A 72089-nucleotide genomic window follows, 5' to 3' on the forward strand; every position below is an offset into this window, starting at 1 on the left:
TCTTCGGTTTGAACTGGAAACAGATCACAAGCCACTCATTTCATTGTTTTCGTAAAACAAAGGATTCAATACCAATGCATCGTCTCGCCTCCAGAGGTGGGCGCTGACATTAGCTGCTTATGATTATATCATTCGCCATAGACCTGGCACTGAGAATTGTGCCGTCTGCCGTTGCCCACACCAGAGGTGGAAACACCACAATTGGCAGACCTACTGTTGGTCATGGATGCTTTTGAATGTGAAGGAACCCCTGTCACGGCCCAACAAGTTAAGACCTGGATCAGCCAGGACCCGATAATATTGGTTGTGAAACATTGTGCCCTTAGTGGTGATTGGTCTGCCATACCAAGCAAATGTGTGAGGAGACCAAACCCTACATCCATCGCAAAGATGAACTATCCATTCATTCAGATTGTATACTGTGGGGTAATCGTGTTGTTATGCCCAAGAAAGGCAGAGAGAAATTTGTGCATGATCTACACAGCATGCATCCAGTACTATCATGATGAAAGCCATTGCCAGGTCTCATGTATGGTGGCCTAGAATTGACTCTGATCTGGAATCATGTGTGCATCAGTGCAACATTTGCATGCAGCTTAGTAAAGCACCAGCAGAATCACCGCTGGGTCTGTGGTTGTGACCATGTAAGCTTTTATGTATGCAAACCTCACCAATATGTAAGACTTGCCACCAGGGGGCACACCTGTGGGAGACCTAAGGGTCATCTGTGCACCCTGAGCAAGTAGGTATAAAAGGAAACCCACCATGCTGCTTCCTCACTTTGGAGTTACATTAAAGAGACCAAGGTCACAATGGTTTGAGCTTACAAAACAGTTTTGTGGAGTTATTGTGAACATAATAATTGGCGACGAGTTACAGATCACGAACTTTCACGCGGTAATGGCTGTCGTTGGTATACTTGAGAGATTTGTTGAGGGTGATGATTGGGAAGCCTTTGTTGAATGTCTCGACCAGTACTTCGTGGCCAACGAGCTGGACTCGGCGGAGACAGCGATCAAGCGCAGGGCGATTCTCCTCACCGTATGTGGGTCTTCGATATATGGCTTTGTCAAAATTCTGCTGGCACCGGTCAAACCAACGGACAAGACTTACACAGAGCTGTGCACGCTGGTTCAGGAACACTTCAATTCGAAGGAGAGCATCCTAATGGCCAGGTATTGCTTTTACATGCACCATCGCTCCGAGGGCCAGAACGTGGCGAGCTTTGTCGCTGACCTAAGACGCCTTGTGGGCCAGTACGCATTTGCTGGATCTTTGGGGGAAATGTTGCGCGACTTTTTCGTGCTTGGAATCGCCCACATGATCATTCTTCGAAAACTGCTGTCTGCCGAATCCCTCGATATGAGCAAGGCCAACACGATAGCCCAGGCTTTCATATCCACGAGCGACAACACGAAACAGATATCTTCACAGCATCAAAGCTCAGCGGCATGTACTGTGCATAAAATAATGCCTTTAGCAGGCAGAGCTGTACATGGCAGGATCTACACGACTGCAGAGGCCAGGCCTAGGTTGACTCAGAGGCCACTGTGGGATGTGAACGCGTATCCATTAACACCATGTTGGCGCTGCGGGGGCAGTCATAGAACCCATCAATGTTGATTCAAGCACTGTGTGTGTAAGGGCTGTGGAACAATGGGGCACCTCCAGTGAATGTGCAAATGACCTCTGACTCACCCCGTGGCAGAGTCAGCAGAGGATGACCGATCCAGCGCGGATCATGCTGAACAAGTAGGAGAGGCAACTCAACCTGAGGATGAGGAGGAAGTATATGGGGTACACACTTTCACCACAAAAAGCCCTCCGATAATGTTAAAAGTTAAACCTAACGGCATTCCAGTCTCCATGGACTTGGACACGGGGGCGAGTCAATCAATCATAAGCCAGAAGGCTTTTGAGAAACTGTGGGGCAACAAGGCACAGAGGCCAAAACTGAGCTCGATTCACACAACGCTGCACACTTACACCAAAGAACTCATATCTGTTATTGGCAGTGCGGCAGTGAAAGTATCGTACGACGGAATGGTGCATGATTTACCACTATGGATTGTACCAGGCGATGGCCCAATGCTGCTCGGCAGAAGCTGGCTAGGAAAGATCTGATGGAACTTGTCATGTATCCTACATGGTTACTGCTTGCACTATTACAAGGTGTGCCATCAGAGGGCACCGCAGTGGGAGACTTGTAGGTTACCTGTACAGGTGTGCCAGGCCTAGTATAAAAGGCAGGCCACCATGTGTGATCCTCACTCTGGAGTTACATTAAATGGACTATGGTCACTACAGTTCAAGCACAACACACAGTTTTGTGGAGTCATTATTAGAGCATCTGAAGATATAACAATTGGCGACGAGATTACGGACCTTCACGCGAAAATGGCTAACCTTGGTACGTGGCAGCAGTTCGCCAATGGTGATGATTGGGAAGCCTTTGTGGAGAGGTTCGACCATTTCTTCACAGCAAATGACCTGGCAGGCGACAATCCGGCCACACTGGCTGATAAGCGCAGAGCTATCCTGCTGACCAGTTGTAGGCCCACCGTCCATGGCCTCATCAGGGACTTGCTGGCACCAGCGAAGACAATGACCAAAACGTACGAGGAGCTTGTAACGCTGATCCAAGAACAACTCAAGCCCAAAGAGAGCATCCTCACAGCCAGACACAGGTTTTATACCCACCGACGGCCCGAAGGCCAGGAGATCGCGAAATATGCTGCAGACCTCAGGAGGCTGGTGGCACCATGTGATTTCGGCGACCACCTCACCGAAATGCTGCAGGACATCTTTGTCATCGGAATCGGCCATGAGGACCTTCTTAATAAACTACTATCTGCGGACACCATAGTCACACTGCAGAAGGCAATCTCCATGAGTCAAGCATTCATGACCTCGAACTACGGCTCTAGGCGGATGACTCATCCTCAGGACCCGAATCCGGCAAGTACTGTACATAGAATGGCGCCTTTTAGAGGCTGGACTGTAGAACGTGAATCTTCTCCGGGGAGAGAGAACAGGCCCCCGAGTCCCTTAACTCAGATTCCGCCAAGGAGGCTAATTGAGTAGCACCATGCTGGCGGTGCGGAGGGAATGACAGGGCTCACCAGTGCTGTTTTAAAGACTGTGTGTAAAGGCTGCAGCACAAAGGGCCACCTTCAGCGAATGTGTAAGAGAAATATGACTCACTGTGGTGATGAAGAGTCTGCAGATGGTCATGAATCCAGCGCGGATTATGAAGCCATAGTCAGAGAGGCAGCTCAGCCCCACAATGAGATATATATCATGTTTACTTGCACCACCACATGTTCTCCGTTGAGGATAGAAGTCGAGATAAATGGCATTTCAGTCTTCATGGAAGTGGACACGGGGGCGAGCCAGTCAGTAATGAATCAAGAAGAATTTGAGAGGCTATGGAACAATCAGGCTGAACGACCCAAGTTGGTCCCTGTTCAGGCAAAGCTGCGCACCTACACCAATGAACTTATCCCAGTCGTTGGTAGTGCGGATGTAAAGGTACTCCATGACGGCGCAGTGCACAAGCTACCACTGTGGATTGTTGCAGGTGATGGACCAACACTACTCGGAAGAAGGTGGATGAAGAAGATCCACTGGAGCTAGGAAGATTTCATCCCTCCAGCAATCGATGTCCCCCATGCTCGGAGGCAAAGCAAACCCCCACCTGAGATTGGATCTGGCACCAGAGAGCAGACCAGTACAGCACCCGAGGCACAGACCGCCCAGCACGACTGCATGGAGATGATCCAGCTGAGACGACCCGAACACAGGCTCCAGTGGCAGGACTCCGGAGGAAGAAAATCGGATCCAGAGGTGACTTCCCAGCTTTGGTGACAGAACCCGGGGAGAAGAGGTTCACAGCAGTCGACATTGTGGATAAATAAAAGATGGCGCCCAAACCACGAGGTGAGGCGCTGGAGAAAAAGATGGCGGCGGCTGGACCATGAGGTGTAGCGCTGATGGAGCAACACGTGGCATCAACCGAAGAAGAGGATTGGGGTAAAAATAGCAAGGCTCTCCGAAAAGAGACCTGCAACTGACCACACTTAAAGGGACAGTTCCACACTCTCAATCAATGTAACAGCAACTGTGAGTTAGATGTAAAATGTGTAATTGATGATCAGAGTTGTGCACATGCAATAAGCAAGGAAAAGTCGTACGATTGTGATCGGAACTACAGGTTATTTACAATAAATAATGAAATGTTGTGCGATGTAGAATTTCAATTGCATACAGTCAATGCAGCGGGCAAGCACCCATCAGGAGCACACAGGCCCAGCGAGCTATCCAATGCTGTAGTCTGCGTCCTTGGGACCAGAGTGATGCACCACGGAGTGTGGCCAAAGCAGCTAATATATACAAGCTGCAGAGTAAGCGATCTCAGGAGGGCAATGGCACTGCCCCCGATCAGCTCCACCTCTCAGGCACCTAATGGCACCAACCGCCACGAGCCTGAAAGAGCAAACTGCGCTAAGGAGCAGCCCCCAGACTCCATCGCCACCAAGGCTACACCCAGGAACAAAAGGTCACCCGCAACGGGTCTCCCAAATGGGACCGAGACCAGCCAGGATCCCAAACCAAATAACGCCTAAGCAAGCGAGTCAGCAGTTCCCTGCGCACTGCTAGACGACTGCTCCTCAGGGAGCAGCAGCGACCTGGGGTGCAAGGAGAGGACAGGCATCAGTGAATCTGCCTGATGCTAGAAGCAACGGCAAAAGCCCCGAGAGCAGGCAACTTGAGCCAACCGGGTTCCCACTGCCAGCACTGGGCACTGCGCCGCCATCAGACTACCTGGACACAATCCAGCAGTTCTGGCACAAGTTTATCTTCACGCACCAGTGCTGACCCCAGCACTGACCCTCCAAGTATATTCCAAGTATGTAGCTCCCCATTCAAATGTACTTACCTCACCACGGTACCATGAATGCAATACTGTAAATGCAAATTTTTTTTTGGACTTGAATGTATATGAATGTAATGAGTCAACGGCACAATCTGTATGTGGTGGGGGAGAGAATGGAGTGGTCATGGACACCCAAACAGAAACCACCAGCAACTCTACTGCCAACGAAACATCATCTACTCACCCAAGATGGAAACGACCCTCAAAGGGTCAACCAGTTAGAGCTAAGCCCAGAGCACAGTCAATGCAAAGGCGATTTGCATTAAAGACTTGGGGGAGAGTGATGTCATGTATCCTACATGGTTACTGCGTGCACTATTACAAGGTGTGCCACCAGAGGGCAGCGCAGTGGGAGACTTGAAGGTTACCGGTACAGGTCTGCCAGACCTAGTATAAAAGGCAGGCCACCATGTGCGATCCTCACTCTGGAGTTACATTCAATGGACTAAGGTCACTACAGTTCAAGCACAACACACTGTCTTGTGGAGTCATTATTAGAGCATCTGAAGATGTAACAGAACTGGGACGACATCAAAGCACTGTCTTTGGTGGATGACCCCTCGTGCGCCCAGGTGCTAAACAAATTCCCGGTGTTATTTGAGCCAGGCATCGGCAACTTCACACGTGCCAAGGTGCAGATCCATCTTGTTCCTGGGGCACAGCCCGTTCATCACAAGGCCCAAGCAGTCCAATATATGATGCGAGAGAAAGTCGAGATCAAGCTGGACAGATGTCAACGAGAGGGAATCATATCACCAGTCAAGTTCAACGAGTGGGCCAATCCAATCGTGCCGTTGCTAAAGAGCGATGGGATGGTCAGAATCTGCGGGGACTACAAGGTAATGATCAGCCAAGTGTCGTTACAGGACCAGTACGCACTACCTAAAGCGGAGAACCTATTCGCAATGCTAGCAGGGGGAAAGTCATTCACCAAGCTAGATATAACTTCTGCTTACATGACACTGGAGCTGGCTGAACCGACAAAGAAATTGACGTGCATCAACACGCACAATGGACTGTTCGTGTACCACAGATGCCCCTTTGGGATTCGCTCGGCTGAGGCCATCTTCCACAGGAACATGGAGAGTCTGTTGAAATCAGTTCCATGCACCGTGGTGTTCCAAGACCACATCTTGATCACTGGTCACAACATCACCGAACACTTGCCCAACCTGGAAGAAGTTCTAAAGCGACTGGACAGAGTGGGACTCAGGCTGAAACGCTCCAAGTGAGTTTTCCTGGCGCCAGAAGTCGAATTTCTGGGGAGAAAGATTGCGGCAGACGGCATCAGACCCACGGACTCCAAGACGGAGGCCATCAAGAATGCATCCAGACCACAGAAAATGATGGAGTTGTGTTCGTTCCTGGGACTCCTCAACTATTTTGTGAACTTTCTACCAGGGTTGAGCACTTTGCTGGAACCCTTGTATTTATTGCTACATTGCTACGCAAGGGTGATGACTGGATTTGGGGTAAATCTCAAGAGACAGCCTTTAATAAGGCCAGAAAACTGGTATGCTCTAACAAGTTACTTGTATTGTATGACCCATGTAAACGTTTAATACTAGCATGTGATGCGTCGTCGTACGAGGTCGGTTGTGTGTTACAGCAAGCAAATGTGTCAGGCAAACTGCAACCATTTGCATATGCTTTCAGAAGTTTATCCAAGGCTGAAAGAGCCTACAGTATGGTTGAGAAAGAAGCATTAGCATGTGTATACGGGGTTAAGAAAATGCACCAATACCTATTTGGTCTCCGGTTCAAGCTCGAAACCAACCACAAACCACTTACTTCACTGCTCTCAGAAAGAAAAGGTATCAACACCAATGCTTCATCCCACATCCAAAGATGGGCACTAACATTATCTGTGTATGACTATATAATCCGCCAGAGACCAGACACTGAGAACTGCGCTGACGCCCTCAGTCGGCTATCATTGCCCACCACCAGGGTGGAAATGGCGCAACCCGCAGACTTGATTCTGGTAATGGATGCTTTTGAGAGCGAGGGGTCACCCATCATGGCTCTCCAGATCAGGACCTGGACTAGCCAAGACCCTGTGCTATCACTAGTAAAAAGCTGTATCCTTAATGGGAGCTGGTCGGCGGTTCCTGGGAAAATGCAAGATGAAATTAAGCCGTTCCATCGATGTGAGGATGAATTGTCCATCCAATCGGATTATTTCCTATGGCGGAATTGTGTAGTTTTGCCAAAAAAAGGCAGGGAAACGTTTCTACGTGTCCTACACAGTACCCACCCAGGCATAGTCATGATGAAGGCTATTGCCAGGGCGCACATTTGGTGGCCCAGCATTGACTCCGAATTGGAGTCATGCGTACACCAATGTAACATTTGCTCACAGTTGAGCAACGCACTCAGGGAGGCCCCACTGAGCCTGTGCTCATGGCCCTCCAAACCGTGGTCCAGGATCCACGTAGATTTTGCTGGCCCTTTTCTAGGGAAGATGTTTCTAGTAGCAGTGGACGCTTACTCTAAATGGATTGAATGTATAATAATGTCATCCTGCACCTCCACTGCCACCGTTGAAAGCCTCAGGGCCATGTTCACCACCCATGGTTTGCCCGACATCCTTGTTAGTGACAATGGACCGTGTTTCAACGAGTTCATGACCCGCAATGGCATTAAGCATGTCAGCTCTGCCCCATTTAAGCCCGCATCCAATGGTCAAGCGGAACGGGTGGTCCAAACCATCAAGCAGAGCTTGAAATGTGTAACGGACGGCTCCTTGCAGACACGGTTATCTCGATCCTGCTCAGCTACCGGACGCGCCCCCACTCGCTCAGCGGGGTTCCCCCTGCAGAATTGTTAATAAAAAGAGCACTCAAAACCAGTCTCACCTTAGTCCATCCGGATCTCAATGATCATGTAGAAACCCGGCAGCACTGGCATAACGTGAACCACGATCGCGCGGTGGTATCGCGTGACATTGAGGTTAATGATCCTGTGTTTGTTCTCAATTACGTTCGTGGTCCCAAATGGATTGCTGGCACTGTTTTAGCCAAGGAGGGGAATAGAGTGTTTGTTGTTAAACTGTTGAATGGGCAAACGTGCAGAAAGCACTTGGATCAGACCAAACTGCGATTCATTGACAACCAAGAACAGTTTGAAGAAGACTTTACCATCTATGATCCACCAACACACACCCAACCAGCAATCGACCTCGCTGTCAACGACGAGGATGAACCCATCATGCCCAACAGTCTGATCAGACCAGCTGCGCTGCCGTGCAGCAATGATCCAACCAACTCACCCATGCCAGGGCTTCAACTCAGGCGATCAACCCGGGAACACAGAGCGCCAGATCGCCTCATCCTGTAAATATCTTGTACATAAGACTTTGGGGGGAAGTGATGTTATGTATGCAAACCTCACCAATACATAAGACTTGCCACCAGGGGGCACACCTGTGGGAGACCTAAGGGTCACCTGTACACTTTAACTTCCCCAATGCTCCAAACCCACCCATTTTTTTTAAGGGAAAATTCTGGAGAAAGAAAGAAAGAAAAAAAGAAGGAAAAAAAGAAAGAAAGGAAGGAAGGAAGGAAGGAAGGAAGGAAGGGAGGAAGGACGGAAGGAAAGAAAGAAAGAAAGAAAGAAAGAAAGAAAGAAAGAAAGAAAGAAAGAAAGAAAGAAAGATGGATGCAGTTATAGTGCGCCATTCACGACCTCAGGACTTGCCAAAGCGCTTTAAAGCAAATTAAGTTTTTTAAAAGTGTAGTCGCTGTTGTAATGTAAGAAATGCAACAGCCAATTTGCACACAGCAAGCTCTCAAAAACAGCAATGTGATAATGATCACATAATGGCCCTGAAATTCCGGTAACACCATTCCCGCGGGCAATCTGGTAAAATTAAGAAAAAAATGCGCACTTACCTTTCTCTCCTGCACCGTCTTGAACTTCCCAGTCTCTCTCTCTCTCTCTCTCTCCCCCAGTCACTCTCCCCCCCACCCCCCAGTCTCTCTCTCTCTCTCTCTCCCCCAGTCACTCTCCCACCTCCCCCAGTCTCTCTCTTTCTCTCTCCCCCCAGTCTCTCTCTCCCAAAGCTCTCTCTCTGCCCCCACTCTCTCTCTCTCTCCCCCCAGTCTCTCTCTCTCTCTCTCTCTCTCTCCCCAGTCTCTCTCTCCCAAAGCTCTCTCTCTCCCCCCAGTCTCTCTCTTTCTCTCTCCCCCCAGTCTCTCTCTCTCTCTCTCTCTCTCTCTCCCCCCAGTCTCTCTCTCTCTCTCTCTCTCTCTCTCCCCAGTCTCTCTCTCTCCCCCCAGTCTCTCTCTCTCTCTCTCTCTCTCTCCCCAGTCTCTCTCTCCCAAAGCTCTATCTCTCCCCCCAGGCTCTCTCTCTCCCCAAGCTCTCTTTCTCTCTCTCCCCCCCCCACAGTCTCTCTCTCTCCCCCAGTCACTCTCACTCCCCCCCAGTCTCTCTCTTTCTCTCTCCCCCCCCAGTCTCTCTCTCTCTCTCTCTCCCCCAGTCTCTCTCTCCCGAAGCTCTCTCTCTCCCCCCAGGCTCTCTCTCTCCCCCCAGTCTCTCTCTCTCCCCAAGCTCTCTCTCTCTCTCTCTCTCCCCTGTCTCTCTCCCCCCCACAGTCTCTATCTCTCTCTCTCTCTCTCTCCCCCCGGCGCCCAGGCTCTCTCTCTCCCCAAGCCCTCTCTCTCCCCCCAGGCTCTCTCTCTCTCTCCCCAAGTCCTCTCTCTCCCCAGGCTCTCTCTCTCCCCAGGCTCTCTCTCTCTCTCTCTCCCCCAGTCTCTCTCTCTCTCCAAGCTGCCTCTCTGCCCCCCAGGCTCTCTCTCTCCCCAAGCTCTCTCTCTCTCTCCTCCGACGGCCCCCCGCCCCCCCACCCCCAGGCTCTCTCTCTACCCCCAGGTTCTCTCTCTCTCTCCATCCCGTGTCTCTCCCCTCACGGAGCACTTTACGGTGCCACTTGACTCCAGTCAAACGAACTGCTCCTGGCCGGCCCGCTTCTCTCTCGCCCTGCCGCCCACACTCTTCACTTAAACTGCCGCTGAGGCTCAGGGCTGCAATGTGGTGTTTGGGACCAGTTCCGGTTCCGGTTTTGGATCAGGAGACGCATGCGCAGAAGCAAGAGTTAGGACAAATAGTCACTCTGAATTTTTAACTATTTCTTGATCCCCTCTCTTGTAACTTATCTGTTACGCTCATAATAAAGGATGAAACTGAGTTCTATATACAATGAGCAAGTGTGACCTTAGCTCCTTTAATAAGACTCTAGAGTGCAGGTACCTCATGGGTGGTCCGCTTACATACCATGCTCCCAAGGGATGCTGGGATCCCTTGGGACTCCAATAGATAGACCCTCTGGTGGTAGTGTAATACAGGTTCCAAGGGGTTAAATACATAACATCACTCTCCCGTGAAGTTAACTTATTTACAAGGTGAGACGATCTGAGGCTTTTCGCTCCCTTGTCAATCGACTCGGCACAAATGCGGGTGTAGGTGAGTTGGTTAGTTCTTTACAGGGCTGTTGGGCAGCCAGTCTTGCCGGGCTGCTGGTGATGGTGGATTCGGCTTCATGGTCAACCATGATGTCAGTTGCCACTTGTGTGTGTGTTGGAGGGTCAAAGTTGGTGGTGTCTTCTTCGGGTTGTTCGTAGCTGTTGGTGAAACGCAATTTGGTTTGGTCCAAATGTTTTCCGTGCGCTTGTCCATTGGCCAATTTGAACTGAAACACCCTACTCCCCTCTTTGGCTGTGACCATGTCAGCGAGCCATTTGGGACATGTCCATAATTGAGCACAAACACAGGATCATTGATCTCAATATCACGTGACAAATTTGTACGGTCATGGTATTCACTTTGTTGATCATCATGGAGATCAGGGTGGACCAGAAAGAGCCTTGTTTTTAGCGCGTTTGGAGAGCCACGACCACAAACTTAGCATTGCCTCTCTGGGTCCATTGCTCAGCTGAGAGCAAGTGTTGCACTGGCGCATGCATGACTCTAAATCTGAGTTGATGCCAGGCCACCACACATGGGATCTGGCTATGGCTTTCATCATTACAATGCCTGGGTGGGTGTTGTGCAGTTCATATATGAATGTATCTCTGCCTTTCTTGGGCAAGACCACACGATTGCCCCACAACAGACAGTCCGCCTGCAGGGACATTTTGTCTTTGCGCCTGTGGAACGGCTTAATTGCCTCCTGCATCTCCGCTGGGACACTGGACCAGCTCTCATGGAGGACACAGTTTTTTTTACCACGGACAGTAAAGGATCCTGGTTGCTCCAGGTCCTAATCTGGCGGGCTGCAATGGGGGACTTTTCGTGCTCGAATGCCTCCATGACCATGAGCAAGTCTGCTGGCTGTGCCATTTCCACCCCGGTGGTGGGCAATGGCAGTCGACTGAGAGTATCTGCGCAGTTCTCTGTGACGGTCTGTGACGGATTACATAGTTGTATGCAGACAGCGTGAGCGCCCATCTTTGGATGCGGGCAGAAGCATTGATGTTAATCCCTTTGCTCTCAGAGAACAGTGATATGAGCAGCTTGTTGTTAGTTTCAAGCTCAAAAAGGCCAAATAAGTACTGGTGCATTTTGTTTTGCCCGGTAAATGCACGCCACAGCCTTTTTTTCAATCATGCTGTAGTCCTTTCGACCTTGGACAAACTCCTGGTCGCATAAGTGACCAGTTGCAAGATCCCTAATTCGTTAGTCTGTTGTAACACACACCCGACCCCGTATGACGATGCATCGCAAGCTAGCTCTAATCTTTTACAAGGGTTATACAGGATAAGCAGTTTGTTTGAACAAAACAGATTTCTGGCTTTCTTAAAGGCAGCCTCTTGTGAATTTCTCCATACCCAGTCGTCTCCCTTGCGCAGTAGCGCATGTAGGGATTCTAGCAGGGAGCTTAACTCAGGTAGGAAATTACCGAAATAGTTAAGGAATCCCAGGAACGACCACAGCTCCATCACATTCTGTGGTCTCGGCACGTTCTTGATAGCCTCCGTCTTGGGGTCGGTGGGTCTGATGCCATCTGCCGCGATTCTTCTTCCCAAGAACTCGACCTCCTGCACCAGGAAAACACACTTCGAGTGTTTCAACCTGAGCCCCACGCGATCCAACCGACTAAGAACCTCTTCCAGATTCTTCAAGTGCTCAATGGGGTCCTGAACTGTAACCAGTATGTCATCCTGCAAAACCACGGTGCGAGAAACCGACTTTAGCAGGCTCTCCATGTTCTGTTGGAAGATTGCCGTGGCCGACCGAATCCCGAACGGGCACCGGTTATAGATAAACAGATCTTTGTGCGTGTTGATGCAGGTGAGGCCTTTCGAAGATTCCTCAAGCTCCTGCGTCATGTAGGCCGAGGTCAGGTCCAGCTTGGTAAATGCCTTCCCTCCAGCCAGGGTCGCGAATAGGTCGTCTGCCTTGGGTAGCAAGTACTGGTCCTGTAGCGAAAAATGGTTAATCGTTACTTTATAGTTCCCACAAATTGTAACCGTGTCGTCCTCTTTAAGTACCATGACAATCTGAATTCCACCGGCGCGATGATGCCTTCTCGCTGTAGCCTGTCCAGTTCAATTTCCACTTTTTCACGCATCATGCACGGTACTGCCCATGCCTTGTGGTGGATGGGTCGCGTACTGGGAACCAAATGGATCTGCACTTTCGCCCCCGAGAAGCTTCCAATGCCTACCTCAAACAACGATGGGAACTTGCTCAGAACCTGGGCACATAAGGTGTCGCCGACGGACAAAAACGTTCGGATGTCATAGAAACATAGAAACATGGAAAATAGGTGCAGGAGTTGGCCCTTCAAGCCTGCACCACCATTTAATAAGATCATGGCTAATCATCACCTCAGTACCACTTTACTGCTTTCTATCCATACCCCTTGATCCCTTTAGCCGTAAGGGCCATATCTAACTCCCTCTTGAATATATCCAACGAACTGGCCTCAACAACTCTCTGTGGTAGAGAATTCCACAGGTTCACAATTCTCTGAGTGAAGAAGTTTCTCCTCATCTTGGTCCTAAATGGCATACTCCTTATCCTTCGACTGTGTCCCCTGGTTCTGGACTTCCCCAACATCAGGAACCATCTTCCTGCACCTAAGCTGTCCAGTCCCGTCAGTATTTTATACGTTTCTATGAGATCCCCTCTCATTTTTCTAAACTCCAGTGAATAAAGGCCCAGTTGATCCAGTCTCTCCTCATATGTCAGTCCTGCCATCCCGGGAATCAGTCTGGTGAACCTTCGCTGCACTCCCTCAATAGCAAGAACGTCCTTCCTCAGATTAGGAGACCAAAACTGAACACAATATTCCAGGTGAGGCCTCATCAAGGCCCTGTACAACTGCAGTAAGACCTCCCTGCTCCTATACTCAAATCCTCTAGCTATGAAGGCCAACATGCCATTTGCCTTCTTCACCGCCTGCTATACCTGCATGCCAACTTTTAATGACTGATGTACCATGATACCCAGGTCTCGTTGCACCTCCCCTTTTCCTAATCTGCCGCCATTCAGATAATATTCTGCCCTCGTGTTTTTGCCACCAAAGTGGATAACCTCACATTTCGGCCCAGTTCCAGCGGATTTTTCCCAGCCAGCTTCTGCCAAACAACGTGGGGCCATCCCCTGGCACAATCCACAGTGGGAGTTCGTGTACTGCTCCATCATAGGAGACTTTGACTTCTGCACTGCCAATTACAGGGATTAGTTCCTTGGTGTAAGTCCTTAATTTGGTGTGAATGGGGCTGAACTTTTTGCCCCACAGCCTGTTGAAGGCCTTTTTACTCATTATGGACTGACTTGCACCCATGTCCAGTTCCATAGATACTGGAATACCATTCAGTTCAACTTTCAACATTTTTGGTAGACATTTCGTAGTGAATGTGGGTAACCCGTGCACATCTGCCTCCTCAGTACGGGTCTCCAATTCAGCCTGATCCATGGTGGATCGATCTTCTTCTGCAACGTGGTAGTTTCCAAGGTTTGCAGGATTTGCAGCTTGCCTGCACATTCGCTGGAGGTGTCCCATTGTTCTGCAACCGTTGCATGCATAGTGCTTGAAGCGGCACTGATGGCGTCGATGATCATCTCCACAACGCGAACAAGGTGTTAACTGCCTCACTTGATGGCAGACTCTGGGTCATCGTTATGGTTTTACTTAGGTTCGGAGTTTCTACAGTCAACAGTTTGCAAAGAATTGTCTCATGTCCAATGCCCAGTGCAAAAACGTCGCTAAGCATTTTTTCTAGGAATCCCTCAAACTCATAATGTCCTGTGAGGCGCCCTAGTTCGGCGACATAGCTTGCCACTTCCTGGCCCTCTGATCGTTGACACGTGTAGAACCGATATCTTGCCATCAAAACGCTTTCCTTAGGATTTAGGTGCTCCCGGACCAGCGTACACAATTCTTCATAGGATTTCTCTGTTGGTTTTGCCAGAGCTAGGAGGTTCTTCTTGAGGCCATGGGTTGTTGCCCCACAGACAGTTAGGTGGATCGCCCTTCGTTTGGTAGCATTCTCATCCCCTTCCAGCTCGTTGGCCACGAAGTATTGGTCGAGTCTCTCCACGAAGGCCTCCCAATCATCCCCTTCTGAGAACTTCTCTAGGATACCAACTGTTCTTTGCATTTTCGCGTGGTTGTTCGTTACCTCGTCGCCAATTGCTATGCTCATAATAAAGGATGAAACTGAGTACTGTGTACAATGAGCAAATGTGACCTTAGCTTCTTTAATAAGACTCCAGAGTGCAGTTACCTCATGGGTGGTCTGCTTATATACCGTGCTCCCAAGGGATGCTGGGATCCCTTGGGCCTCCAACAGGTAGGCCCTCTGGTGGTAGTGTAATACAGGTTACAAGGATTAAATACATAACATTATCCTTTTGTTCTTCTCTTCTGTCTGGAGCTCTTTAATCTATACAAATTACAGCCTCAATTAATTGCTGACAACTTCAGAGGTTCACTCATTAGTTTTTTTTGGAGATTAATTTTTTTAATGCATGTTAATCATGGAGGCCTGAGCGAGGAGTTACATGGCGAGAAGGGAGCAGGGTGAGGGCCGGAATGGGATATGGGGACAAGAAGCCTGAGAGAGGAGGGAGCATGGAGGGCAGGAATGCGTTACAGGATGGGAATTTCTAGGAGAGAAAGGAGTAGGGGAAGGCAAAAATGGGATACAGCGAGGAAATGCCATGGAGTGAGGGAGCAGAGAAGGACAGGAACTGTATACAGGAAGGGAAAGCCTGAGAGGAGGGAGCAGGGGAGGGCAGGAATGGAATAGTGGGAGGGAATGCCTAGGGGAGGAGGGAGCAGGGCAGAGTGAGAACGGGAATGCCTGAACCATTTTGAAGCAGAGTTCAGGGCAGTGCAGGGTGCCATGCATTCAGTTGCACAGGACATTCTGTTCAGGAACATAATGGCCCAGAATTGTTGAAAAATGTAACGGTGTGTGACTGGTACAAATCAGTCAGCAACTTGTGGTGAGGAAGAGATACCCGGTGAATTGTGAATCACCACAAATTGCTGGATCATTTGTGCCACTCCACAGTTACCTCCTTGTGATTTTCATGAATTTGCTCTATTTGCATATTAATTGGTCATTAAACTCGCTAAAGAAAGTTAAGTCTAGTAATTAATAGCGCAAGTAACCTTTTAATGACGTGATAATTGTTAATGATTGTCAATCAACTTCTCTTGAAAGTGAACAATTAAAAATGTGGTGTGTCATTCCTTCAGGTCGTGATTGTTGTTGGAGATTTCTAAAATGTCAAATGTTAAAATGAAAAAAAAATACTTTTCCTTTCTATCTCTTTTTCACTCTCTTAATCCAATCTTTCTTCCCTTTCTGTGCTTGATTTGTTATTAAATTCACTCACTATAATTCACCCTCCTTATCATCCCTTCTCTATTTATCTCTCAATACTTACATCTCATTGGTTACTGAGATATACTATTTCTCCCATTGTTCAACAAGGTGCCCCGCTGTTATCAGCTTGCATTTCCAACAATTTTGTGGCAAAACATTTTTTGAGCTGAAGTGTGCAGAAACAAGTCTAATGAACAGGGCATGCTGTGAGATGCCCCACTCCAGCAAATGCTGGGCCATTAGCTTTACCAAAGGCTGGGGGCGGGGGGAGGGATAACTTTTAACGTAATCTTCTATTACCTTTCCTTTAATTTTCAAGTAAGAGATTTTGGCGTGACTCTGTGTCTCTTGTTAATTCTAACATCTATGACCACTAATGCTCCTTGTACTAATTTATCTAGTTTATATTCAATCTTTGTCCTGCCAGGCAAATCATCCCTGCTAACAATAAAGCTAAGGCTGATATATTGTCTCACAGGCCTAAGCACACAGCAATATAGTCAGCATGGCAGCAAGAAATGATAAAGATAAATCTTCAGCAATGCTGACAACAAAGCTATCAATATGATTATTTTTTTAATTGTTTGATAGCCCTAGTGCAGATAGTGTATTTCTTTTTTTAGGTTTCTGTTTCTGTGGTTAAGCATATTTATTAACTATAAATATAATTTTGGTGATTTCAAAAAGTACAAATTTTAAGTTATTTCTCCAGCTCTGGATCTGACATGACTTCACAAACACAAACTAAGACAGTCAAGTTTGTCGAATTTTTCCAAGCCATTAATCCCCATTTCAATCTATATTGTTGTGCCACAAAAACCACAAACCCCCAAGGGTCTCATGTAATAACACATAATAATACTCTCAGAACAAAATCTTGGTTCCAACACAGGCTTTCTCCATTTTCATTCAGCTCAGGAAAATTCCTGCTGCTTCACAGACTAGGATAAATCTAGACAATTATATATATATATATATTTGAAAATGTGATGCCTATTGGGGTAATGGATGTTGGCACTTCAGAACTGAATGTTTTCCTTTTCACTTTTTACACCTCATGTCAGCATTTAGTGCTTCCACATCAGCTAGCCTCGTCAGCTGACAAGTGTGGCTCTCTCTGTCAGTGAATAGCAAGGCGGATTGTAAAAAAACTTCAAGTAGACATGCACAGATTAGCAGAATGATCTGGTAGGTCGTCGACTCAACTCAGATGGAAAGAACTTGCTTTTATATAGCACCTTTTATGACCTCAGGACGTCCCAAAGCGCTATACAGCCAATTAAATACTTTTTGAAGTGTAGTCACTTTCTAAGTGGGAAATGCGACAGCCAATTTGACAAGATAATTTGTTTCTTTAAGTGGGTAAATATTGTCCACTAGGAGAACTTGCCCAGCTTTTCTTCGAAAAGTGCCATGGGACATTTTATGTCCACCTCATAGGGCAGACAGGGCCTCGGTTTAATGTCCCATCTGAAAAAAGGCCCTCTAACAGTGCAGCACTCCCTCAGTACTGCAAAAGAGTGTCAGCCTAAATGATGTGTTCTAATCTCTGGAGTAGGGCTTGAACCCACAACCTCCTGACACAGAGGTGAGAGTGCTACCACAGAGCCACGGCTGGTGGGGTAAGTATGAGGTATTAGATTTTGGGAGAAAAAAAGCAAAGAAATGGGAGTTTCTAGGCAATGGAAAGAAGCTGAAGGAAATGTCTGAAGAGACATGGGAGTTCAAATCATTCCTTGAGTCATTGTTTTAAATTTCAGGTTTGTGATGGACATTGACTCAAGTTCAGTGTCAGCAGTCTCTGACGTAAGCATCCCTTAAGTATCCCTTAAGATCAGGAGTTTACCCTTACAACTCAATGGTGAAATTGGTGAAACACATGGCCTGCCCGTTTTTCAGCGGTCCCCAGGCGTTGCATCATTTTTTATTGCCCGGTACCGCTGGGACTGAGTGGGCGGGAATTTCATCCCACTTTTCTCAGCGGTAAGCAGAGCGGAGTGCAGCTGGCGATATGCGACGGAGGAGGCCTTTTAACTCAGGAATCTTTGGCTCCTGAGTTGTGCACACGCATGCGCAGCTCTTAAGCTCTGACCCCCCGAGAGGCACCGACAAGTGGCCAGAGAGTGTCGGCCTGAGAGCGCTGTGGAGGTGGGGAGAGATCACTGTGGGACAGCCTGAGATCACTGTGGGGGGAAGAGATCTCTGTGGGGGGGGGGGATGAGAGATCGCTGTGGGGCAGCCTGAGATTGCGGTGGGGGGAAGAGATCATAGTGGGAGGGCGGGGGGGCGGAGGTGAGAGATCACTGTGGGGTGACCTGAGATCGTTGTGGGGGCAGAAGAGACTGGATGGGGTGAGAGAGACTGGGGGGGTGAGAGAGACTGGGGGGGTGAGAGAGAGAGAGAGCGAGAGAGACTGGGGAGTGGGAGAGAGAGAGAGAGATTGGGGGGTGAGAGAGAAAATGAGAGAGACTGGGAGAGAGAGAGAGTGACTGGGGGTGAGAGAGAGAGAGAGAGAGAGAGAGAGACTGGAGGGGTGAGAGAGACTGGGGGGAATGAGAGAGACTAGGGGGTGAGAGAGAGACTAATAACATTTTTATTATAGTTCATTAATAAAGGAGTAAATAAGGCTTTAATAGACCATTTGCCGAACACTAGAAAATACTACAATCCATTTAAAAATACATCAAACTGTGGAGAACTATAAGGATCTGTGTAATATCAAACAAACCTGTCAGCTCTGTATACATACCACCCAATTAAGATTCACTTAAAAGCATCTTCTCCAGGACGGTATGCATTTCCAGTGGTATGTTGGTGGTATGTCATGAATTTTGCACTTTTGGGTGGTATGTCGATGGTCTGCATGGGTGGGTGGTATGCATACCACTCGGCGGTATGTCACTGATTAATTTTCTGCCAGGCGGTATGTCGGTGGTATGTAGGTGTTTTTTCACCAAAATTGCATTTTTGGGCGCTAAGCGGGCAGTAGTGGGTGGTATATCGATGAATTTCAGGCTCAATATCGAGACATACGTTAGCATGATAGAGGGTTGTAACAATGAAGACCCTTGTTTTTCTGAACTGGATATTATAATACTTGCAAGTATGAGCATATGAGCTTCTCCAGTCTTCTGAAAGGAGGTATAATGAACACTTCAGTGAGAGAAGGCCAGATATCAAATCAACAGGCTGGTTTATTTCACAAACGATGGGGGTAATTTTAATCGTATAAAATGGGCGATACCGAATTGGTAGCCCCTTTTTCATCTCTCCTGATTATTATTTCTATTTGAAATTGATTGTCAAATGATCCCTCACTCAACATTCACACATGTGGGCTTACCATCATATATCACTGGATAGTGATCAGGAACAGGAACTGGCTAATTTTTCAGCCTTTTTTTAACATTAGGAGAAAAGGGCCATTGCTCCCACTGCCATCATATAGGGAAATCAGCTTACTCAGCGTGTATCAGAGATTGAACACAAGGCCTTCATGGTCCGAATCGCTCAGTGCCAACCATGTGATGCATTTACCCACAAAAGCATTCGGGCATCATTAAGCCTTATTCTCCTCTCACTATCTCCAAGAAACAAAAAAGGGGTAATTTTCAAATTTTCCACCTAGGTGGTAACCTGGTACAGTGGATCGTCCACCCCTTGTAGAAGCCGCCTGATTTTCCTCATAATGGAATGAAAATTGGGCAGGTTCTGTAACAGACAGGCAAAGCCAATAACTTGCAGAATGGGCGTGTAAATGGGAAATTAAATTCAATATAGATAAGTGTGAGGTAATGCATTTGGTAGGAGGAACAAGGAGGCCACCTACTACTGGGAACACAAGAGTCTAAATAGGGTAGAAGTGAAAAGGGATCTAGGTTTACAGATTCACAAATCATTAAAAGTAGCAATGCAGATTAACAAAGCCATAACAATACAAACAAAGCACTGGGGTTTATTTCAAGAGGAATAGAATGCAAAAACAGAGAAGTTAAGTTAAACTTATATAGAACCTTGGTTAGACCACAGTTAAAGAACTGTGCACAGTTCTGGTCTCCATATTATAAAAAGAATATAGAAGCACTGGAGAAAGTGCAAAAAAGATTTACAAGGATAATACCAGAACTGAAAGGGTACAACTATCAGGAAAGACTCTTTGCTGGGCACTTTGCTCTCAAAAATGAAAGAATGAGAGGTGAACTGAAAGAGGTCTTTACAATTATGAAGCGGTTTGATAGGTTAGACATAGAAAAGATGTTTCCTCTTGTGGTGGAGTCCAAACCTAGGGGCCATAAATATAAGACAGACATTGATCGCTGAGGCGTGAGTCCGGGGATCGGCAGAGGCCTATAAAGGCCGCGAGAGGCAGTGGGAGTTCGTGGTCGCTGAGGCGTGAGTCCGGGGATTGGAAGAGGCCTATAAAGACGTGCTGGTGCAGCTACAGGGAGAAGGCGAAAAAGAAGTCGAAAGAAAACGAAAGGTGACGTCACAGCCAAGAGGGTTAGTGATTGGCTGGTGATTGGTAAGCAGTTTTTCTTTTTCTTTTTATGTCAGTAAGTAACCTTTTAGCATTGTTGTTGCCAATTTAAGTGTATCTAAGGGTTAAGTCATGGCAAGACAGCTCGGACCACGTGTTATGCTCCTCCTGTACTATTTGAGAAGTCAGGGACGCTTCCAGTGTCCATGACGACTACGTGTGTGGGAAGTGCATCAGCCTGCAGATCCTGACGGACCGCATTGCGGCACTGGAGCTGCGGGTGGATGAACTCTGGAGCATCCACGATGCTAAGAATGACGTGAATAGCACGTTTAGTGAGTTGGTCACACCGCAGGTGAAGGGTCCACAGCCAGCTAGGAAATGGGTGACTAACAGGAAGAGTAGAGCGGTCATCCCTGCAAAACAGATACACCGCTTTGGGTACTGTTGAGGGGGATGACTTATCAGGGGAGGGCAGCAGCAGCCAAGTTCATGGCACTGTAGTTGGCTCTGCTGCACAGGAGGGCAGGAAAAAGAGTGGGAGAGCGATAGTGACAGGGGATTCAATTGTAAGGGGAATAGATAGACGTTTCTGTGGCCGCAACCGAGACTCCAGGATGGTATGTTGCCTCCCTGGTGCAAGGGTCAAGGATGTCTCAGAGCGGGTGCAGGACATTCTGAAAAGGGAGGGTGAACAGCCAGTTGTCGTGGTGCATATAGGTACCAATGATATAGGTAAAAAACGGGATGAAGTCCTACGAGACGAATTTAGGGAGATAGGAGTTAAATTAAAAAGTAGAACCTCAAAAGTAGTAATCTCAGGGTTGCTACCAGTGCCACGTGCTAGTCAGAGTAGGAATCGCAGAATGACTCGGATGAATACGTGGCTTGAGGAGTGGTGCAGAAGGGAGGGATTCAAATTCCTGGGACATTGGAACCTGTTCTGGGGGAGATGGGACCAGTAAAAACCGGACGGTCTGCACCTGGGTAGGACCAGAACCAATGTCCGAGGGGGAGTGTTTGCTAGTGCTGTTGGGGAGGAGTTAAACTAATATGGCAGGGGGATGGGAACCTATGCAGGGAGACAGAAGGAAATAAAATGGAGTCAGAAGCAAAATATAGAAAGGAGAATAGTAAAAGTGGAGGGCAGAGAAACCCAAGGCAAAAAACACAAAGAGCCACATTTCAGCAAAATTCTAAAGGGGCAAAGTGTGCTAAAAAAAAACAAGCCTGAAGGCTCTGTGCCTCAATGCGAGGAGTATTCGGAATAGGTGGATGAATTAACTGCGCAGATAGCAGTTAATGGATACGATGTGGTTGGCATCACGGAGACATGGCTCCAGGGTGACCAAGGCTGGGAACTCAACATCCAAGGGTATTCAGCATTTAGGAAGGATAGACAGAAAGGAAAAGGAGGCGGGGTGGCGTTGCTGGTTAAAGAAGAAATCAATGCAATTGTAAGGAAGGACATTAGCCTGGATGATGTGGAATCGGTATGGGTGGAGCTGCGGAATTCCAAAGGGCAGAAAATGCTAGTGGCAGTTGTGCATAGACCACCAAATAGTAATAGTGAGGTTGGGGACAGCATCAAACAAGAAATAAGGTATGTGTGCAATAAAGGTACAGCAGTAATCATGGGCGACTTTAATCTACATATTGATTGGGCTAACCTAACTAGTAGCAATGCGGTGGAGGAGGATTTCCTGGCGTGTATTAGGGATGGTTTTCTAGACCAATATGTCGAGGAACCAACCAGGGAGCTGGCCATCCTAGACTGGGTGATGTGTAATGAGAAGGGACTAATTAGCAATCTTGTTCTGTGAGGCCCCTTGGGGAAAAGTGACCATAATATGGCAGAATTCGTTATTAAGATGGAGAGTGACAAAGTTAATTCGGAAACTAGGGTCCTGAACTTAAGGAAAGGTAACTTCGACGGTATGAGGCGTGAATTGGCTGGAATAGACTGGCAAATGATACTCAAAGGGTTGACGGTGGCTAAGCAGTGGCAAACATTTAAAGATCACATGGATGAACTTCAGCAATTGTTCATCCCTGTCTGGAGTAAAAATAAAACTGGGAAGATGGCTCAACCATGGCTAACAAAGGAAATTAACGATAGTGTTAAAGCCAAGGAAGAGGCATATAAATTGGCTAGAAAAAGCAACAAACCTGAGGACTGGGAGAAATTTCAAATTCAACATAGGAGGATTAAGGGTTTAATTAGGAGGAGGAAAATAGAGTATGAGAGGAAGCTTGCAGGGAATATAAAAACTGATTTCAAAAGCTTCCATAAATATGTGAAGAGAAAAAGATTAGTAAAGACAAACATAGGTCCCTTGCAGTTGGATTCAGGTGAATTTATAATGGGGAACAAAGAAATGGCAGACCAATTAAACCAATACTTTGGTTCTGTCTTCACGAAGGAAGATACAAATAACCTTCCGAAGGTACTCGGGGACAGTGGGTCTGGTGAGAAGGAGGAACTGAAGGATATCCTTATTAGGCGGGAAATTGTGTTAGGGAAATTGATGGGATTGAAGACCGCTAAATCCCCGGGGCCTGATGTACTGCATCCCAGAGTACTCAAGGAAGCGGCCTAGAAATAGTGGATGCATTGGTGATCATTTTCCAACAGTCTATCGACTCTGGATCAGTTCCTATGGACCGGAGGGTAGATAATGTAACACCACTTTTTAAAAAAAGAGGGAGAGAGAAAACGGATAATTATAGACCGGTTAGCCTGACATCAGTAGTGCAGAAAATGTTGGAATCAATCATTAAGGATGAAATAGCAGTGCATTTGGAAAGCAGTGACAGGATCGGACTGAGTCTGCATGGATTTATGGAAGGGAAATCATGCCTGACGAATCTTCTGTAATTTTTTGAGGATGTAACTAGCAGAGTGGACAAGGAAGAACCAGTGGATGTGGTGTATTTGGACTTACAAAAGACTTTTGACAAGGTCCCGCACAAGAGATTGGTGTGCAAAATTAAAGCACATGGTGTTGGGGGTAATATACTGACGTGGATGGGGATCTGGTTGGCAGATAGGAAGCAGAGAGTCGGGATAAATGGGTCCTTTCAGAATGGCAGGCAGTGACTAGTGGAGTGCCGCAGGGCTCAGTGCTGGGATCCCAGATCTTTACAATGTACATTAACGATTTAGATGAAGGAATAGAGTGTAATATCTCCACGTTTGCGGATGACACTAAACTAGGTGGTGGTGTGAGCTGTGAGGAGGACGCTAAGGCGGCTGCAGGGTGACTTGGACAGGTTAGGTGAGTGGGCAAATGCATGGCAGATGCAGTATAATGTCGATAAATGTGAGGTTATCCATTTTGGGGGCAAAAACACGAAGGCAGAATATTATCTGAATGGCGGCAGACTAGGAAAAGGGAGGTGCAACGAGACCTGGGTGTCATGGTTCATCAGTCACTGAAAGTTGGCATGCAGGTACAGCAGGCGGTGAAGAAGGCAAATGGTATGTTGGCCTTCATAGCTAGGGGACTTGAATATAGAAGCAGGGAGGTCTTAATGCAGCTGTACAAGGCCTTAGTGAGGCCTCACCTGGAATATTGTGTTCAGTTTTGGTCTCCTAGTCTGAGGAAGGACGTTCTTGCTATTGAGGAAGTGCAGCGAAGGTTCACCAAACTGATTCCAGGGATGGCTGGACTGTCATATGAGGAGAGACTGGATCAACTGAGCCTTTAATCACTGGAGTTTAGAAGGATGAGAGGGGATTTCCTCGAAACATATAAGATTCTGACGGGACTGTTCAGGATAGATGCGGGAAGAATGTTCACGATGTTGGGGAAGTCCAGAACCAGGGGACATAGTCTTAGCATAAGGGGTAGGCCATTTAGGACTGAGATGAGGAGAAATGTCTTCACCCTGAGAGTTGTTGACCTGTGGAATTCCCTGCTGCAGAGAGTTGTTGATGCCAGTTCACTGGATATATTCAAAAGGGAATTAGATATGGCCCTTACGGTTAAGGGGATCAAGGGGTATGGAGAGAAAGCAGGAAAGGGGTACTGAAGGAATGATCAGCCATGATCTTATTGAATGGCAGTGCAGGTTCGAAGGGCCGAATGTCCTACTCCTGCACCTATTTTCTATGTTTCTATGTAATGCATACAATAAGGAATTCACCCCTTCTTTAGTCAGAGAGTGGTGAGAATGTGTAACTCGTTAGCAAAGGGAGTAGTTGAGGTGAATGGCATAGGTTCATTTAAGGGGAAGTTAGATAAGTATAAGAGGGAGAAAGGAATAGAAAGCTATGTTGATAGGGTAAGATGAATTAAGGTGAGGAGGCTCATGTGTAGCATAACACCGGCATAGATCTGTTGGCAGAATGGCCTGTTTCTCTGCTGTAAATTTGATGTAATTCTATGCAATGTAATGCAATCTGCCAGGTTAGTACCCAACCGGTGAAGTCGAAAATGAGCTCCAATGTGGTTGACTCGTCGAAACACAATGTGATAGTGTATATCATCAACTTTTATTATTATTCACTCATGGAATGTGGGCGTTACTGGCTAGGCCAGCATTTATTGCCCATCCCTAATTCCCCTTGAGAAGACAGTGGTGAGCTGCCTTCTTGAACCTGTCCATGTGGTGAAAGTACTCCCACAGTGCTGTTAAGGAGGGAGTTCCAAGATTTTGACCCAGCGCCAGCGATATATTTCCAAATCAGGATGGTTTGTGACTTGGAGGTGATGGTGTTCTCATGTCTACTATCTTGTCCTTCTAGGTGGTAGAAGTCATGTCATTGGGCGGTGCTGTCGAAGAAGCCTTGATGAGTTGCTGCAGTGCATCTTGTAGATGGTACACACTGCAGCCATGGTGTGCCAGTGATGGAGGGAGTGAATATTTAAAGTGGTGAATGGGGTGTCAATCAAGTGGGCTGCTTTGTCCTGGATGGTGTTGAACTTCTTGTGTGTTGTTGGAGCTGCACTCATCCAGGCACATGGAGCGTATTCCATCACACTCCTGATTTGTGGCTTATAGATGGTGGTAAGACTTTGGGGAGTCAGAAGGTGAGGCATTCACCACAGAATACCCAGCCTCTGACCTGTTCTTTTAGCCACAGTATTTGTGTTGCTGGTCCAGTTAACTTTCTGGTCAATGGTGACTCCCAGGATGTTGATGGTGGGGATTCAGCAATGATAATGTCGTTGAATGTCAAGGGGCGGTGGTTAGACTCTTACTTGTTGGAGATAGTCATTGTCTGGCACTTGTGTGGTGCAAATGTTACTCACCACTTATCAGCCCAAGCCTGAATTTCATCCAGATCTTCCTGCATGTGGGTATCGACTGCTTCATTATATGAGGAGTTGCGAATGGCACTGAACACCGTGCATCAGCAAACATCCCCACTTGCGACCTGATGATGGAGGGAAGGTCATTGATGAAGCAGCTGAAGATGGTTGGGCCAAGGATATTGCCCTGAGGAACTCCTGCAGCAATATCCTGGGGCTAAGTTGATTGACCTCCAACAACCAAAACCATCTTCCTTTGTGCTAGGTATGCCTTCAGCCAGTGGAGAGTTTTCCCCCTGATTCTCATTGACTTCAATTTTACTAGAGCTTATTGGCACCACACTTGGTCAAATGCTGCCCTGATGTCCAGGGCAGTCACTCTCGCCTTATCTCTGGAATTCAGCTATTTTTTTCCATATTTGGACTAAGGCTGTAATGAGGCCTGGAGCTGATTGGTCCTTGCGGAATCCAAACTGAATATCGGTAAGCAGATTATTGGTAAGTGCTGCTTGATAGCGCTATCGCCGACACCCTCCATCACTTTGCTGATGATTGAGAGTAGACTGATGGGGCGGTAATTGGCTGGATTGAATTTATCATGTTTTTTGTGGACAGGATATTCCTGGGCAATTTTCCACATTGTTGTTTAGATTCCGGTGTTGTAGCTGTACTGCAACAGTTTCAGCGTTTGCTTTTGCACTTGCGTGCTGGGCTCTGTTATCATTGAGGATGGGATATTCATGAAGCTTCCTCCTCCTATTAGTTGTTTAATTGTCTACCATCATTCATGACTGGATGTGGCAGGACTGCAGAGCTTTGATCTGATCCATTGGTTCTGGGATCCCTTAGCTCTGTCTATAGCATGCCGTTTCCGCTGTTTAGTATATATGTGGTTCTGTGTTGTAGTTTCACCAGGTTGGCACTTCATTTTTAGGTAGCCTGGTGCTGCTCCTGGCCTGCTCTTCTACACTCCTCATTGAACCAGGGTTGGTCCCCTGGCTTGATGATAATGGTAGCGTGAGGGATATGTTGACCCATGAGGTTACAGATTGTGGTGGAATGCAATTCTGCTGCAACTGATGATCCACAGTGCCTAGATGCCCAGTTTTGAGCTGCTCAATCTGTTCTGAATCTCTCCCGTTTAACGCAGTAGTAGTGCCACACAACATAATGGAGGATGTCCTCAGTGTGAACACGGGACTTTGTCTCCACAAGCACTGTACGGTGGTCACTCCTACTATCATGGACAGATGCATCTGTTACAGGTTGATTGGTGAGAATGAGTCAAGTAGGTTTTTCCCTCGAGTTCGTTCTCTCACAACCTGCCACAAGCCCAGTCTGACAATTATGTCCTTCAGGACTTGGCCAGCTTGGTCATTAATGGTGCTACCGAGCCAATCGTTATGATGGACATTGATGTCCCCCACCTGGAGTACATTCTGTGCCTTTGCCGCCATCAGCGCTTCTTCCAAGTGATGTTCAACATGGGGAGTACTGATTCATCAGCTGAGAGAGGGTGGTAATCAGCAGGAGCTTTCCTTGCCCATATTTGACCTGATGCCATAAGACTTCACGGAATTATCACATCTGAGCATAATAAAAGGAAATACTTACCGCACAGTAGCAGCACTGTTAATATTAGTTAAGACGCTTACATTTAACCACCCAATTTCCCTCAATATAGATAAAGCATTTACCCATTCAAGCAAAGTCACCACTGCAGCCGATCTGAAGTGAACTGATTCCATTATAGACCCACAAAGGTCTGAGTCTATGAATCTGCCACTAGTCAAGCACATCTTGTTTCATAAAGTAAACAAGAGAAGCTGGTCATACTTGTCTGCACTCCTCTGCATATGATACAGTGGAGCACAGGTGGCACGTACAGAACAGCATCCAGTGACAAATCTAAATAGAAGGGACCAGTACTTGGAGGTAACGTTTCCAAGAATAGAACAAAATCAAGGTAAGAATGAAAAGGATCCATGGATAAAATATTTTAGAATGTCACCTAGTAACAGAGAAAAGTTGAAGGTGCACAGCATCAGTAGAGATTCAATAAAAAAAACCACAATGAAAATAATATATGTTTTTTTTGTGACAGGTACAAGTGAGGATGGAAATTACACTGACAGCATGAAAATAGCAAAATGGAGCAAAGAGGCAAATAAAATGTGAGGACAAGACTGGTACATTGAACAGATGGCAAAGCAAAGACATAATCTATTTGGAGGAATGGAGATGAAAAAAGAGACACAGAATCATATAAAAGAGCAAATTCAGCAAAAATTATTTATTCAGAGTAACAGGAACAGAGAAGCTAGGAATGGCCTGCTGGCACAGAGCACTAGTGTTATTCATTATCTATGATCAAACAACCTGAGTGCAAGAGAACACCATTATGTTAAGATCCACAAGTTAAAAGGCAATGTTCATGAATTGGCCATGAACTAATGACTGAAATCATGAATTATGTATTTCAGAATCTCATTGCACAAGAGAATGAAATCATATTAGATACCAACCATTGCATAATTACATTAACAAGCACAAAGGCGCCAACACAGCAAAGCCGTTTTATCTCAGCGTCTCCTGCAGCTACTTCCCTTCACCCTCTACCACCTGAAACTCATTCTTAGGGGTTGAAATTGGTCTTGGGCAGTAATGCAAAATAGGAAATAGTGGATCGGAAGCCTGCTGTATACTCTGCCCAATTTTCCTGTATCAATGGTAAAGAAAATCGGGCAGTGTGTAAAACAGGCTGCCAATCTGCTATCATTCATTTTGCGCTACTGTCGAAGACCAATTTCACCATTTGTCTTTTACCCAATTTGCTTCTTCCTTTTAAATATATCTTAATGGGTGTTGTGTCATGTTGCTCATAACTAGTTAGGTGTCAACCTTGGTTCAGTGGTAACACTCACACCTCTGTGCCAGAAAATTGGGGGTTGAAGCACGACTCCAGAGATTTTAGCAGATAATCTAGGTTGACACTTCAGTGTAGTACTGAAGGTAGTGTCTTTCAGATGAGATAAATTTGGTCCCCATCTGCACTCTCAGGTGGATTTAAAAGATCCCATGACACTATTTGAAGAAGAGCAGGGAGGGTTTCAGCCGGCCCAGCGGCCCGGTACCCAAGAGGAGGTGCCGGGCTGCCTATTGGCTGCCCGGCCAAACCTATGACTGCCATTGTCGGGCCGACTTCAGAGTAGGTCAACAATTAAAATTAAATGGTGGCCTCCCCTTCAAAGGCGGACATGTCGCCCAGCCACTGGCAGCTTCCTGCCGGGAAAAACTGTCGGGGCACCGACTGGTGCTGCTCCGCTCCCACGGGGCAATTTTCCTCGCGGGGCAGAAAGGGATCGCCGCCAGTCGGTAAGAGGTTGGCGAGTGGCTGATGGGGCGAGAACACGGCCGGGGAGGTAAATTTTTTGCCAGAAAAAGGGACAAGGGCAATATTCTGAAAGTCAGTTACTCTGCCCCAACTGAGCAGTAACTCCTATCTGCCTCATTACCACCTGGGCTCCTGGTCAAAATTTATCCCTTAACCAACATCATTAAAAAGCAGATTATCTGGTCAATTATCACATTGCTGTTTGTGAGACCTAGCTGTGTGCAAATTGGCAGCTAAGTTTCCTGCATTACAACAGTTTCTTGAAAAGTACTTCATTGAATGTGAAGTTCTTTGGGATGACCTGAGTGCGAAAGTCACTATGTAAATGCAAGTCTTCCTTTTATCGCGGATTAAATATTTAATGCTATGTAACATAAATGGGATGGCTTTTTGCCGACTTTGCGACCAGGGTTTCGGCGTGATTTGACCCTCTGCGGTGAAAACCCAGTCGGCGGGATCCTCAGGCACCTCTTTGTGGCGGCGCTTCCACGTAGCGGCGGGGAGAAGTACGCCAACGTGAAATGACATGCAACGCCACGGATTGCGTTACCATCGTACTTTCGGCATGCTTCCAACCCTGACACCACACCCAGAATACCAACAGGGTCAAACCTGTCGGTGCAGCAGCAGTATGTATGAAGACCTGCAAAAAGGTAAGTTAAAGTTTTTATTTTTCAATTATTTTCAGTGATTTAGTAGGTAGGGGTTTTTTGAATGTTTTTTGAATGTTTTTTGCAATTTCTTTTTTTGTTTTTCCTCCCTCCCAAGGCCTCTCTCACAGCGCTGCTGACCCCGGACTAAAGTTGCCGAAATGCGCGGTTTGTGCCATGAATCCTTATGCAACGCTGACTTTACCACACATAATGCCCGAAAGTTAGGCCAAAAACGGTAGCGCAGCGAAAGCAGTAATTTTGGCGTAAAACTACCGCTTTTACCAAAAAACGAAAATCTAGCCCATATGTTATTAGGACCATTGATGTATGGCGATTGAACAAGTGAGGTGGCATACAAAGTATTATTGTAGTATTGATGATACTTTTGAACTCAACTTATGTGATTATATCTATATTTTCATGGGAATTTAATATCATGTAAGAGTGCAAATGTAACAAAATATTTATCCAGAGTAACAGGACTAGACAGATTGTGAAAAACCCGCTAGAGAAAACCAATATTGTGGTACCCTAACGATTATCAAATAACCTAAGGACAAGTTATACTAGAACACACTCAAGTCTTCCCCTCTCAGTGCCACCACACCATTGGGCACACTTTTATTGCATTAAAACAACAACAACAACAACAACTTGTATTTATATAGCACCTAAAACATAGTGAAACATCCCAAGGCGCTTCACAGGAGTATTATGCGATAAAAATTTGACACCGAGCCACATAAGTAGAAATTAGAGCAGGTGACCAAAAGCGGTATGCTTTAAGGAGTGTCTTCAAGGAGGAAAGAGAGGTAGAAAGGCGGAGAGGTTTAGGCAGGGAGTTCGAAAGCTTGGTGCCTAGGCATCATGATCATCATAGACAGTCCCTCAAAGCAAGGATGACTAGCTTCCACGCCAAAAAGGGATGAGTTCACAGGTGTTTCAATGAAGGACCTACTATTCCAGATCCCGAACTATATCGTGAAGGGTGGAAGATGCCTGTGCTTGGATTTTTTTAATGTGTGGTGGCCGTTGCACACCAGCCACCACACAGGCTTGACAGAGCTAGGTCTTGGTCCAGTGGCAAGGTGGCTTGATCCTAGGCAACAGAAGGCACGACCACCAATGGTTGAGTGATTACAATCAGGGATGCTCAGGATGGCAGAATTAGAGGAGCGCAGACATCTCAGGGGGTTGTGTGGCTGGAGAAGATTACCTTGGAGGGATTTGAAAATAAGGATGAGAATTTTGAAATTGAATGCAGCTTGAGGCCCCTCCCTTCACCAGTTTTTACACACCTGAGGATCCCCCTGAGTGATTTAGATCATGGCACCACCCTAAGCTCTGCTTTCACCTCGGATTCTCTGGCACCTCTTCTCTAGGAATCTCTCGCTAAACCAGGCCTCAAATTTAATCAATAATGAGGCCAGAAATGTGATCTTCAGCGCCGGTAGCATTGCTATGCATCAGTCATCACTAATGTGATCCACAAAGCACCCATGCCAGCTCCTTCCATTCCCATGGCATTGGGACTCCCTCAGCAAGGTGCACATTGCTGCCCAGAAATTACCTTGTTGATGCCCCACAACCTCATTCATCAACATGGTGAATTCAAATTGCTGTTGATTGAGTCCAACATTTATAGAGTCTCAGTTATTTTTGATGGTTACTGTTGCTGACTTTACAACCTAAAATAATGGGGCCTGTGCTATAGAAGGCTTTGGAGTGACCATGTTCCCATGCTGGTCTGCATCATGGAAAGGTTGTCACGCAGACATGAAATAAAGATTGTCCTCCGTAATTCTCCACAGCTGCAAAGCTGCTTGGCATGCTCTAAGTGACTCCATGAAGCACTGGTATGAACTATCAAGGGTAGTTTATAGATAGACTGGAGAAAAATTACAGAATGCTGCAGTACAGAGGGACCTGGGGGTCATTGTGCATGAAACGCAAAAAGTTAGTATGCAGGTATAGCAAGTAATCAGGAAGGCAAATGGAATGTTGGCTTTTATTGCAAGGGGGATGGAGTATAAAAGCACTGAAGTCCTGCTATAACTGTACAGGGTATTGGTGAGGCCACACCTAGAGTTTTGTTCTCCTTATTTAAGGAGGGATACACTTGATTGGAGGCAGTTCATAGCTTCACATGACAAGAAATTGCAGTGTGTTAGTCTGAAACACTGAAATGTCTGCCTGTGTGTAAGGGAGTGAAAAGCAAAGGATAGATTGGGCTAGATTTTGCACTTTTGTGCAGATCGCCCAAAAATGGGCGGTATTTCCGGCGTGGGCGGTAAAAATGGGTTTTCAGATCGTCGGCTTGTCACCCATTTTCAAAGCCCCTAGTCTCAATTTTAAAAATTGAGTGTTACCGTGAGCAATATGAAATGGGTGTTAGCATTAAATCTCTCTGACCTTCTGCCGTAAAGTATCGCGGTCCTTAGCAACGGCATGGCAACGCTTGATTCCCACGATTCAGGAGGTCAAGGGTCATCATTACATACACATAAGAGGAGACAGAGAGAGAGGGAGCTGAGAGGGAGTGAAGGCGTGTGTGGGTGTGCTTTGTGGCTGCATTGGGAGGAAGGAGGAGAGTTTCGAGCTTTATAGCAAATTGTGCCAAAAAAATTTAGCTGTTAGCTGCCAGATATTTGCCCGAATTTGGTGCCTATAATGGAGGGAGAGGAGGAGGCGACACAACACACTGTGGAGACTGACACTGGCGAGAGCAGTGAGCTAGGAGAGGAACACACTGGAGAACGCAAAAGAGTGAGGAGGTTAATGGACGAGGCTAATGCCTCCCTCCTGCAGGAGATCAAGTCAAGCTGGGGTGATTTGACACAGGGAGGGCGTGGGAAGCCCACCCCAAAGGCCTACCAGAAGATATGGGCCGAGATAGCAGAGGTGATCTCATCGGCGACCAACGAGGTGCGTGAGGGCAACCAATGCCGCAAGCGATGGAACGACCTTGTCGGATCCACAAGAGTAAGTATTACATTTATTTACATGTACTTATGCATTTATATAATTTGATTTGTAAGAGTCATGAGTGATTATCATCAGATGTGAGGTCTTTCACTTTACCGGGAATATTGTACTCAAAGCCTGCGGTCATAGTGCATGTCTTTAGGTAAAGAATGATAATTCTCATAATAATCATGATTACACCTGTCGGTTTCGTGTTGTATCAGTCTCTGTGACAGTACCTAGCAATGATATCACGCAATGATCTCATGCCATGTTGTCCTGTTACTTTTTACAGAAGAAGCTCTCGACAAATAGGTCCGAGCAGAGGCGAACGGGTGGTGGGCTCACAGACATGGAAGAGCGGGTGCTCGCACTTGTGGGGAGGCACCCCCAGATGACCAGGCAGGCAGCTGCAGACCCTGAAGTGATGCCTCGTGAGTAAAGTATACACCATTGCATGATCTAAAGTCGATAGATGCCACACCCATTCATATCCGAACAATAATATATGATAGATGATTTCTAATATTGTCCTATAAATTAATGCTGGCTTCATGAGAATCATTGCAATGCAGAATGTGTTGATGGTCATGAAATGTGATGTCTGTGATGATTTTGATAGCAGTGGAGCTCTGGTCATGCATATGCTGTGTGTAGCACTGGACTCACCTTGTGACCATAGAATCCCCTTCTCCTCTAATAACCTCATTTGTGTTTTGCAGCTCAGCCAGCAGCGAATTCCAAGGCAAGACCACAGAGGCCAGAAGATGGGGGCGTGGGGTCGGACTCGGCATACGATCCTACATCTGCTGCTTAGGAGATCCGATTCTCGCCCGGCAATCAGCTGGGTCTGTTCTCCACAGATAAGAGCGCGGACTTTGAGAAGTCTGCATTGCCAGGCTCCAGAAGGCATTCCACCCGAAGGCCATCTAGTGCTCCTCTGGCCATTCCCCCGAAGTTGAAGCAGCCTTTTCAATGAAGCGATCTGCGATTTGAAAAATGGCATCCACACCGCTGTGATTAGCTCAGGACAGTTCAACTTTTTCAGAACGGTGTTTTGGACGAGCGATATTGTGGGCGAGATATGTGCGAGGTGCTGAAAGTGACGCTGGGCGATATACTGGCCGTTAGTTTCAGCAAATGTGATCTTTACGACAAAAAAATGTGGCCGGTCGGTATTATGAAACCTTGGCTTTAATTACGAACAGAAAGTAACACAGGATGATATTATGGGTGTTGGTTTTGTCCATTCTGTTGATTACGCCCCAAAAAAGGTGGGCGGGCGGTATTATTTTTTCCCGGCATTACATACATGGCGAAAGTAATGCTCGGCGATAAGTGTCCGAAAAATGGGCGTCAGTTTCCATTTTGTGGCTAAATAGGCGATATCTGGGCGTTACACCTCATTTCTGCGTTAAAATGGACGTTAAGTGGGCGTTATGCATGCAAAAATAATGCAAAATCTAGCCCATGGTCATAGTCTTAAGGATACATAGTCATAAGCAAGGCTTCTAACCTCATCCTCCCCATGTCATCTACTGCCTCCATCCCAAGGATCTCCCAGTCCTTCTTCTCACAAGGAGTCAATACTGCAGCCATTGGTGATCCCACTCCTGTATGAATGTATTTCCTCTCATGTTAAGCCTTCTCTTGTAAGTTAGTAAAAAGGTACATATTTTAGAAAGAAGAATGCAAGAGAAGATGAGTGACACCTAAATACCAAGGCCACTAGATATCTTCTATGAGTGTATGAATATGTTGCATTCAGGTTTCATATGCTGGAAGTGCTTGTTGCTGTGCTACATGGTCAGCAATTTGATATTGCAACTTTACTCCGCAGATTCAATAATAACTTTCAAAAGGGAATTGGATATATACTTGAAATGTAAAAATCTGCAGAGCTGTGAGGAAAGAGCAGGTAAGTAGGGCTAATTAGATAGTTCTTTCAAAGAGTCTGCACAGGTAAGATGGGCCGAATAGCCTCCTTTTGTGCTGTATGATTCTACAATTCTATGATACTATGATCATCATTTATGAGCAGGCAGAATCCAGTTCCTTGATACAATGAGTCACACAGCTTCGAGTGGAAAAAAAGGATTCTAAACCTTTAGAATTTTCCATCAGGCAGAAACCAAGCTTCAATGAGCAGCAACAACTCAACATTAACTGCAATTCATCATATGTCAACACACATTATATTTCCCACATTAGGAACTACATATAAATATTTCTTAGAGAAAAGAGGTTTATTTTAAATGACAGGCTTAAACATTTCTTGAATGATCGATCATTGCAACTCGTGGTTACAAAGATCTTGGCATTTGCATTTTAAAACATAATTTTAAAAACATTTTAAGAATAATTTCACTTCCAGGTATTTTGCGGCTGAGACTTTCCTGTAAAAATAAAAGATAATGTTACGTTTTTGTACATAGCACATAAATTCATTATTAATGCACATTTCAAAGTGCATTTATATACAGCATATTTGGTAACTGGACGTAATCGATGAGCAGGAGTTATATTTTCTGTGCCTAGTGAAGTGCTAAATCCCAGTGGTGGAAAAATAAATTGATAATTTACATGGGAATTTACACTTAATGGCCAGCAGCTGTATGGAGTGCTGGAGATTAAATGCGGCACTGAAATCAAAGTGATCACTCACTTTGAGAATAAACAGATGACAGTGAGTTCCAGGTGTTCTTTCATTTCAGCAAAGGATTCTCATAACTCACTTGTGAATGGAGTGCTTATGAATTATGTGTCTTTTGTACTTATGGAGAGGTGTTGTTAGCTCGCTGTCACTGGTGTATCCTCTACTTATATATCATTAAATAAACCGGGGAAAGGCTGACCAATGATTATTTGGGGCCTGGTAATAATCTATAATATAGACCAGACTCCAATCAGAGCACCTGTCACCAGTGAGTGTTGCTTAATTTCAACTAACCAGAAATCATGATTACCAGTATTGAGAGTGACTGTCACTTTCATTGGTATAAGCAAATATGTGGCAGGAGATCCAGAAATGCCAAAATTAGTCTATATTTTGCTTTAAGCATTAATCCCAATGAAATAGCCGATGTGATTAAACTGGAGAGCAAAAGCAGTGATGGACTTTTCTTCCATTATTCGCAATACTCTGATTTTTGCTCAAGAGTCCAAAATGAATGTAGAGAGCAGGGAAAAAAGCCAAATGTAAACCTTGGGAATGAGGCTTGCTGATGACTGTGAAACCTTGTTTACAGCCTTATGAAGAAACCAATGCAATTTTTCTCTGTGCAGTATGTTATTTATTCATTCAGAATGTGTAGAGACTCTGAGAAGAGCAAGAATAGCTGGGTGGATTTATTAATCAAACTCCCTCAGGCATTGCTGAGGGTCATTTAATACTCATGCAAATTTATTATTCTTTCCTCAATGTGAGTATTCCTTTTGGAAACAAATTAACTTTATTAATAACTCTTCTAATTAAGTCAAATCAAATGCTACACTCCAATAGAATGTCAGATTAAATTACAATTCAGACTATGGTAAATCATAACGTATATAAAAAACATATGTCATTCAAGATCATAAGTCAATTCTGATAAGCTATCAGCTTAGATTTTTACAGCTAATTCTCCATGGAAGTAAATTTAAAAGAGTTTGTTTTTAATCTACTTAGAAAAAAAACACACAGTAAGATGAATATTATCATTGCTCTTGAGACCTACTTGAGATGTGAGATGCAAAGATGATTTAGGGGATCAGGAATTTAATTTGTGGTGAAAGGCTTATAAGTATGGCTTATTTGCTTTGGAAAAGAGAGACTTTAGGGCAGGACTTGTGAGAGTATTCTGCAGGTGTGGTGACCTGTTAGCTGTGAGCATGGGGTGCAGGATCAGGACTACTATACTGCAGCCTTATTTCTCAAATATCCTGTCATCCAACCAGGGGCAGATTTTGCAATCTCCAGTTGTCCGAATTAAAATGTTCATGATTGTGAGTAGGTTTGGCAATGATTATATTGACAAACTGTTTTTAACATTTATAATGTGCCATATCATGTCAAAATATTTCAAAGCATTTCATACAATGTTATACATTATTGTGAAGGGGTTTTCTGTGATGAAAGGTTCAGGGGACAGAAGCTGAAAGGTAGGAATTCAGGAGTTTAAAAAAGGAAACAACTGGCACATTTCAACCAAGGAGTAATAAACTTGTGGATTAGGTTACCATGGAAATCCATTTAAGCATACAATATAATTGAGTTCTGGAGATAATTATTGGCACTTTGTGGAGATGAATGGCAATGAGGGATATAGTGGGAAGGTAGGGAGGTGGGGCTGATAAATCTGAAAAAGACATTTGACCTAATTCTTATTCAGCAGTCCTCTGAAATTTATGCTCCACACCTCACAAAATAATTTTAAAAATGTTTTTATAACATGCACAGTGTTTCACTTTAAACACCAACTTATATTTATGGAATACCTCAGAAACATAGAAACCTAGAAACATAGAAAATAGGTGCAAGAGTAGGCCATTTGGCCCTTCGAGCCTGCACCATCATTCAATAAGATCATGGCTGATCATTCACCTCAGTACCCCTTTCCTGCTTTCTCTCCATACCCCTTGATCCCTTTAGTCGTATGGGCCATATCTAACTCCCTCTTGAATATATCCAATGAACTGGCATCAACAACTCTCTGCGGCAGGGAATTCCACAGGTTAACAACTCTCTGAGTGAAGAAGTTTCTCCTCATCTCAGTCCTAAATGGTCTACCCTGTATTCTAAGACGGTGTCCCCTGGTTCTGGACTTCCCCAACATTGGGAACATTCTTCCCACATCTAACCTGTCCCATCCCGTCAGAATCTTATTCGTTTCTATGAGATCCTCTCTCATCCTTGTAAACTCCAGTGTATAAAGTCTCAGTTGATTCAGTCTCTCCTCATATGTCAGTCCAGCCATCCCTGGAATCAGTCTGGTGAACCTTCGCTGCACTCCTTCAATAGCAAGAACATCCTTCCCAGATTAGGAGACCAAAACTGAACACAATATTCCAGGTGAGGCCTCACCAAGGCCATTTTGTGCAATGAAGCACCAAATGTGCTTTGGAAGAGAATTGGTGGACACTGAATCGGGAAGAAGTTATGGAAGTTGATCAAAAGATGTTTACTTCAGGAGGAACAGGACAGCATGTTCAGTGTGAGTTTGCAGATGGGGATCAAGAGATGGACCCAGAGGTGGACCATAGAGGATGGATTGGTACCCTTTTGAAAGCCAGAGAAAGGTTGAGGAAAACAAAAAGGGACAGTGGCGAAGGTCACAGGCACAGGATATCATTGGAGATGTTGACTAGAGTATACTCATTGTTGTTGGCTGAATTAAAGCAGACTGGAAATATTTGAACAGAAAGTTGTTGGTGAAGCGGGCACAGAGATGGCCAACAATGACATGCTTGAGGACCCTAGAGAGGAAGAGGAGATTGGAGGTAGCGTAATTTTCAGGAGATGGAGGGATCAAGGGTAGGCTATTTAATGATGGGGTGATGATGAAAGACTGAAGAGAGAATTAATAATGTCTGAGGAAAGGGAAAGGTTGACAATGCCAGTGAACGCATGACCAAGGAGTGTGGTTAGATGGTGAAGAGTTGGCTTAAGAGGCTATCAAGGGAACAGGTGTTGGTTCTAATGGAGGACATATACCTAATGAGGGTGGGACTAACTTGTAGAAATACAGAGTATTGTAGGCAGAGGCAAGACAATGAGGTCCTCACATTAGTTGCAGTGGAGAAATATGGGATTATCCTTACCTTCGAGGACGATACTGTCGTCGTAAGTCATTTTGGCTACACAAAGGGAGATGTAGTACTGCTTCACGTGATTGAACCTCATTCAGCAACAGACAATCAGGCTTATCATAAGCCATGTGCATTCTAGTCTTTGGATGTGATACAGCAAAAATGGCCAATTGTAGCTGTGACTGTGGGAATCTGTTATGGTTAAGTTTAGGTCAAGCGTGTTGAACGTGGCAGTAAGACAGCCATTGAACAGGTTAAACACAAGAGGTTGATGTTATGTTGGTGGCAAACAAGCGCAGAAGGAGTAGGGGGTTAGAGAGAGCGCTCGTGGTCATTTTTACAGGGCGACAGAATGAGGATAGAAGTGTTGTCGGTAGGTAAAGCGATGTGAATGTTGAAGAAGTTGACAAAGTGGTTTGAAATAGCCTCAGCAGCATTTGTGACCTCAGAATTAGAGAGGCATCTTTTGATGGCAAAGCCAAGGGGATTGCTGGCGTGCGGATGTGGGAGTGTTGAAAAAAGACAGGCGGGTGTAAAAGTCAGATGCAAGGCAGCACAAGTATAGCTGCAGGTTTCTATCAGAGCATGAGAAGTTGCTTGATGGTGATGCAAAGTGAGGACAGCCAGGATAAGACTGCGGTGACTGGAAAGCATGGGAGGGTGATAGACCTTGAAACAAATTAGAAGAATACAAACACTGAACAGCCTTAGATCTATCAGTATGAAGTGGCACCACACATTTGTATGAGCTGAAAACCATTGCTATTCATTCATGTTAGTGTAATCAGTGATCTGAGCAAAACTTCCACACAGTATGGACAGGAGACAGTTCAGAATACTAGTAAGTCACCCTTATTATTATTAATAAAGAAAAAGAGCAGGTCAGTGGATGTTAAAAAGTACAAGGGGGTAGATGTTATGTTGCAGTTATACAAAACCCTGGCTGGTCCACACCCAGAGCACTCTGAGTAGCTCTGAGCACCACATCTTAAGGATATATTGGCCTAGAAATCCCAGTCGGCTGCTTCCCGCAGGCGACCGGGTAAAAAAGTTAAAAAAGATGCCTGTTCCTGTTGCGCCCACGAGGGTTCCCGGTCCTGAGGCCTCCACTCACTGCGCGTCGGAGCGGTCGGGACGTCCATAACCTGGAGCTGCAGTCACATGGCTCTGGTCAGCCAATCAAGGTAAAGTATATACTCATTTATAATAATGGGAACTCTGTAAGTTGGAGTTCCCATTATTATGATTGAGTAATTCCCCCAAACACTAATAAAAAATAGGAAAAAATACACCACATATTTTTATTAATTTAAATTAAAGTTATTTATGTATTATAAAAAAAAATATTTTCCCAATTTAAAAAAGTTTTTTTAATTATGGTTTAAAATAAACTTACCATAGTGGGGAGGGTTTTTAACAATAAAATGTGTTTTTTTAATTTTATTTTATTATGTTTTTCTGTATTTTAAAACTCTTACACCTGTAAAAGTAGACTACGCGCCTGCTTTTATCAGGCGCAAGAGTTTTCAGGACATCCGCTGGGCAAGATATGGGTAAGTACCGCAATCTTGCCCATGCGAATGTCCTGGATGTGGAGATACAGAAGATGTCAAGCTCTAGCTTCACAGATCGGAAAAGCCGGTTTTCAACGCATGCTAGAATTTCTGGGCCATTGGCCTTGGAGGGAGTGCAGTGTAGGTTTATCAGAATAATACATGGACTCCAAGGGTTAATTTACGAGGAGAGATTATACAAATTAGGGTTGTGTGCCTTAGAATTTAGAGGGTGAAAGGGTGATCTGAGCAAAATTTTCAAGATATTAAAGGGAACAGATAGGGTAGAGAGAAACTCGGTTCGAAATTGCCCCTTTTTGCGATGCCCATTAGCGCCTCTGCGGCGCGAAACACTTTTTTCTGGGGCGGCGAGGGGGGCAGGGGGGAGCATTACTAGCTCATGGGAAATTGCCCGGGAGCTAGCGGAGGCACTGCCATGGCAGCAGCGTGCAACCGGAAATAACAGCATTGCCGCGTGCTCCGATCCCCTCGGGCCGCGCGTCAACCCCTTTCCGCTCTGGGACCGATATTGCCTCGCAGCTGGCGCTCGCAGGTGTCAGCGCCAGCCTCGCGGGTTGCAAAGCGGATTGACATCCACTCACGGGGCAGAAGTTAAAGGGGAGATCACGAGCACCCCCCGTCGCCATCTTGGCGGTTTTGCCAACTCACTGGTCGGCTCCAATTCTTGTCCCCTTGCTTGGTAGGCAGTGGTGGTCAGTTAGGCCAAAATTAATTCATGTCCCCATTCTGGTGTTTTGAGCTTTTTTTGGACCCTGCGATTGCTCAGCCCTACACTTGCTCTGCTTGGGGCTGCTATGCGCATATCGCAGGTGCTATTGCCCAACAGACAGAGACTGAGGATTCCATCAATGCAGCATTGGCCCTTCCCTTTAAGGGAGGGAAGGAACCTGTAAAACCGATATCGCTGTACGGGACATTGTTCAGCGCTCTGCCGCTACCGCCCCTCTCCCACCCTTTAGGGTTCTAAGGGCAATGGTAGCATTTGAATTAATGCTCCACTTCCCTCTTGGAGCGCTAAAGCAGAAGTTCCCAGCAGAATCAAATCTTTACCGCCTGCCAATACTTTTGCACTTCCACAAATGTTATCGCCCCAAATGGGGAGCTATTCAATTTCTGGCCTTATTTTCCTGGAGAAACAGGAGTGAAGGTCTAATATTTGTCTCAATCAACACAGATAGAGAGAATGAATTCAGATTTATTGAGATGTTTACAAAGCTCCCCATTTGGATTCATTGATATTTACAAAACATGGATGAGCAGTTTAAGAACACAAAGTTTCAGAAATTGTGTCGTGACCAAGGACACAATACTGTACTGTGGGAACTATTTAAACAATGTAGGATTCACAAAATTCTGGGACCCCCGACTCAATGGACACGTGTCTGGAATTTAAAAGGGAACTGTGTTAGACTTTTGGAGGAGAAATGTGGACAGAATTATCTCACTATTAGATGCCTTTGGACTAAACTAGGGTCTTTTAGATTGAGTTTGGACATTTTAAATTGTATGCTGGGTCTGCATAGGGAAATGGGATCCTTATCGGGCCGCTAACCCACCTGGGAGGCAGGGCCCAGGGAGACATTAGCAGTCGAACAAAAGCCCACTTATCAGGGACCCAGATACATACATACAGTCAACTCTCGATTATCCGTACACGGATCCAACGGAAAACCGTTGTAACGGGATTTAAAATTCTGTTGCTAACAAGTGAAAAGACAGCCCCAAATAATTTGGAAAAATCTCCTTCCAAACACTGTGCTCATTTGTATTTGATCATTCTCTCTCTCACACACTCTCTCTCTCTCTCACTCACTGTAAAAATCACCCTCCTCTGCCCTTGCTTTGCTGGTGTGTGTGTGCACGTTGCTGCAGCCGCTGTCTCTCGTGGCCGCCGCTGACGTTGGGAATGGGGGCAGTGCCGGCACCGGGTTCCAGGCACAGAACCTGTACATGCATGCTGGTAATGTCCATCTTTTGTTACTGTTTGTAACTGATTGTATTGATTCATTAAAGTTAACTTATAAATGTAAACTCGCCCTAAGGATTGTATTTATTCATTAAAGTTTTAACTTTAAAATGTAGACTCACCCGAATGGAAAAATCGTTTACCCGGAATAGCCCAATCCCCGAGGGACCCGGATAATCGAGAGTTGCCTGTATTTTAATAGTTCTTAAAACAGCTATACAGAAAAACCCTGGCATCAGCAAAACACACAATGGACAGTATCAAGACCTGATTACATTCTAACTGCACCATTCGAAAACCCCATCAACACCTTTGGGAATCTTGTATCATGCTAATGCTCAATCAGCCCACCAAAATTCTCACAAAGGGATCACATTAGAGATGATCAGCCTGCCAAAATCACACAAAAGCAGTCATCAAAAATCAATTGTGCACCCAAGTTTTGGTGCGAAAGTTTAAGCAGCCGCTCAGGTATAACTGGGAGCCTTGCTGGTAGCTTGAGGGGTAACCTCTGGGCTGAGGAAACACTTTTGAAGAAACGGACCCGAGAACACTCTGGAAAAGCACTTGGATTCTGGGCTCTTTGACTCTGGCTTTGAAACATCTAACTTGCCACACAAGGTTACAGCAACACAACAAGAAGAACCTAACAAGAAGCCTCAGAGTCACTGAAAAATCAACAATCATCCAGCATTGACTCAAGGAAAAAACTTATTTACCAAAAAACTAATACCGAAGACACCGCAACCAGCCAAAGAATCCACAAGATTGAGGAAAGAGAAAGCATCCTTTGGTGAGCATAGTCCCTGCAAGTTCAGAGCCTAACTTAGTTAGGATAGTGGTGGGAGGTGGTTTTTTGTTCCACTGCATAACCTCTGTACCCGTTGTGTATACATTTTCCCCTTTTTCTGTACATTTTGTTATATGCTATTAAGTTAATTAGTCTGGTGTGCTATTTTCTAAATAAAATACTTGTTCTTGCACCAAACAGTTGTCTGTCTACATCTATCACATCCCCTAAATAATTCCAAGCCCGAGAGCCAGGGAGAGGGACGATTCGAACTGTCAAGGCCAGAAAAGGCTGACAAGTCCACCACCCCCTACAACAGGTGAACATAAGAACATGTGAAGCTAAGAAATAGGAGCACTAGCAGGCCATTTGACCCCTCGAGTCTGCTCCACTATTCAATAAGATCATGGCTGATCTTCTACCTCAACTCTACTTTCCCCATATCCCTTGATTCCCTTAATATTCAAAAATCTATCGACTTCTGTCTTGAATATACAAAAACTGAATCAAAATCCCATGTTCAGCCTTGATCACTGGATTCAAAGGACTCACCTGAACTCTGTGCTTTTCACTCGCAATTTAATGTCACCAGATTGTATATATGATAATAAAGTGTCTCGCAGACCAAGACTTTACACACGCAAGCCTTGCAACCCACTTGCATAAAAACAGCAAAGGGCACGAATAATTTGGATTAGCGACACGTTCCTAATGTGTTTTTTAGGGTTTAGCAACACCCCAAGCTCCACTTGTCATTTGCAGGGAGGTTAATATCAAGGCCAATGCTTTTGTGGAATGCATCATTGGTGAGGTCAGTGTGACGGGGGGAGGGGAGAGCAGGAGGGAGGTTAAAATGAAGGAGCCAGAAAACCTATGCAGTAAGTCGCAGGGCAACCGATTGCATAAGCTGAGGCAATTTTGGTTTCAAAATAGTTTAACACTTGGAGCCCATCCATGTGACACAGGGACAGGCCCTCGAGACCCGCCCTGGGATCACCGACAATACGAGTCACTAGCCATGTGACACAGCGATCCCGAGACCTGCCCGGGGGGTCACTAACTGTGTGACACAGTGACAGACATGCCCAGGAGTCACTGACTGTGTGACACAGCGACAGACCCACCCGGGGCTCACTGACTGTGTGACACAGTGACAGACCCACCCAGGGGTCACTGACTGTGTGACACAGCGACAGACCCACCCAGGGCTCACTGACTGTGTGGCACAGCAAAAGAGCCACCCGGGAGTCACTGACTGTGTGGCACAACGACAGACCCACCCGGGGCTCACTGACTGTGTGACACAGTGACAGACCCATCCGGGTGTCACTGACTGTGTGACACAAAGACAGACCCATCCGGGAGTCACTGACTGTGTTACACAACGACAGACCCACCCGGGGCTCACTGACTGTGTGACACAGTGACACCCACCCAGGGCTCACTGACTGTGTGACACAGCGACAGACCCACCCGGGGCTCACTAACTGTGTGACACAGTGACAGACCCACCCAGGGCTCACTGACTGTGTGACACAACAGACAGGCCCACCGGGGAGTCACTGCCCATGTGACACAGCGACAGACCCACCCGGGGCTCACTGACTGTGTGACACAGCGACAGACCCACCCGGGAGTCACTGACTGTGTGACACAGCGACAGACCCACCCGGGAGTCACTGACTGTGTGACACAGTGACAGACCCACCCAGGGGTCATTGCCCATGTGACACAGCGACAGACCCACCCGGGGCTCACTGACTGTGTGACACAGCGACAGACCCACCCAGGGGTCATTGCTCCTGTGACACAGCGACAGACCCACCCGGGGGTCACTGACTGTGTGACACAGCGACAGACCCACCCGGGAGTCACTGGCTGTGTGACACAGCGACAGACCCACCCGGGAGTCACTGACTGTGTGACACAGCGACAGACCCACCCGGGGGTCACTGACTGTGTGACACAACGACAGACCCACCCAGGGCTCACTGACTGTGTGACACAGCGACAGACCCACCCAGGGCTCACTGACTGTGTGACACAGCGACAGACCCACCCAGGGGTCATTGCCCATGTGACACAGCGACAGACCCACCCGGGGGTCACTGACTGTGTGACACAGCGACAGACCCACCCAGGGGTCACTGACTGTGTGACACAGCGACAGACCCACCCAGGGGTCATTGCTCCTGTGACACAGCGACAGACCCACCCGGGGGTCACTGACTGTGTGACACAGCAAAAGACCCACCCAGGGCTCACTGACTGTGTGACACAGCAAAAGAGCCACCCGGGGGTCACTGACTGTGTGACACAGCGACAGACCCACCCGGGGGTCACTGACTGTGTGGCACAGTGACAGACCCATCCGGGAGTCACTGACTGTGTGACACAGCGACAGACCCACCCGGGGGTCAGTGACTGTGTGACACAGCGACAGACCCATCTGGGAGTCACTGACTGTGTGACACAGCGACAGACCCACCCGGGAGTCACTGACTGTGTGACACAACGACAGACCCATCTGGGAGTCACTGACTGTGTGACACAGCGACAGACCCACCCGGGGGTCACTGACTGTGTGACACAACGACAGACCCATCTGGGAGTCACTGACTGTGTGACACAGCGACAGACCCACCCGGGGGTCACTGACTGTGTGACACAACGACAGACCCATCTGGGAGTCACTGACTGTGTGACACAGCGACAGACCCACCCAGGGCTCACTGACTGTGTGACACAGCGACAGACCCACCCAGGGGTCATTGCCCATGTGACACAGCGACAGACCCACCCGGGGGTCACTGACTGTGTGACACAGCGACAGACCCACCCAGGGGTCATTGCTCCTGTGACACAGCGACAGACCCACCCGGGGGTCACTGACTGTGTGACACAGCAAAAGACCCACCCAGGGCTCACTGACTGTGTGGCACAGCAAAAGAGCCACCCAGGGGTCATTGCCCATGTGACACAGCGACAGACCCACCCGGGGGTCACTGACTGTGTGACACAGCGACAGACCCACCCGGGGGTCACTGACTGTGTGACACAGCGACAGACCCACCCGGGAGTCACTGGCTGTGTGACACAGCGACAGACCCACCCGGGGGTCACTGACTGTGTGACACAGCGACAGACCCACCCGGGGGTCACTGACTGTGTGACACAGCGACAGACCCACCCGGGGTCACTGACTGTGTGACACAACGACAGACCCACCCGGGAGTCACTGACTGTGTGACACAGCGACAGACCCACCCGGGGGTCACTGACTGTGTGACACAGCGACAGACCCACCCGGGGGTCACTGACTGTGTGACACAGCGACAGACCCACCCGGGGGTCACTGACTGTGTGGCACAGCAACAGACCCACCCAGGGCTCACTGACTGTGTGACACAGCGACAGACCCACCCAGGGGTCATTGCCCATGTGACACAGCGACAGACCCACCCGGGGGTCACTGACTGTGTGACACAGCGACAGACCCACCCAGGGGTCACTGACTGTGTGACACAGCGACAGACCCACCCAGGGGTCATTGCTCCTGTGACACAGCGACAGACCCACCCGGGGGTCACTGACTGTGTGGCACAGCAAAAGAGCCACCCAGGGGTCATTGCCCGTGTGACACAGCGACAGACCCACCCGGGGGTCACTGACTGTGTGACACAGCGACAGACCCACCCGGGGGTCACTGACTGTGTGACACAGCGACAGACCCACCCGGGGGTCACTGACTGTGTGACACAGCGACAGACCCACCCGGGAGTCACTGACTGTGTGACACAGCGACAGACCCACCCGGGGCTCACTGACTGTGTGACACAGCGACAGACCCACCCAGGGCTCACTGACTGTGTGACACAGCGACAGACCCACCCAGGGGTCATTGCCCATGTGACACAGCGACAGACCCACCCGGGGGTCACTGACTGTGTGACACAGCGACAGACCCACCCAGGGGTCATTGCCCATGTGACACAGCGACAGACCCACCCGGGGGTCACTGACTGTGTGACACAGCGACAGACCCACCCGGGGCTCACTGACTGTGTGACACAGCGACAGACCCACCCAGGGGTCATTGCTCCTGTGACACAGCGACAGACCCACCCGGGGGTCACTGACTGTGTGACGCAGCAAAAGACCCACCCAGGGCTCACTGACTGTGTGGCACAGCGACAGACCCACCCAGGGGTCATTGCTCCTGTGACACAGCGACAGACCCACCCGGGGGTCACTGACTGTGTGACACAGCGACAGACCCACCCGGGGGTCACTGACTGTGTGACACAGCGACAGACCCACCCAGGGGTCACTGACTGTGTGACACAGCAAAAGAGCCACCCAGGGGTCATTGCCCGTGTGACACAGCGACAGACCCACCCGGGGGTCACTGACTGTGTGACACAGCGACAGACCCACCCGGGGGTCACTGACTGTGTGACACAGCGACAGACCCACCCAGGGCTCACTGACTGTGTGACACAGCGACAGACCCACCCAGGGCTCACTGACTGTGTGACACAGCGACAGACCCACCCAGGGGTCATTGCCCATGTGACACAGCGACAGACCCACCCGGGGGTCACTGACTGTGTGACACAGCGACAGACCCACCCAGGGCTCACTGACTGTGTGACACAGCGACAGACCCACCCAGGGGTCATTGCCCATGTGACACAGCGACAGACCCACCCGGGGGTCACTGACTGTGTGACACAGCGACAGACCCACCCGGGGCTCACTGACTGTGTGGCACAGCAAAAGAGCCACCCGGGAGTCACTGACTGTGTGACACAGCGACAGACCCACCTGGGGGTCACTGACTGTGTGGCACAGTGACAGACCCATCCGGGAGTCACTGACTGTGTGACACAGCGACAGACCCACCCGGGGGTCAGTGACTGTGTGACACAGCGACAGACCCACCCGGGGGTCAGTGACTGTGTGACACAGCGACAGACCCACCCGGGGGTCACTGACTGTGTGACACAGCGACAGACCCACCCGGGGGTCACTGACTGTGTGACACAGCGACAGACCCACCCGGGGGTCAGTGACTGTGTGGCACAGCGACAGACATGCCCGGGGGTCACTGACTGTGTGACACAGCGACAGACCCACCCGGGGGTCACTAACTGTGTGGCACAGCGACAGACATGCCCGGGGGTCACTGACTGTGTGGCACAGCGACAGACCCACCCAGGGATCACAGCCCATGTGACACAGCGACAGACCCACCCGGGGGTCACTAACTGTGTGACACAGCGACAGACCCACCCGGGGGTCACTAACTGTGTGACACAGCGACAGACATGCCCGGGTGTCACTGACTGTGTGGCACAGCGACAGAGCTGCCCGGGGGTCACTGCCCATGTGACACAGCGACAGACCCACCCGGGGGCACTGACCGTGTGACACAGCGACAGACATGCCCGGGGGTCACTGCCCATGTGACACAGCGACAGACCCACCCGGGGGTCACTGTCCATGTGACACAGCGACAGACATGCCCGGGGGTTACTGCCCATGTGACACAGCGACAGAGCTGCCCGAGAATCACTGCCCATGTGACACAGCGACAGACCCACCCAGGGGTCACTGCCCATGTGACACAGCGACAGACCCACCCATGGGTCACTGCCCATGTGACACAGCGACAGATCCACCCAGGGGTCATTGCCCATGTGACATAGCAACAGACCCACCCGGGGGTCACTGACTGTGTGACACAGCGACAGACCCACCCGGGGTCACTGACTGTGTGACACAGCGACAGACCCACCCGGGGGTCACTGACTGTGTGACACAGCGACAGACCCACCCAGGGCTCACTGACTGTGTGGCACAGCAAAAGAGCCACCCGGGAGTCACTGACTGTGTGACACAGCGACAGACCCACCCGGGGGTCACTGACTGTGTGGCACAGTGACAGACCCATCCGGGAGTCACTGACTGTGTGACACAGCGACAGACCCACCCGGGGGTCAGTGACTGTGTGACACAGCGACAGACCCACCCGGGGGTCACTGACTGTGTGGCACAGTGACAGACCCATCCGGGAGTCACTGACTGTGTGACACAGCGACAGACCCACCCGGGGGTCACTGACTGTGTGGCACAGCAACAGATCCACCCAGGGATCACAGCCCATGTGACACAGCGACAGACCCACCCGGGAGTCACTGACTGTGTGACACAACGACAGACCCACCCGGGGGTCACTGACTGTGTGACACAACGACAGACCCACCCGGGAGTCACTGACTGTGTGACACAGCGACAGACCCACCCAGGGCTCACTGACTGTGTGGCACAGCAAAAGAGCCACCCGGGAGTCACTGACTGTGTGACACAGCGACAGACCCACCTGGGGGTCACTGACTGTGTGGCACAGTGACAGACCCATCCGGGAGTCACTGACTGTGTGACACAGCGACAGACCCACCCGGGGGTCACTGACTGTGTGACACAGCGACAGACCCATCCGGGAGTCACTGACTGTGTGACACAGCAAAAGAGCCACCCGGGAGTCACTGACTGTGTGACACAGCGACAGACCCACCTGGGGGTCACTGACTGTGTGGCACAGCAAAAGACCCACCCAGGGCTCACTGACTGTGTGGCACAGTGACAGACCCATCCGGGAGTCACTGACTGTGTGACACAGCGACAGACCCACCCGGGGGTCACTGACTGTGTGACACAGCGACAGACCCATCCGGGAGTCACTGACTGTGTGACACAGCGACAGACCCACCCGGGGGTCACTGACTGTGTGACACAGCGACAGACCCACCCAGGGGTCATTGCCCATGTGACACAGCGACAGACCCACCCGGGGGTCACTGACTGTGTGACACAGCGACAGACCCACCCAGGGGTCATTGCTCCTGTGACACAGCGACAGACCCACCCGGGGGTCACTGACTGTGTGACGCAGCAAAAGACCCACCCAGGGCTCACTGACTGTGTGGCACAGCAAAAGAGCCACCCAGGGGTCATTGCCCATGTGACACAGCGACAGACCCACCCGGGGGTCACTGACTGTGTGACACAGCGACAGACCCACCCGGGGGTCACTGGCTGTGTGACACAGCGACAGACCCACCCGGGGTCACTGACTGTGTGACACAACGACAGACCCACCCGGGGTCACTGACTGTGTGACACAGCGACAGACCCACCCGGGGGTCACTGACTGTGTGACACAGCGACAGACCCACCCGGGGGTCAGTGACTGTGTGGCACAGCGACAGACCCACCCGGGGGTCACTGACTGTGTGACACAGCGACAGACCCACCCGGGGGTCACTAACTGTGTGGCACAGCGACAGACATGCCCGGGGGTCACTGACTGTGTGACACAGCGACAGACCCACCCAGGGATCACAGCCCATGTGACACAGCGACAGACCCACCCGGGGTTCACTAACTGTGTGACACAGCGACAGACCCACCCGGGGGTCACTGACTGTGTGGCACAGCGACAGACCCACCCAGGGATCACAGCCCATGTGACACAGCGACAGACCCACCCGGGGTTCACTAACTGTGTGACACAGCGACAGACCCACCCGGGGGTCACTAACTGTGTGACACAGCGACAGACATGCCCGGGTGTCACTGACTGTGTGGCACAGCGACAGAGCTGCCCGGGGGTCACTGCCCATGTGACACAGCGACAGACCCACCCGGGGGCACTGACCGTGTGACACAGCGACAGACATGCCCGGGGGTCACTGCCCATGTGACACAGCGACAGACCCACCCATGGGTCACTGCCCATGTGACACAGCGACAGATCCACCCAGGGGTCACTGCCCATGTGACACAGCGACAGACCTGCCCGGGGGTCACTGACCATGTGACATAGTGTCAGACACACCCATGGGTCACTGCCCATGTGACACAGCGACAGATCCACCCAGGGGTCACTGACCATATGACACAGCGACAGACCCTGAAACCTGCCTGGGGGGGGGGTCACCATGTCACACAGTGACCCCCATGACCTGCGCGGGGGTCACTGCTCATGTTTCACAACGACAGATCCTGAAACCCGCTTGGGGTCATAAGAACATAAGAACATAGGAAATATTAGCTGTAGTAGTCCATTTGGTCCCTCGAGCCTGCTCCGCCATTCAATAAGATCATAGCTGATCTGATCATGGACTCAGCTCCACTTCCCCGCCCGTTCCCCACAATCCTTTATTCCCTTATCCCTCAAAAATCTGCCTTAAATATATTCAATGACCGGCCTCCACAGCTCTCTAGGGCAGAGAATTCCATCGATTTAAAACCCTCTGAGAGAAGAAATTTCTTCTCCTCTCAGTTTTAAATGAGCGGCCCTTTATTCTAAGATTATGGGCTAGAACCTCCACTTTTCTTGCCTGCTTAACGTCCACTTAATGCCCATTTAACCACTGAAATGAGTATAACGCCCAGATATTGCCTATTTTGACACAAAATGGAAACTGACGGACTTTTTTAGGAGACATATCGTCGAGCGTTATTTTCCCTATGTGCTTAACGACGAGAAAATATATTACCGCCTGCCCACCTTTTTGGGGCGGAATCAGCAGAATGGGTAATTTCAACACCCATATTATCGCCCAGCGTTACTTTCCTCACGGACTTAATGCCGAGATTCAATAATAATGCCCACCGACTGTTTTTTGTCGCAAGGAGCATATTTACCCTAACTAGCGGCCATAGAAATCGCCCACTGTCAATTTCACCACCTCGTACACATATTACCCAGAATATCGCCCGCTCAAAAAACCGCCCACAAAAAGTGGAACTAACCGGGATGGACGCGAGCAGTGTGACTGGCATTTGTTAAATCTCACTCTTACGTGAGGAGCTGATATCGGAAAGATTTGCCTGAAAGAGTACTGATGTGAGTGACAATGCTGACACACTGCTGTGTGTGTGCAGCTCAGATATCAATGGCGCCAGTTAAAGTTGACGTTGATTGATGTAAAGTTGTATTCAACCCTTTCACCGTAAGGAATCACCAGTGTGTAATAGTCCAGCTATCTGAGGCAATGCGCAACAAGGTTATGGTCATTTACAAAAGTTTAATACCAACATTGGTCTGAAATCATAAGTGACACAGCCAATAACACCCAACCCCTGCCCACATTCTACCATTGACATAAATCAAATGGTCAACATGTCCAGCAACACAGAATACAAAGGCAAAGCAGGAGTGTGGTCCCCAGCCCTCATACATTGCAATAAATTGCATACACCCAGATGGAGATATAACACAGCCATCACCTGCGCACATGCACCTCACTTTCCTTCCCCCCTCCCTTTCTTCTCCCACCTCTATCCCTTCCCCTCCTCGCTCCATGGTGCCTGGCCGAGGAGCGCAACAGGCGGTGCCTCATTGGGGGGGGGGATGAAGGCAGATGTGTTGGATCGCGGGTACGGGAGCGGGGGGGGTACCGAGGGGGCAACATTGTCTGACGCAGAAGCAGGATCTTGGTCCTTGCTCTCATCTGTCATTCGCAGTGGTAGTGCAGAACCTAGGGGTGGAGTGCCTTGCTCAGGGACCACTGGGAGCCCTCTGCCACCAGTGTTCCTGGCTATCAGCTCCAGGGCCTCCTCCATCCCTTCCATGTTATATCTTATTTGTTGGACAAAAACTCGGTGCCAACTATGTTCTTGGTGCTTAGTAGACTTTTTGCTGCTGATGAATCTCCGTCGTGCCTCCCACCACAGCCAGACAAGCACACACCACAGCAACACACTTTCAGTGCCTCTGAGCTTCCTCTCTCTCTGTCTCCTCTTCTGCGCATGTCATGACGACCCTTGACTTCCTGAATCGCGGGAATCGAGCATTGCCATGCCATTGCTAAGGACGGCCACACTTTACGGCAGATGGTCAAAAAAAATTTACGCTGTCGCCCATTTGATGTCACTCACGGTAACGCCCATTTTCAAAAATGTAAACTGGGTGTTTTGAGAATGGACGAGAAGCCGGCGATCTGAAAACCCTTTTTCATGCCCATGCTGGAAATAACGTCCATTTTTGGGCGATAAGCTCAAAAGTGGAGGTTCTAGCCCCAAGACCCCTAGTTTTAGTTTCCCCTCTGAGTGGAAATATCCTCTCTATATCCACCTTGTCGAGCCCCCTCATTATCTTATAAGTTTCAATCAGATCACCTCTCATTCTTCTGAACTCCAATGTGTATAGACCCAGCCTATTCAACTTATCTTCATAAGTCAACCCCCTCATCTCCGGAATCAACCGAGTGAACCTTCTCTGAACAGCCTCCAATGCAAGTATATCCTTCCTTAAATACGGAGAGCAAAACTGGACACAGTACTCGAGGTATGGCCTTACCAATACCTTGTACAGTTGTAGCAGGACTTCTCTGCTTTTATACTCCATCCCCCTTGCAATAAAGGCCAACATTCCATTTGCCTTCCTGATTACTTGCTGTACCTGCATACTAACTTTTTGTGTTTCATGAACAAGGACTCCTAGGTCTCTCTGAACTGCCTGAGGGTCACTGACTGTGTGACACAGCGGCAGACACTCCAGGGGATCACTGACCATATGACCCAGCAACAGGTGCTCACAACTATTCTCTGGCCACTCCCAGATGAGGTTTCTGAAAATGACAATTGATCCCACCCCCATCAGCTTGCCCTGACTTTGGCATGCATTTTTTTGGTAGACAAAACTGGCAACTCCACCACACTTCCAGCAGTGTTATGGCCAAGTGGAAAATCTAAAGCTAAGTTGTTAGTTCAAATCGGATACAATGATAGATCTCTAAAAATAAATTGGTCGGATCACAAAAACGTGCTGATTTCCATGATGTTTGCCAATAACAAAAACATCTTCACAAAGGTAAAATGAAGAAAAACTACAAACTACCTCCATATACATTCTGAAGAATGACATTGACTAGAATGCATTTCAAAGACAGAGCACATCATGGGGTTGAGAAGTTGTTAAGTCATCCAAGCTTTGCTCTCATGCTTTGTCACATCATCCTAATCTTTCAATATGCTTCTGTCTTGGAACAGACTGCAGCCTAAATTCTATACCATATTCAATAGGTACTCAAGTCGACACCAAGTGGCAAAATATTCCAAAAAATAACACCAAGGCTATACCATAGTATTTGCAATGATTTTAATTACTCTGCAGGACAAATATTATCATACTGATTGAACTTTTCTTTGGGCTTTAATATTACTTCACTGCAAAATAAAGTTTTTGAGGCCGAAATTGCCCACCACTGGAAACGAGGCGCACCTTCCCTATTTCTGTTGATTTTACCGGCGCGGTGGATACGGTGGCCTCTTGAGTGAAATTCCGCTCTTTGACGGCTTTTGTTCGTCGGACCAGAAGTCAGTCATAATGGGGGCGGATGTGCGGCAGTAAGCGGAAGTTCGCAGTCTAGAGGGGCGGATGTAGTGTCCGCTGTTGTCAGTCCTGACGACATCACACCAACACGACACCCCAGCTCTCCCTTTCACTGGGTCACCAGGGAGGGTTTCCAGCAGACCAGCAGCCTGGCATCCAAGATGGGCAGTCGGCTGACAAAAAAAAACATGGTGGCAGTGGCAGTAGGTCCTCCCCTTTAATGGGAGCCACACCGCCATTTTAGGAGGACTACAATTTCACAGCCCTGGCAGAAAATGCAGCTTTTGGCACCGCGCGGCAGGAGCATGATTTTTTTTGGCAGAATTTCACCATCGGGGGGGGGGGTGGAAATCGACGGTGCATGCTCTGATGAGGTACTTAGGACTGATCAGCAGCAGTGGAGCGGTAGTGGTGGGAGCGGGTCACCGCCGGGATACCGCAGAAGCAGAACTTCCAAAATGGCGGCATTACACGAGAAATTGGCGGCCATTGCAGTCTGCAGCCTGGCCGCCGATTTCCGGTGGTAACAGGCCATAACCGAAGGGGCAATTTTGACATCTTTCTCTTTTGTTTTCCATTACACTTGCTTGTTCTATGTATGAATGTGTATCTCTCTTTCTTAAAAGTAAGTAGTAAACTTGTACTCAGCACTATTTTATATCATATACAAGCATTTTAATGTACAGTAAGTAGGCATAGAAAAGTCAGATTGCTATGGCCACAGTTTTGGGGAAAAAAACTGATGCAATGATGAACAATAAAAAACTTATAAACTCTGTCCATTTACATTCTGGTGAATGACATCGACCAGAGTGAATCTCAAGGATGGAGCATAACTTCGGATTGAAGGGATGTTAAGTTGTTGAAACTTTGCTCTTGTGTGTTGTCACATCATCTTAATCTTTCACTATGCTCCTGTCTTGTAACCCACTGCAGATTAAAGGCCATATATTATCCCATATATCATCATCATCATAGGCAGTCCTTCGGAATTGAGGAGCACTTGCCTCCACTCCTAAAGTGAATCCTTTGGTGGCTGAACAGTCCAATATGAGAGCCACAGACCCTGTCACAGGTGGGACAGACATTCGTCGGGAGAAGGGGGGGGTGGGACTGATTTGCAGCATGCTCCTTCCGCTTCCTGCGCCTGTCCTCTTCACGCTCGTGGTGTTGAGACTCGAAGAGCTCAACGCCCTCCCGGGTGCACTTTCTCCACCTAGGGCAGTCTTCGGCCAGGGGACTCCCAGGTGTCAGTGGTGATGTCGCACTTTACCAGGGAGGCTTTGAGTGTGCCTTGCAACGTTTCCGCTGCCCACCTTTGGCTCGTTTGCTGTGAAGGAGCTCCGCATAGAGCAATTGCTTAGGGAGTCTCGTGTCTGGCATGCGAACTATGTGGCCTGCCCAACAAAGTTGATCAAGTGTGATCAGTGCTTCAATGCTGGGGATGTTAGCCTGGGCGAGGACACTGATGTTGGTGCACCTGTCCTCCCAGGAGATTTGCAGGATCTTAGAAACATAGAAACATAGAAAATAGGTGCAGGAGTAGGCCATTCGGCCCTTCTAGTCTGCACCGCCATTCAATGAGTTCATGGCTGAACATTCAACTTCAGTACCCCATTCCTGCTTTCTCGCCATACCCCTTGATCCCCCTAGCAGTAAGGACCTCATCTAACTCCTTTTTGAATATATTTAGTGAATTGGCCTCAACAACTTTCTGTGGTAGAGAATTCCACAGGTTCACCACTCTCTGGGTGAAGAAGTTCCTCCGCATCTCGGTCCTAAATGGCTTACCCCTTATCCTTAGACTGTGACCCCTGGTTCTGGACTTCCCCAACATTGGGAACATTCTTCCTGCATCTAACCTGTCTAACCCCGTCAGAATTTTATATGTTTCTATGAGGTCCCCTCTCATTCTTCTGAACTCCAGTGAATACAAGCCCAGTTGATCCAGTCTTTCTTGATAGGTCAGTCCCGCCATCCCGGGAATCAGTCTGGTGAACCTTTGCTGCACTCCCTCAATAGCAAGAATGTCCTTCCTCAGGTTAGGAGACCAAAACTGTACACAATACTCCAGGTGTGGCCTCACCAATGCCCTGTACAACTGTAGCAACACCTCGCTGCCCCTGTACTCAAATCCCCTTGCTATGAAGGCCAACATGCCATTTGCTTTCTTAACCGCCTGCTGCACCTGCATGCCAACCTTCAATGACTGATGTACCATGACACCCAGGTCTCTTTGCACCTCCCCTTTTCCTAATCTGTCACCATTCAGATAATAGTCTGTCTCTCTGTTTTTACCACCAAAGTGGATAACCTCACATTTATCCACATTATACTTCATCTGCCATGCATTTGCCCACTCACCTAACCTATCCAAGTCGCTCTGCAGCCTCACAGCATCCTCCTCGCAGCTCACACTGCCACCCAACTTAGTGTCATCCGCAAATTTGGAGATACTACATTTAATCCCCTCATCTAAATCATTAATGTACAGTGTAAACAGCTGGGGCCCCAGCACAGAACCTTGCGGTACCCCACTAGTCACTGCCTGCCATTCTGAAAAGTACCCATTTACTCCTACTCTTTGCTTCCTGTCTGACAACCAGTTCTCAATCCATGTCAGTACACTACCCCCAATCCCATGTGCTCTAACTTTGCACATCAATCTCTTGTGTGGGACCTTGTCGAACGCCTTCTGAAAGTCCAAATATACCACATCAACTGGTTCTCCCTTATCCACTCTACTGGAAACATCCTCAAAAAATTCCAGAAGATTTGTCAAGCATGATTTCCCTTTCACAAATCCATGCTGACTTGGACCTATCATGTCACCTCTTTCCAAATGCACTGCTATGACATCCTTAATAATTGATTCCATCATTTTACCCACTACCGATGTCAGGCTGACCGGTCTATAATTCCCTGTTTTCTCTCTCCCTCCTTTTTTAAAAAGTGGGGTTACATTGGCTACCCTCCACTCCATAGGAACTGATCCAGAGTCAATGGAATGTTGGAAAATGACTGTCAACGCATCCACTATTCCCAAGGCCACCTCCTTAAGTACTCTGGGATGCAGTCCATCAGGCCCTGGGGATTTATCGGCCTTCAATCCCATCAATTTCCCCAACACAATTTCCCGGCTAATAAGGATTTCCCTCAGTTCCTCCTCCTTACTAGACCCCCCGACCCCTTTTATAACCGGAAGGTTGTTCGTGTCCTCCTTCGTGAATACCGAACCAAAGTACTTGTTCAATTGGTCCGCCATTTCTTTGTTCCCCGTTATGACTTCCCCTGATTCTGACTGCAGGGGACCTACATTTGTCTTTACTAACCTTTTTCTCTTTACATATCTATAGAAACTTTTGCAATCCGTCTTAATGTTCCCTGCAAGCTTCTTCTCATACTCCATTTTCCCTGCCCTAATCAAACCCTTTGTCCTCCTCTGCTGAGTTCTAAATTTCTCCCAGTCCCCAGGTTCGCTGCTATTTCTGGCCAATTTGTATGCCACTTCCTTGGCTTTAATACTATCCCTGATTTCCCTTGATAGCCACGGTTGAGCCACCTTCCCTTTTTTATTTCTATGCCAGACAGGAATGTACAATTGTTGTAGTTCATCCATGCGGTCTCTAAATGTCTGCCATTGCCCATCCACAGTCAACCCCTTAAGTATCATTCGCCAATCCATCTCAGCCAATTCACGCCTCATACCTTCAAAGTTAGCCTTCTTTAAGTTCTGGACCATGGTCTCTGAATTAACTGTTTCATTCTCCATCCTAATGCAGAATTCCACCATATTATGGTCACTCTTCCCCAAGGGGCCTCGCACAACGAGATTGCTAATTAATCCTTTCTCATTACATAACACCCAGTCTAAGATGGCCTCCCCCCTAGTTGGTTCCTCGACATATTGGTCTAAAAAACCATCTCTTATGCACTCCAGAAAATCCTCCTCCACCGTATTGCTTCCAGTTTGGTTAGCCCAATCTATGTGCATATTAAAGTCACCCATTATAACTGCTGCACCTTTATTGCACGCACCCCTAATTTCCTGTTTGATGCCCTCCCCAACATCACTACTACTGTTTGGAGGTCTGTACACAACTCCCACTAACGTTTTTTGCCCTTTGGTGTTCTGCAGCTCTACCCATATAGATTCCACATCATCCAAGCTAATGTCCTTCCTAACTATTGTGAAGATATCGTTGGTGATATATCTCCAGTGACTTGAGGTGTCTTCTGTACATCGTCCATGCCTCTGATCCATACAGGAGGGCGGGTATTACTACAGCCCTATAGACCATGAGCTTGGTAATAGATTTGAGGGACTGATCTTTGAACAGTCTTTTCCTCAGGCAGCCAAAGGCTGCACTGGCCCACTGGAGGTGATGTTGAATCTCCGCATCAATGTCTTTCTTAGTTGATAAAAGGCTCCCGAGGTATGGGAAGTGGTCCATGATGTCGAAGGCCGCGCCGTGAATCTTGATCACTGGGGGGCAGTGCTGTGCGGCGAGGACAGGCTGGTGGAGGAACTTTGTCTTACGGATGTTAAGCGTAAGGCCCATGCTTTCATATGCCTCGGTGAATACATCAACTACATCCTAGAGTTCAGCCTCAGAATGTGCACAGACGCAGGCATCGTCTGCATACTGCAGTTCAACGACAGAGGTTGGGGTGATCTTGGACCTGACCTGGAGGCAGCGTACATTAAACAGCTTCCCACTGGTTCTGTAGTTTAGTTCCACTCCAGCGGGGAGCTTGTTGACTGTGAGGTAGAGCATGGCAGTGAGGAAGATTGAGAAGAGGGTTGAAGCGATGATGCAGCCCTGTTTGACCCCGGTCCGGATGTGGATTGGGTCTGTAATGGATCCGCTGGGAAGGATCATGGCCTGCATGATGTCGTAGAGCAGGCGAAGGATGTTGACAAACTTTTGGGGGCATCCACAAATGGAGGAGGACGCTCCATAAGCCTTCATAGTTGACACTGTCAAAGGCCTTTGTAAGATCAAAAAAGGCCATGTATAAGGGCTGGCGCTGCTCCCTGCATTTTTCCCTGCAACTGTCGCGCTGCAACGAACATGTCCGTTTTGCCCCATAGGGGATGAAATCTGCACTGCAACTCCGGGAGGAGCTCCTCGGCCACAGGGAGAAGACGGTTGAGGAGAACTCTAGCGACAACTTTCCCAGTGGCTGATAGCAGGGAGATTCCCCTGTAGTTGCCGCAGTCGGACTTGTCCCCCTTTTTAAAGATGGTCACAATCACTGCATCTCTGTGGTCTCCCGGCATGCTCTCCTCCCTCCAAATAAGAGAGATGAAGTCATGTATCCACGCCAACAGCGTCTCTCCGCCATACTTTAGCGCCTCAGCAGGAATTCCATCCACACCCGTAGTCTTGTTATTCTTGAGCTGTTTTATGGCTTTGCCTACCTCGTGCAGCGTTGCGGTTTCACTGAGGTGGTGGTGGGTTGCATGCTGCGGGATGGAGTTGAGAACACTCGCGTCAAAGGCAGAGTCAGATTGAGGAGATCTTCGAAGTGCTCCTTCCAGCTGGTCCTGACAGCCTCGGTGTCCTTGATGAGTGTTTCCCCGTTCTTGGCCAGGAGTGGGGTGAGGCCTTGGGAGTTTGGACCGTAGGTGGCCTTGACTGCGATGAAATATCTTCGCATATCATGGCTGTCAGCCAGTTGTTGTATCTCCTGTGCTTTCTCCAACCTCCACCTGTTCTTTAGGTTCGTGGTTTTTTTGTTGGACCTCAGCCTTGAGCCGTCTGTAACGTTGCTTTGCAGCTCCCGAGTTGGGTTGTTGCTTGAGACTCAGAAATGCTCTGCGCTTACGATCTATTAGTTCTTGGATCTCCTGATCATTTTCATCAAACCAGTCCTGGTGTTTTCTGGTTGAGTAACCAAATGTCTTTTCACAGACACTGGTTATGGAGACTTGGAGGACAGACCAAGCGCTGTGGGCATTCTGCTTCTCAGGGTCATCAAAGCATGCCAGATTAGATGTGAGGCGCTGGCTGTATAGGGCTCTCTTCGCTGGATCTTTAAGTGCCCCGACATTAACTTTTTTGCGGAACTGCTTCTGCTGTCCCCTCTATTTTGGGGCTATGTTTATGTTGATGATGCATCGGATTAGGCGATGGTCCGTCCAGCAGTCGTCAGCTCCTGTCATGGCGCGGGGGATGCGCACATCCTTGCGATCCCTAGCTCGGACGATGACATAGTCAAGCAGGTGCCAGTGTTTGGAGCAAGGGTGTTGCTACGATGACTTGTATTTGTCCCTCTGGCGGAACAGGGTGATGAGGAGCTTGTGTTCTAGACATTTTGTCAGGAGTAGGGTACCGCTGGAGTTGGCTTTCCCTACCCACTCTCTGCTAATCACACCTACCCAGAGGGCTGTGTCTTTGCCGACCCTGGTATTAAAGTCACCTCGGAGAATTAATTTGTTGTCCGTGGGGATGCGGGACAGGGCTGTCTCGAGGTTGGAATAAAAACGCTCTTTAGCCTCATCTGTTGCCTCGAGCGTTGCATCATACGCACTGATGACTGTGGCGCATTGGTTCCGGGATAGGGTAAGGCGAAGAGTCATGAGGCATTCATTAACCCCCACAGGGGAAGTCTTTGAGGTGGCAGACCGGTTCATTTTTGACGGCGAAGGCGCCGTTTTTCCTCGGGTTTTCCTTTCCAGAAAAAGTTATAACCTCCACCATGTTCCTTGAGCTAGCCTTCCCCTGCCCGCCAGGTCTCGCTTAGGGCGGCAATGTCAATAACAAAACTTCTAAGTTCCCGGCGGTGCGGCGTTCCTGCCTGTTGTTGTTGGGATTGTCCATGAGGGTCCTGACGTTCCAGGTCCTGAGCTTCATATTAGCGAAGTGGAAGATGTCTGTGCGTGAGTTCTTTTAACGTGGGGTGGCCGCTACACACCGACAACCACACGGGCTGAACTGAGCAAGGTCTTGGTCCAGTGGCAAGGGGGTCGAAGACAACTGGAGACCAGGCACTGCTGTATAAGCCTAATTGCCTAGGGAGGGGTGTTGGCCGCAAGCTCAGCGCCGAGTAGCGCCATTGATGGTAGGTGGTCCAAGGCTTGGTTGGAGGTCAGCTGTCCGCAGGGGTTCCGAGGGATGTTTTAGAAAGTTTCTTCCAAGGTTAAAAATTTCCCCAAGGTTTTCAAGTTGTTTTAAAAGTTTAAGAATGTAAAAGTATTTCCAAATTATTTTAAAAAATTAAAAAAATTACACAGGTCGAATGAAGGTTTAATAAATAGATTAAGAGTTTGTTAAAAGTTGATCAAAAAGTCTAAAATGTAAATCAAGTTGGTGAAAGGTTGATGTTCACTGCTAGCAACCTAGGGCAGGTACAGCCCATCGTTGGGCTCGGCCGGCTGATTGAGGTGACCAGGAGTGCGAGGCTGGGCCGGGCCCACTGGCCGAAGGGACCTGGAGTGCGAGGCTGTGTCAGGTCGGCTGGCTGAAGTGACCCAGAATGTGTCATTGGGCCGGGCCGGTTGGCGGAAGGGACCCGGAGTGTGTCGTTGGGCCGGGCCGGCTGGTCGAAGGGACCCGGGGTGCATCGTTGGGCCGGGTCAGCTGGCTGAAGGGACCTGGAATGCATCCCACGATGTACAAAGCATTGGCTAGACCACACCTAGAGCACTGCGGGGAAGTAGAGGCCTAGTCGTCTCCGAAGGGGGCCCGAATGCCTGGATGTCACTAGGGAGAGATCTGGCCACCGCCGGGGACCCAAACACCTTAGCCTGCTGCAATCCCGGGCCGAATGGCCTCCCCGCTCCCAGCCCGCTGCAACACAGAGCTTCTGCTGTGTGTACAGGGGGGTCCAGTCTGTGGGAGATCACAGCTGCAGGTCCCATATAATAGATACTTGAGCTGACATTGGGCAGAAAAATGTTCCAAAAAATGATTCCGAGATTATACCATAGTATCTGTAATGATCGTGATTAACATGTTGATTGATTATCATCATATCTGATTGGACTGTTCTTCATCAAATTGGACAAGGACAGTTGAAGTATAAATGACAGTAAACATTCTGCAGAATTATAGTTTGTAAAATTGAAACATGTGATAAGTTGAGCAACAAAAGTAGGTAATTCAGCCCCTCGAGCTTGTTCGTCCTTGTCTGATCTGTACTTCAACTCGATTTATCCGCCATTGTTTCATATTGATCAATATGTTTAACTAATAAAAATCTGTCGCTTCAATCTTCAAAATGTCAATTGTCGAGTATCGACAGTCGTTTGGGGGCAAGTGTTCCAGATTTTTACAACTCTTTGTGTGAAAAAGTGTTGCCTGATTTTCCCTTCTAAATAGGCTAAATCTAACATTAAGATTATGCCCTTTTGTTCTGGATTTCCCCCAGCAGAGGAAATTGTTTCTGTGGGGGGAATTTTCCAGGAGAGTCAGCGGTGGTGGGATGGGTCGAGTGGGAAAGTCGTTTTTTTGACAGTGGGTCAGGACCCTGTTGTCAACCCGCCGCCACGTGTCTTTACCAAATGTCGGGTCTGCCAATGCAGAGCACACCCAACACGTAGCGGCGGGGGAGGCAATTGAAATCATTAGTGGCTGGTTTACAATCACTTAACAATGCTTTTATCCCAGCTTTTTCAATTTGACAGGTCACTGAAAGGGTGCGAAATTCACAAGAACCCCCCCTGTGTTTGGGCTCATTCGAAAGGAAATTTAATTTGGGACTATCTACCAACAAGTTTGGAACCTTAAAGTGCTTATGGAAAAAACAACAAACTTTAATAGAATTTTGAACTTTTACAAGGACAAATTCAAGGCTGTGGGTGGGCCTAAAAGGACTGACAGGAGACAACATGATTAATGAGACTAAAGTAACCTGTCTGGAGAAATGGATATTCGAGAATCTTTCTCCACAAGAGACATTAACATTACAAAATGGCCCAGAGATCGCTAACCATCAACTTGAAACTGGAAGACTATTTCAGCATATACATCACAAAGAGGCCCAATCCAGCCTGTATGCGAAAAACTAAGCACAAAAGGACATTGCAATTACCAAGCTAATATTTCCATCAGGAAACAGTTTTCGAACATCAACCCACCCAAAACATATCAACTTTTAACGAGCCCGCCAAAATATTACAAAGAGTCAAGCCTGCCAAATTTAAACAAAGAATTCTGAACTGATTTGGCACCAAGATTAGAACCACTCAAACCATATAACTGGCCCCTGTTTTCAACAGAGGTTAGGTTGCTAGATAGCTACAAGGTTGCTACTACCTCAGATGACAGACTAGTACCACACTACGCTGGTGTCATCAAGATGAGGAGAGAAACCAATGCGACAGTTATAAACTAACTTCTCCAGTCTCGAAGTCATGGAGTCCTGAAGGAAGGAAGAACACCACCATTGCGGCAGTAACCAATTACAACCAATCAACGAAAAACCACCGCGATCGACCAAACTCGAAACAAAACTCCAACGGGGAAAAACCAAAGAATGGAAAAGTTTCCACTCTACAATCTAATCCTGACCTACCAACAGGTAAAACACTACTTAAAAGACTGTATAAACCTATTTCTAGCCAAAGAAAACAGGTACTTACCCCACAGATCCAAAACGCGCCTGAGCACATCAGTGGACTCAACCCAACTGAAGAATGCGCAGTAAGAAGTCTTCTACAACATTTGGCATACGGCAAGCAAACCCTGCCACATCTAGTGAACCCTGAAACTGCGCTCTACCGCTAACTATCAAAAGGATTGGTAAGCATAGTCCCTGCCTGCCCTGGAGTCCAACCTAGCTAGGATTAGGGATTGGGAGTTGGGAGGTGTAATCCTACTGTAACCCCCTTTGAATGTAATGTGTTGTTCTCTATTAGAGTCATTCTAAGCTATTGTAACCCCCTCTGAGTGTGTGCGGTATTGTTCTTTAATAAGTTTGAATAAGTTCTGACATTGTACTTTCTTATTAGAGTAATTATAATTTTGTAATTTCTTGACTATAATAAAATCAAAGTTCTTTTGCATCAAACCAGTGTCCTTTGTACTTTGCCCAAATAAATCCAGAGTCTAGAACCCAAGGGAGTGGGAGCGATTCGAACCGCTCAAGTTGGTCAGAAGGGAACCTGACCCCCTCATAGAGACCATCCCCTTACAAAATGGCGAACGCAGCAGGACTCTGGCACAGGGGGGGTGATGTGGAGTGTGCTGATTTGGGGCAAAGAACCAAGATGGAAGAGAGGATTTCCTCCTATTATATAAGGTAAATGTAACTAAAGAATGGGTGCTTAGTCTATTGCGCGCTGAGCGTCCAGTTGATGCTGCAGCCCAGTGGACAGCAAGCAAAGATCACAAGGAAGCAGTAAAGAAGGCAATTTGGTTGGTCTGTCTACAGCGACAGGTCCAACTCCTAGATAAAACCAATGAGACACTACAGGCAGAGTTATGGGAATGCACAGAGACCTATCAGGAAAGGGTTATGTCAGAAGAAAGATTATTGGGAGAACTCCGTAAGCTAAAACAGGAAAGGACCCAGATAATGGAAATGTTTAAAAACAGTCAGGACTATTTTCAATGTCAGGTTACCGAGGCCAAAAGTAATGAAAAGTCACTGAGGGAGGAAAGCATTTGCCTCACCCTACAAGCAGCGTTTAAAGTAGCTAGCACTAATGGGCTTGAAACGGGAGACCACGGTCCCTGCCAGCAACAAAAGTTTAAACCTTACTCTTTCCAAGGCAAAAGGCATGGCATGCCTAGTAAGCCCGGGTATGCCTCAGGTAAACCTGGAAGAGAAGGAGGAAACTACCCGGCCACTGTGACACCGGAGACTAGGAGGGGCAAATCAGTTGCGGGGTGGACAGGGATATTGAACCACCACCACCTGTGGCACCGAGTTTCGGGCTCGGCTTGGCTGAAGGGAGGAGAGGGAGGCAGAACAGGGAGAGTCAGAACCAGGGCCAATGTGCCCGGACCGGCAAAAGAAGTTTGGCCCGCCCACCCTTAACGGGGGTCCAGGGCCCCTGGAAAGTCAGTTTGTGGTCCCCCACACTCCCCACCAGCTTAGGGCTATGATAAGCCACCTGGGAAAGCTAACTCCAAAGGGAGACCCCTCGGTTCACTTTGTGGAGGTGGAACAGGCAGGGGATATTAATGGATGTGATGATGCAGAAATGGCAAAGATGCTTCTCCTATCTCTCTATTCAGCAAACTGTACCAGTCCCTCTCTACTGAGAGCAAAATAGGACAGAAAACACTTGCTGCCGTCCAGAAAGACATTTTAGAAGCTATGGGCTGCAATGACGGAAGTACCTTCTGCAGAGTGGAGAAAACGGTGCAGTTCACAGGGGAAACCCCACAGGCGTTCGCAGACCGACTGTGGCCGGTGTATAAAAGCGCCTGTAGTGGGGACATAGACGGAGAAAACCTAAGCCCGGACGAATTAGCATGCTGGCTCCGAAGTCTAGTAGCTAACAGTTTACCCAGAATAAGAACCAAGGCTGAGGCCTGGTTCGACCCAAGAGATCCCCAAGCCAACTGACCCTAGCTTACAGAAACGGCAGAGGGACAGAACAGCACCCATAAAAGGGAAGGGTTCACGAAATCCGACCGAGCCAAGATAAGAGGGAATGGCGCCATGAGGTGGGCAACCGCTCCGATACAAAACGTACCTGCTTTGGGTGCGGAAAGAGTGGTCACTATAGAAAGGATTGTAGAAATCCATGGAAGAGTAACGCAGGAAAGAATTCTCCAGCCCTTGCCAAAAGACCGAGACAGATAAGCCACTCTCTCCCCACTCATTTGATGCCTTCCTAACCGCACTCCATACCATGTTAGATGGCCCTGGGAAGGTAGCCACCGCCACCGGTATCGAAATCCCATCTGCCCCCTCCCAACCAAAACCGTGACCAGGACAGGTGCAGCCTGTCCACCTGTGTGCCCTCAAGTATGAAGCATGGGGGAGACCGACCATTCAAATGGAAGTGGAAAAGGTGAAAGGGACTTACCTGTTGGATACCGGTGCCTCAAGCACCCTTGTCTATGCAGCTAACTCTGCTGTCTCACCTCTGTCTAGCAGGGTCCCCTACAGCTTGGTGGGTTTCACAGGCACTGAACAGACTGGCTCATTCTCCGTTCCACTCTCCATTCATTTAGGTACATTCCACACTAAGTGGACTTATGTCCTGAAGAAGTGGGAGCAGGAAGGGAGAGGGATCCTGGGGCTGACTTCATCCTCGGCCATGGGATCCTGGTGGATTTAAGAAACCACAGTCTTTGGGGGTCAGTCTGTACGGGACAGGAAAGTGAGGTGATGGTTATCCCGGGAAAGCAGGGAAAAGGGACGGCGTGCGCCATGAAACCAAAGGAGTGTTACAACCTTGAATCACTGGTCAGTAACAGCTCTGTAGAATATCAAGAGTATGTGAGGAAAAACCTTGCAGCTTTTGCCACTCGCAAACATGACTGTGGGAGAATAAATTGCATCGAGGTTAGCATAGATGGGGACCCCATGGCCCGACCACAGAAACAGTACAACTTCCCCAGGGAGGCGGAGGCAGACATAGAAACAGCCTTGGGTTCTTTGGTTAAACAGGGGATATTGAGACCAATAGCTACCCATGTGAACTCTCCATTGGTTAAGAAACCGGACAACTCCTGGCAAGCCACGGTGGACTATCAAGTACTCAACCATAACCTCCCCGCCTGTGCACCCACCGTTGCTGCAGTCGCCGACCTCATTGGAAGTATCCCAGCCCCCGCGACCACCTTCACGGTGCTGGATATTTCCAACGGGTTCTGGTCCATACCTTTAAGAAGGGAAGATCAGTGCAAGTTTGCCTTTATCTTTAAAGGACAGCAATACACTTGGAACTGTTTCCCTCAGGACTTCCACATCAGCCCCAGTATCTTCCCTTCCCATCAGTGTAAGGCCAACTATTTAAAGAACTTCAGCAGACCCCAGCAGCTTGTACAATATGTGGATGACCTGCTCCTATTCACCGATGAGGGGGAGGAGCATGGCCCACTGCTGGCTGAACTGCTGGAGCTGCTGAAAGAAGAAGGATTTAAAGTAAACCCCAAGAAGGCACAGATCGGCCTGAAGGAAGTAAAATTCCTGGGACTGGCTGTTCGCGCTGGGGAAAGAGCCATTGACAAGGCTAGAAGGGAAGCAGTGCAGAAGTTACCCGCCCCCAACACAGTAACAGGAGTGAGATCTTTTCTAGGGCTAACCGGATACTGCAGAGATTTCATTGAGGATTATGCAGCCACCGCAGCCCCTCTGCTCCGACTCCTACACAAGGGAGTGGAGTGGGAATGGGACAAAGGTTGTGAGGCAGCATTTATCCAACTCAAGAAAGACCTGCAGACCGCACCAGCTTTCGGGGCCATAGATGGGGGTAAAGAGTTTTTCCTGGAGGTAGCAGCCAGTGGAGACTGCCTGAGTGCAGTACTGCTCCAAGAGTGGCACAGCCGGCTGAGGCCAGTGTTCTACTCCTCCAGGATACTCACGGATGTGGAGAAGGGATACCCCAACTGTGAGAGGCACCTCCTAGCCACTCACTGGGCTGTGAAAAGATCACTGATCTTCACAGAGGGGTCCCCTATCACACTCCTTACCCACCATATGCCCACCCAAATGCTCCTGGATGGGAGAATCAAGGTCGGGACAGTGAACAGTGCCCGCATTGCTCGCTGGACCCTGCTCCTCTCCCAAATGGACCTAAGGGTAAAGGGTCTCTGCGAGCCAAGACTCGCAGCCAACATGATTTATCCAGTGACAGCCCACCGGTGTTCCATAGAAGGGATATAGGAAATTGATATAAGCTTTCGGGCTGGGTTACAACCCACAGCCCGAGAGATCTATGTGGACGATTCAAGCACGGTATCTGCGGGTGAACAACTCACAGGCTGCGGAGTTTATGACCCCGAGGCAGGCATTGCCCTGGTGATTAAACTCCCCAGTACTATGAGTGCCCAGCATGCTGAACTGTCTGCAGTGGTGTGTGCAGTAACACACCCCGAAGAATTCTCTACCCCATACACGATTTGCTCGGACAGTATGTTCACATGCAATTCCGCAGACAGGAGACCCCTGGCAATTAAGCCCCTTACTGGAAAAGATCATGAAAGCTGTAGGGGAGGAAGGGAAGATCTACATACATAAAGTGAAGGCACATTCAACCACAGAACCCCGTAGCGAGGGGAACCATCTGGCTGACATGTTGGCCAAGCAGGGAGCCCACACAGGCAAGCTCTGGGATCCGTACAGCCCGGGACCCATCGCAGCAGTCAGGGGCAGGATTGGGATGGCAGGGAAGGCAGGGATAGCTTTGCTCCTGGACCTAAAAACGGTTCAGACCCAAGACCCCATCCTCAAAACTGTCCTGGACATGCTAGCTAAAGGGAAAAGGATACATGTCCCATACAGCACCATAGCAATTGCCATTAAAGAAGGCATGCAGTTCAGGGGGGTGCAATGGGCGATATAGCAACAACATCGGAGAGAATTCCTTCAGCTGGCCCACGAGAGTCCAGGAGCAGGACACCCCGGACCTGAGACCATTTGGCAACGAGTGGAACAGGCAGGGTGGTGGCCAAGACTCAGGGAAGATTCCGCGAGTTCTGTGCTAGCTGTCTGGTGTGCGCGGCCAACAACCCTGACCCCCAGAAAAGAAAGGTGTCTATGGGACATATCAGGAGGGTAGAGGGACCCTGGCAGTCGATCCAAATTGATTACATCGGGGCCCTACCCCCTGCCCAGGGAGGTTACAAATACTGCCTAGTACTGGTGGACGTATTCACCAAATGGGTGGAAGCCTTCCCATGCCGAACAGCCACTGCCCTGGGAACAGCCAAGATCCTGGTCAGCGACGTGTTCTCCCAATGGGTACTACCACAATATGTGGAGTCTGACCAAGGGAGTCATTTCACCGGGCAGGTGATGCAGGAGACCCTTAAGGTGCTCGGCATCAAAGGGAAATGACATGTCGCCCACAACCCGTAGTCATCCGGGCCTGTGGAGCGTTTAAACCGCACCATCAAAGAAAGGCTGCGCAAAGAGACGGGGGACTCACCCAAAGGGTGGGTAGATGTCCTACCATTGCTCCTCATGGAGATCTGGGCCAGCCAGTCAAAGAGCACGGGTACTCCCCATATGAGCTCATGACCGGCAGAGCCATGCGAACACCCAACCATGTGTTAGCCCCGGTACTCATGGAAGATCAGCTTAGGGAAGCGAACCGGGACAGCTTTGTCAGGAATCTGTTTGAACACCTTAAACAGATTCACTGGCAACATGGGAAAACAGCATTGGAGCAACCGGCTGCTGCTAGAACCCCGCAAGCACCACGAGTGGAAGATAGGGGACCACGTTATGGTAAGGAACTACGCTAGAGTAGGGGTCTTTGAGGCACTGTACATCGGACCGTACCACATTGTCAACAAGGCAAGCCCCATGGTCTATGCCATAACATTGCCCCGCCGAACGAAGTGGTTCCACATAAATCAGTGTAAACTTTTCAACCCAGGGGCAGCAGCTAAACGCAAGAGACAGCCAAAAACTGTAAACCGTGCTAAAGACAGGGACCCCCAGCCAACAGTCCCCGACTGTGGAAATCCCACAGGGGACATGGCAGACCCACAGACTGTACCTAGAGGGGCGATGGACTGTGTTACTGGAGGATCTGTCCTACCAATCATTTGGGACTCGGACGCACCTCCAGCAGCCGGAGCCTTACGACGGACTCCCAGCACACCACGGCCAAAGACACCGAGGTCACCAGCGCTCCAATTTGAATGGTTCAGCCCTGGGAAAGGGACCAGCCGCAAAAGGGTACCTAAGGTCAGAGACCAGCCCACGAGCAGGGACACCCAGCCGGTAGCCTCGGGCAACAAGGGACCCTCAGAAGAGATAGCGGTGGACCAGCCACCAAGTGAGAGTCCCCAGCCCGTAGCCCTCGACCAGGCAGAACAATCCCCAGGGGAAGAAACGAACCAGGCAGCCACCCACAAAGGAGCGGTGTGCTGCAGCACCGGAGGGGACGTTCCCCCGATAGTATGGGACTCGAACCCACCTCCAGTCAGGACACTCCGGTGCAGACCGACTTATCACCGACCTCGCTGGACACCCAGTGGAAGAAGACGAAAGAAAGAAGGCAGGAATTAACCTGGCCATCCGGAGACGGGTGGCAGATGTACATATATAGTGCGATGTGAATTTAAGAATATTTAGGTGTAATAATTTAAGAGTAGTGTAAGATTATCTGTGTAATGATAAGTATATATGTATTAGTAACTAGGGTAAGGAAAGAAATCTTCCAGTGCAGCTATTAAAAGAGGTACAGGCCGGGTAATACCCGGGAGTAAGAAGAATCTACCGGTATGGCTATTAAGAGAAGCACCAGTGAGATAACAAGCAAAACGGCTGTGAGAAAAAAGTTAGAAGCAGACATCAGTCCACAAGGAACTGAATAAGACAGCCAGTCGATTAAAGACTGTACTATGTCTGAAAGGAAGAGAGCCTGAACTCGGTCACCTTTGTCAAGCCAGAGAACTTTGTCAGGACGAGACAATCTGTTTTATGTGCCCCTACAGGAAAGAGAACAGTATGGAAAGGATCCTGTTCCTGCTCGCCCTGATAGGGATGAGCAACAGCGACCGAGGAGACTGAAGGATCCCTCATTTACGGATGTTCAGGAGAAAGAGCACCGATCATAACCACCAGGGGTGGCACCCCAGGCATGGAAGAACTCGCCGTTTATGCCCACGAGGGAAGATAGCCAGGGTGGCTGGGATCTAATTCTACCCATTACTCCAGCCAGGAAGGTTTTACCTATAGGAGGCCTCAGTTCCATGCCCCTGGATACGGATCATCACTGCCCGAGTCAGTGTTACAGAGAGAAAACGTGTATGTTTGACTTGCAAAGGAAACATTCCCCTGGGAAGATGGTGGTGGCTCAGGAAACTCAGCAAGGAGCATGGGACCAGGAATCAGACTGGGAAAGACTCGGTAATGATACGCACCGCACCATCACGGGGACACGGGGAGGAGTTAAAGTGTGTTGGGACAAATGGTGGGAATCCGAACAAGGAATTTATGTTTGCATGTGGGGATCAGAGAGTATTTGTCCCGCAGGCATATCGATCGCCTTCGCCAGGCATTGGCAAGATGAAGGAGAAGGGACAGGGTGGGATTCTAGCCTACACGGTTGCGCGGTCTCACACTCCCCACTCTCAATTAACGCCACCGAACTAAGAGCACACATTAAAAAATTCCTGCCCACAACCCCGCCAATACGCACAGTAATAGAAAGGTGTCCTACCACCATCAAGGGACCTGGGAATGGATTAGTATTGGTACTGACCGAAAAGGTGTTATATCAGGGGTACATTATGCAGTAGCTTCAGTAATATTAAACCTTACCGAGGTACACCTACCTGCATGGTGTCTGAAGGAAATAGAGCTGCTATACCAGGCCCTACTTAGAGACATGTTCGAGAAATTTTATGAGTTAGACTTTGGAAATGTAGACAAAGCAGACCCATACACAGTAAATGCCAGGGACACCATGGGCTCGGGGAGACCTAGAAGGGGAATCATAAACGACGTTTTCACGACCTACAATACAGCATCCTCTGTAATAAATAGTCGAGAAGACATAGAACTGCAAACACAGATAAACAGTTTAAAGAACCAATTGAGAAATATCCTGAAGCAAGAGAATACCATAGTAGGTTCAGAACTACATGAGGACCAGGCTGTGACTGTCCATTTAAAAGAAATAATTGCTGAGCTGGAAAAACATGCACAGACAGTGAATGCACTCATACGGGAGAATAGAAATGCTTCTGACCAGGCTGCACAGGACGAGTTGTGTGTACTATATGGGGCATGGTTGTTGGGCGAGGGCCGCAACAACCTGGAGGATTTAAAACAAAGTGTAGTCCCCCTTGGATCAGGAACAAGCACCTCGCAGCCCTCCACCCATACAGCAATTCACTGAGCCCATGCCAGCTCCGCCTAGCCTCTGAAGCCTACCCTGTCCCAGTAGAC

The sequence above is a fragment of the Pristiophorus japonicus genome, chromosome 10 (genome assembly GCF_044704955.1).
Source record: "Pristiophorus japonicus isolate sPriJap1 chromosome 10, sPriJap1.hap1, whole genome shotgun sequence".
Lineage (NCBI taxonomy): Eukaryota > Metazoa > Chordata > Chondrichthyes > Pristiophoridae > Pristiophorus > Pristiophorus japonicus.